The following is a 72,089-nucleotide window of genomic DNA, read 5'->3' as shown; positions in this document are numbered from 1 at the left end:
TTGGACACTACTCGCCGCCGAGGACAACATACTGGGTTCTATTACTTAAGAAGTAATCGGAATGCGAATTGAGAAACAGCGGTAATCAGTTGCCTCACTACCCATTACATACTTGAGAAAACCACAAATAAGTGTAATGCACCCTCCGCCAGACGATATTCAGTGACCTGTGCAGTATTTATGATTATGTAGATTAGACGCACGTGCCAACAAATCTTACTCACTGATGCGTTCCTTTGTGGTTAGCTTTGAACAACAGAACACGGCCTTCGCCTATCTGCTGCAGGCTCCGACTCAAATCAGTCTGTCCCGAGCAGCCGACAAGGTCACTACGGCTGACTCCAAATCTCCGTGACGCACTTGGCATCGGAGAAGTGTGGCTGGTTGCATAGCAGCGTGGGGAATTTTGCTGGCGTCTTCCGCCTGTCCGGTCGTATTACAGAGGACGGTTCTGACAACTGTCCGCCGTCATTACCGTGTCTATCGCAAGTTTCGCTAAACTCTATACACATTGTTCATGATAAGAATAAGCCTGATGTAAACGAACATAAACAGGATGATTGGTCAGCAGCCGTAGTATGCATACACTGGTATTGTCCCAGTTATGTATTATATATCTCATTACGATGTCACTGTAAATGAAACTTCAAGGTTTTCCAGTGTATTAGTATCTATTACCATTCTTCTTTATCATACTTTGGCTAAGTAGTTTTTATTTCAAAACGCGTATACAGTCTCAGTCTCTGAACGCTAGTTGCACTCTGATTGTCGCGTTGTTAATACGTGCTGGGAAAATAGCTGACACTGCTTCGTGCTTCGTAGTGAAACGCGCGTGGAACATCGTTAAAACTGGCGAGAAACAAGTTGATCTTAATGGTTTTCACAAGATTACAGAGGTAATCGGCTTCAAAGTTTTTCGATAAACTATATTTACCAAATGGCTCTGAGCACCATGGGACTTAACATCGGAGGTCATCAGTCCCCTAGAACTTAGAACGACTTAAACCTAACTAACCTAAAGACATCACACACATCCATGCCCAAGGCAGGATTCGAACCTGCGACCGTAGAGGTCGCGCGGTTTCAAACTGAAGCGCCTAGAACCGCTCATCCACTGCGGCCGGCTATATTTACCAAATGTAAGGCATTCTTAGATATGAGACTCGTGACATACTCGCTAGCGTTGCAGACAGATAGTCGAGAAGTGAGTCTCTGGTTCGAATCTCGATGTAGCCTTTTTTGTTCAGTTCGAATACTTACATACAAGTAGGAAATTCACCATTTATACACTAATTAAGACATACGCAATCATCACTCCTTTATAATTACATATTGCACGCAAAGAGCCAGTTTTCATGGCAAATATGAAGTCTTCATTAATGAAATTTTAAGTAATATTGTTAGTAAAGATTCCTTAAGTTAAGAAAACATTACACAATTTTTTTGGAGCAAATGATAAATCAAATACAAATTACTTGGACAATGTCGTTTATTTTATACCACAAATGTGGAATCACACTAGAATTTTAGAAACACAAAAAACCAGAATTTTACACGACATCGAGCACACAGCAAAAATCCTGTATTTTTACATATGACACCGCACTATTGCAATCTGAACGCAATAGAATTGATCTGGAGACAAATTTAGGGATCTGTCGCGAGAAATAACACGATGTTTAAGCTGCCAGATGTAGTGGAACTCATGCACGAAGCTTCGTGGATTCTGTTGCTGGTTGCCTTCTTATAAACCTAACAGTCTGGCAGATGACTGTTCCAATATTTCTCACATTTGGTTACACAAGGAGTTCAGAGATTACTAGATGACTGACTGTAAGTAATACCTTCAGTGGTTTGAATATTTAACTATACGGTGAAATCCGTGCAAAATGCTTTTACGTCTCACATAGCTCACACAGAAAAATTTTCCTGTTTTTATGTTACGAATTTTCATCACTCTTGTTTTTAGTTCAGTTCTATGTTAGCTCGGAACGAGAGCATCCCACGTTTTCCGTCTGGTCACCTAAGAATGTTATTGCCGGACTTGTGTCATATATTATTTCGTTCTGTTTAAAAATTAAATGACTTTCGAACCAATATTGTTTCTCTTCTCGTCTCGTTTTGCGTCTTAACTGCGACTGCTCATATCACTACAGTTTACTTGGACCAGCTGGCTGGCCAGTACTGTCAAAGCTAAATGCGCCGGTAAAGTTGTTGTGCCGTATCATCGCTGAGTCGCTATGCGTGTAACGCACAGCATAAAGCGAATCATTGTTGCAGTTCACTGTACTCGAGACAACTCGGCTTCCATTCCACGTGACACTAAATCCAATGAGGTTCCAGCAAACACGGAAGAATACATGGTGCAATGTTTACTTCAGGTTTATTCTTACGATGGACGCAGTGTAGTGGAGGCGAACTTGGCAATGGCTCCCCACACACCGACGCTGCAGTGCGACACTGCCAGGGCACTCACTGTTAAAAAGAAGCAGCAGGGAAACCTCCCCGAGCCACCATACAGACGTCTGTTTTCCATGGCGTGCCTATATCATTTCAGGTAAATGCAGTGATGGTTCTCTCGATAATCGCAGATTATCCTTTCTTTCTCTTCTCCTATTGCTACGCTCGTCCCTTCCCACAAAACGTGATAGACCGATCCTGTCTCGACAGATGTATAGCAAATGCCACCGAGTTTAATATGCCTAAAATACATGTAACAGAAATAAAAGCGTTACCAGTCCAGATTGTCAGCATGACATCGTACGTACTTGCGACAGTACAGGACGGAGACCAGCCTTGCTTGAATGTCATATTGTAAGTAGGCTGTTTAGGTTTTTATGTTGGTAACGCCACGTAGCGCTCTGTATTAAAATCGCTGACAGCGCTGTATGCAGTCTGTGGCTGGTTGGACTCGTTATTGGAAATTTTTCGCCAGTGTAGTGCTGGGCAATTGGAGGTGAGCCGCCAGCACTGAAGGATGTGGGGAGAGAGATGCCAGAGTTCTGAGTTCTGAGATGTTAATATGAGCAGGTGATCTGGACGTGTGTCCGTCAGATAAAGAAATTTGTATATTTATATATTATATGGATATGTGGACGGAGAAAATATCGAAGTACCGGCCCATAAAAATATTGGCTTCACATTGTAAATATATTCCTACCTTTAGAGCTGCATATTTAAGTACTGGTTTATTATTTGATATTCTGCAGATCAACAAACTAGCAACATGCTGATCCCACTTAGAGCAAGAACTGGAAGGAGAACGATGCACGTTCACGCTTGGAGATAATCACTTTGCTAACAATGGTGACTGCATGTAAGCTGCTCAACAAAATATGTGCGCTGGGTCCGTCGTTCGGTTTCGTCACGTAACAGATTTGTCCGGAACGCTTCACGTCGAATTCCCTATTTTTTCATTTCTGCCGACGACAGCAACCTAGTAGTTAAAGTCAGGAGGGTTGAGGTCAGGAGAGCGTGGAGGCCATGGAATTGGTCCGCCTGTAACAATCCATCGGTCACCGAATCTGTTGTTGAGAAGCGTACGAACACTTCGACTGAAATGTGCAGGAGCTCCATCGTGCATGAACCACATGTTGTGTCGTACTTGTAAAGGCACATGTTCTAGCAGCACAGGTAGAGTATCCCGTATGAAATCATGGCGGTGAATCGAGGAAGTACAGTACATACTAACGAAACTAAAATGAGCTCTAACACGGAAATTAAGCGTTTCCGGACACATGTCCACATAACATCTTTTCTTTATTTGTGTGTGAGGAATGTTTCCTGAAAGTTTGGCCATACCTTTTTGTAACACCCTATATATATATATAAGTCACAATATATACAGGGTGGTCCATTGATCGTGACTGGGCCAAATATCTCACGAAATAGGCGTCAAACGAAAAAATTACGAAGAACGAAACTTGTCTAGCTTGAAGGGGGAAACCAGATGGCGCTATGGTTGGACCGCTAGATGGCGCTGCCATAGGTCAAACGGATATCAACTGCGTTTTCTTAAATAGGAAACCCCATTTTTATTACATATTCCTGTACTACGTAAAGAAATATGAATGTTTTAGTTGGACCACTTTTTTCGCTTTTTGATAGATGGCGCTGTAATAGTCACAAACATATGGCTCACAATTTTAGACGAACTGTTGGTAACAGGTAGGTTTTTTTTTAAATTAAAATACAGAACGTAGGTACGTTTGAACATTTTATTTCGGTTGTTCCAGTGTGATACATGTACCTTTGTGAACTTCAGAACGCATGCTGTTACAGCGTGATTACCTGTAAATACGACATTAATGCAATAAGTGCTCAAAATGATGTCTGTCAACCTCAATGCATTTGGCAATACGTGTAACGACATTCCTTTCAACAGCGAGTAGTTCGCCTTCCGTAATGTTCGCACATGCACTGACAATGCGCTGACGCATGTTGTAAGACGTTGTCGGTGGATCAAGATAGCAAATATCCTTCAACCTTCCCCACAGCAAGAAATCCGGGGACGTCAGATCCGGTGAACGTGTGGGCCATGGTATGGTGCTTCGACGACCAATCCACCTCTCATGAAATATGCTATTCAATACCGCTTCAGCCGCACGCGAGCTATGTGCCGATTATCCGCCATGTTGGAAGGACATCGCCATTCTGTCATGCAGTGAAACATCCTGTAGTAACATCGGTAGAACATTACGTAGGAAATCAGTATACAATGCACCATTTAGATTCCATCGATAAAATGGGGGCCAATTATCCTTCCTCCCGTAATGCCGCACCATACATTAACCCGCCAAGGTCGCTGATGTTCCACTTGTCGCAGCCATCGTGGATTTTCCGTTGCCCAATAGTGCATATTATGCCGGTTTACGTTACCGCTTTTGGTGAATGACGCTTCGTCGCTAAACAGAACGCGTGCAAAAAATCTGTCATCGTCCCGTAATTTCTCTTGTGCCCAGTGGCAGAACTGTACACGACGTTCCAAGTCGTCGTCATGCAATTCCTGGTGCATAGAAATACGGTACAGGTGCAATCGACGTTGATGTAGCATTCTCAAAACCGACGTTTTTGAGATTCCCGATCCTCGCGCAATTTGTCTGCTACTGATGTGCGGATTAGCTGCGACAGCAGCTAAAACACCTACTTGGGCATCATCATTTGTTGCAGGTCGTGGTTGACGTTTCACATGTGGCTGAACACTTCCTGTTTCCTTAAATAACGTAACTATCCGGCGAATGGTCCGGACACTTGGATGATGTCGTCCAGGATACCGAGTAGTATACATAGCACAAGCCCGTTGTGCATTTTGATCAGAATAGCCATACATCAACTCGATATCGACGTTTTCCGCGATTGGTAAACGGTCCATTTTAACACGGATAATGTATCACGAAGCAAATACCGTCCGCACTGGCGGAATGTTACGTGATACCACGTACTTATACGTTTGTGACTATTACAGCGCCATCTATCACAAAGCGAAAAAAGTGGTCCAACTGAAACATACATATTTCTTTACGTACTACACGAATATGTAATAAAAAGTGGGAGTTCCTATTTTTAAAAACGCAGTTGATATCCGTTTGACCTATGGCAGTGCCATCTAACGGGCCAACCATAGCGCCAACTGGTTTCCCCCTTCGAGCTAGACGAGTTTCGTTCTTTGTAGTTTTTCGTTCGATGCTTATTTCGTGAGATATTTGGCCCGGTCACTATCAGTGGACCACCATGTATATAATGACTTTTGAACACTATTAAGGGAAATACATTGTTTGTTCGCTATCAAAATCTCTCATTTGCTAACTATGCCTATCAGTAGTTAGTGCCTTCAGTAGTTAGAATTTTTCCTGTAGCTGGCGGTACTGGCGCTCGCTGTATTGCAGTAGTTCGAGTAACGAAGATTTTTGTGAGGTAAGTGATGCATGATGGGTATAGGTTATTGTTAGTCAGGGCTATTCTTTTGTAGGGATTATTAAAAGTCAGTTTGAGTTGCGCTAAAATATTGTGTGTCAGTTTAGAAATGATGAGAATAAGTAAAGAGAAAACTGTCTGAGTACGTTCAGTTTCACTCTGGAGTTTGAAAATCAAGTAACGTAGAAGTTTTACCAGGACAGTCATTCTCTACTTTCAAAGGGTAAGTTTCAATATCTTTCATTCCCATATTTTCAGGAAGTCTTGTTTCCCGTTTTCTTCTATCTTCCACCATGTACTTCGAGTTATAGGACGTTTGCGACCAGGTTTGACTTACAGGCTTGCTAGTCATCTGAAAACGTACTGGATGAACCAAAATATGCAGTCTGAAGCGTCACGGCATGATTCCTCAAATGTTAACTGTACGAAAAACGTCTATCGCAAAATTTCGTCCCTTGCAGAGGTCCGGTAGAAAATGGAAGTCAACGCAAGGTAATCTGGCAACACTGTGATCTCGCGTACGACAAGTATATTCATTCAATACTCTGTAGCTGTGCTGTCCAGATGTCGTAGTGGGTGGAACATTTGAGTTTGCGAGTTCAGTAGCGGGTCTAGTGAAACGTCCCCTTTGAACAATTTATACACGACTGTCCTTAAACTGACACACAATATTTTGTTAGCGCAACGCAATCTGACTTTCAAAATTCCCTACAAAAGAATGGCCCTGACTAACATTAAACTATACCTTTCACAAATCACTTACCTCACAAAAATCTTCGCTGCTCAAGCTACTGCAATACAGCGAGCGCCACTACTGCCAGCTAAATAAAAGATTCAAACTATGGAAGGCACTAACTACTGATAGGGATAGTTAGCAAATGAAAGATATTAATAGAGAACAAACAATGTAATTACCTTGATATCATCATATACAAATATAGCAGTTCATGACAAATTACAAATCTCCGCCATCTCTCTCCCCACATCCACCACTGCTGGCGGCTCACCTCCAACTGCACAACGCTACGCGCTGTTCACATCCAGCTGCCGCTGCCCAACACTACAATGGCAGACAACAATGCAAACTAGCCACAGACTGCACACAGCACAGCCAGTGATTTTCATATTGAGCCCTACGTAACGTTGCCAACAAGAAAACATAAACAGCCTACTTACATAGAGAAAACATAAACAGCCTACTTACATAGCCCCCATGCTCCCCACAAAAAATTTTACAAATTTTTTTGGGCACTGGCCAATACATATTTGTTAAAATTTTTTTCACAATTACAATAACAAAGAAATCATAGGCACACACTTATTGATACAATGTTGGTCAAAAGCTAAAATTTTCTCACAGTCCATAAAGACAGTCCTGATCATTAATCATAATAGTAATTACAGTTTTTTTTCGCAAAGTCTCATTAGTAAAAGAAATTGCACACAGTGGATTTCCATGCAGTCTTGAAGAAGTAGTGTTGTCCTTCCAACGGAAAGACAGTGCTGACTCTTGACATGCTGACAGGTAATGGGCCACAATGGAGCAAACCCACAGCAGAGTCATTCGAAGTTTTGAAGAATATTGGTAGGTAGGTCATCACAGAGCAGACCCACTGGAGTCCTGGTAGAGATTGTGGTATTGGTGGGCCACCAGAGGTGCAGACCCACTGTAGTCCTTGTAGAGATAATGGTATTGGTGGGTCATCAAAGATGCAGACCCACTGTAGTCCTTGTAGAGATAGCCAGCAGCCATCTGTTGTGACTGTGCAGGTGCACAATCACCATTGAAGAGTCTTGCGGATAATATAGCAAGTCCATAAACCACCACTTGTGCACTCACAAAGTTTTTGAAATTGTCCTTAGAACCAGCAATGCTGTTATCCAGTCCCTTGCTGAATTATTAACACATGTGCAAACACTAACAGTCCCTACTTCTCACATATTGTCCATATACTATGACCAACAGAAACGTGTGCAGTGTAATGTAACTAACAAGTTAATAATATCATGAACTGGTGACAATTACAATTTTATAACATAAGAATACAATTACAAAGGTACAAAATACATCATTAAAAACATAACAATACAGATAACATTTGTAGTACAGGCTTTACAAAAGAATCGAACTAACATATACATCAGTGGAATTATGACATGAGTACATACATAAAAGATCACAATAACTTTTGAAACATCAACTTCACACATGAGCATTAGACAGAACAGAATTAATAATGTCTAACATCTTTACAAAGTAAATAACATATTATTAATGCCAATTATATTCGAGGATAACAGTATTCCTCATCATAGTGAATGTAGCTTAGTATTAGAAGAGAAAAAAGTTCTATGAAACAGTACACAGACAGGAAGAAAACAAATACACAAGGATACACAAACATATAGTGGGATAACACCAATAGGAAAGGACAGGGTTCGTTTTCAGTGTAACATTTGGTACTGCAGTCCAACCCAAAACTTCATATATCTTTCCTCTTATTTCATCCTTTGTTTCCACCAAAAAAATTCTATCTAAGCATGCTTTCTGTATTTATATGTTCACACATTTCTTACCTCAACATTTATTTCCAAGAAAATCCTACCTAAACCTGTTTTCTGTACTTTTTTTCGTATAACTTCTCAATGCATTTCTTCCAATTCATCGCAACTCATTCTCTTATATAGTCTACCCCTCTTAAGCTAACTTAAATCTACTGAGCTCAGATGCTAAACTAAGGGACGAGGCAATGCAGCAGCACAAAATAAGTAACACAAACAGCAATGACCAAAAAAATGGAAAATTGCAAAGCACGCTACAGTAAATATAAATTACCAAGCAATGCAACATTACAACTAATATGAGCCAATGTGCAGCAACAAAAAAATAAATCTGGCTTAGCAGAGTAACACAAATTAAAGTTCAGTAGCACTATGCCTGGCAAACAGCAGCAGAAAATTAAATAACTTCTACCTAAACATGACATAGCTAAAGCAGAAAAAATATTACAGTAAAAACAACAATGCAGATTTCCTCAGTGCTTTTCGGCAGTGAAGTTGCACCGGCAACATTCACATTTTGACAAGCGGAAAATGTGTCTTGACTCATTTGAGAAAACGGTGAGAACCCAAAACCTGAGTCTGCAGTATTTGCAATATTGTGTTCTGTCATTCCCGATTCCTGAGGCGAGCTGTTGCCGACCAATCGATCGATAACGCTTCCCTGTTCACTACCTGTTTCACTGTCTACACCATTGTTTGCCGCCCGCTCCATTTCCCTATGCGCAATTACCAAATTACTACTTTGAACATTAGTTAATTCATTACTCTGCGGCGCTAACACACTGCCTTCGTCTTCACTGTCATTTCTCAGTTTACTTTGTAGCCTAGTATTACGTTTTTCACACGCCATAATTGTCACAATATTTCACACGATAACACAGAAAAGCACAAATTGAAGAGCAAAATAAAATAACATAGCAATGGAAATAATGTCTACTTAATTGCCAGCGCAGCTGCGAAATACTTGGTGCAAATCTACATGCATGCCACAACTGTTTTACTGTACAACAATGAAAAACTACAACTACAAAGGAAATTCTCTCTATAATTACGCGCTAGCAATAAACAATAGCTACACTAATTACACAAACTACAAGAAAAAAATCAGAAGATTCCAGTGAGGTATCCTCGGCTAAGGGTCGACATATGAAACGTCCCCTTTGAACAATTTATACACGACTGTCCTTAAACTGACACACAATATTTTGTTAGCGCAACGCAATCTGACTTTCAAAATTCCCTACAAAAGAATGGCCCTGACTAACATTAAACTATACCTTTCACAAATCACTTACCTCACAAAAATCTTCGCTGCTCAAGCTACTGCAATACAGCGAGCGCCACTACTGCCAGCTAAATAAAAGATTCAAACTATGGAAGGCACTAACTACTGATAGGGATAGTTAGCAAATGAAAGATATTAATAGAGAACAAACAATGTAATTACCTTGATATCATCATATACAAATATAGAAGTTCATGACAAATTACGAATATGGACGACACACCGGACGTCACCAAAGCAACAAATCCGTCAGGGGCATTCCAGCTATTCTAACGATGTTTAAGGCGACTGCTGTCGAGGTGATTTTGAAGTGGAAACGTGAAGGAACAATCACAGCTAAAGCGAATCGAAGCAGACCTGATTTACTAATGAACAGAGACCAACGAACACTAAGGAAAGTTGTAAAAACGGCATGAAATCAGCGGAAGGACTCACTCGTGAGTTCCAAAAGTGATACCAGCAGCTCAGTTAGCACAACGCCTTTACGTAGGGAGTTCAAAAGAATGCGGCACAGTGGTCGAGCAACTCCTCGTAAGCCACACATTTCTGTGGCTAAGCGATGCTTGAAGTGGCGTGAAGAGCGACGCCAGTGGTCAGTGGATGAGTGGAAACGAGTGATTTCGAGGGGTGAATCACGCTGTACCCTGAAGCTATCCGAGGGACGGTTTGAGTTTGGTGGATACCTGAAGAACGTTACGTGCCATCACGTGCAGCACTACTGTGCAGGCCGGCTGCTGTCCCCGAGCGGTTCTAGGCGCTTCAGTCTGGAACCGTGCTGCGGCTACGGTCGCAGGTTCCAATCCTGCCTCGGGCATGGATGTGTGTGGTGTCCTTACGTTTAAATAGGTCTAAGTCTGGGTGACTGATGACGTCAGATGTTGATACGCCCGCTAAATCGGCTGGGCAGAACAGGTAATTAGGATTGTGGAAAGGACCAAAAAAGGTCAGAGTCAGTTTCACCTTCTAGTTGTAATTTATTGTAATTTAATAACACTTTTACAACCAAAGCGGTACATAGTAGTTCCTTCACCGAATTCAATTCTTTCACGGCTGAAGGCCTCCAAACAATAAATCTTAACAAATCAACAAGATAAAAATCCAATTAAGATAGCGACAAAATAATTAAGAAAAATCGCAGCAAAGCAGATAGAACAAACATATGCAAGGTGCAATACCAAAGGCTGAAGGCCACAATTAAGTTTCAAAATTTTAGAATATATTACCATAGACTTTTAAAGGCAGAAGACCGCAATGTTCAAGCTTGAAAGATAAATTTAAGAATTAATTTTGCAAAATTATTAAGAAAAAAGAAAATAACCATAAGCCTTAAGTTTTATGTAGCTGAAAACAGATAATTAAACACCGGTGGCACCCAGAAGCCTCCAGGGAGGTCGGTCTGCCTTCGTTCACTTAGACGAGACAGGTGGTGAGCCCAACTACACTTCATCCGTCGGAACCCAACCAGGGGACAGCCACTGAACGACCGACACAACGATTTGCTTCCCATCAATCAGCACATGAGAACTCAAACAGAAAAGGTTACAAACGTGATAATCCACAATGGAGTATGTATTAGCTGTCAAAATTACACACCATGTTGGACAGCGACAACGGGTGAGGAAAGGACGCCATCTGAAATTATGTTAGTGGCCAAGGCAGGTAACCGGAAAACTAACACCACAAGGCTGAAAATTCCACTGGTGCACTCGAATTGTAGTCAACTAAAATAGTTAATTGCACCGCATGGCGGCTAAATTTCAGCAGTAGAAACACTCAGTGTTGCTCACAGAAAAGTCTCCCCAACAGCAAACCACCGAACATGAATGAACACAACAAGAATGGACGTGGCTTGGGTAGTCGAAACCACTACTCAACCTTGACGTCCTGGGTCGGTGAACCACGAAGCTCGTAGCGATGAGACAGCTCCACACACGCTCCGACACTGCGCAGGGGCTGCCAGCGGCCCCAGCCGACTGCACCGCGCGGAGATAACTTCCCTGGTCTGCAGCAACCGACCGACTGACTGCTCATCCTTCAGCGACTGCTGCTCCGTTGCGACTGCACTGCTGGTGCTTCTGCCCCTCACTTCCAGACACACGACGGCGGAAATACTGGCTCGGACCCAACTTTGCAGAGGAAACTTGCCCACTGGCTAACCGATATCCCTCCACCAGGAAAGGACCGACCCAAATTCCACAAGATGGTAATTGAAGGGGTCCAGAAGCGCTCAAAGAACCAGTTACACGTCGCCCGATGAGACGACCGACTTCTCAGATCCAGTACGCCGACTACATTTAAAATAACTTGCCAATCAAAATCACACAAACTACACACACAACCTGACAAACACTTACACGAAGACCTGAACGATACCCAACAGTTACTAAGCATACACGAAGACAAATTCAGAGTCGATGCACACACATACACACAGCCGACTCATGAACGATCGGCTAGCCAAAACTCGTCGTCCAGTAGGACGACCGACCGACGATCCACCTAGACCGTGGCCCGGCTCAAGTGATGCGTGGCGGCAATGGTCGGGCGAGCCATGTCGACGCAGACCTCACTGCAGCTCCACCCGACTGCACTGGTGCCGCATTGCAACTCCTCGACTGAGAGGTCCGGACTGCACTCCAGACAACTTCCAACTGACTGGCAGACCCGAACTCACGACCCGTACTCGCCACCGGACCTCGTCTATGACAGACAACGACTGGGAATTAATAGCAATCAAGCAAACATACTACTAGAGGGGACATATCGATACGCGCTGCTAACGCCGCTCACGGTCAGGCAAAGCAGCAACTCAGTGACAGTAGCTATTTTATTTAGCGTAGTGAATGGTTCAAATGGCTCTGAGCAGTATGGGACTTAACTTCTGAGGTCATCAGTCCCCTAGAACTTAGAACTACTTAAACCTAACTAACCTAAGGACATCACACACATCCATGCCCGAGGCAGGATTCGAACCTGCGACCGTAGCGGTCGCGCGGTTCCAGACTGTAGCGCCTAGAACCGCTCGGCCACACCGGCCGGCTTTAACGTAGTGAGGTTGAAGTACTTTAAAAATAGGGTGTGAAATACATGATGGCAGGAACATGAGTCACGCACGGCTCAGATGTTAAGTCCCAGTTCTTGAAGCCATTTGAACCATTTGAACTACTGTGAAAGGGGAGGTGGCGTTACGGTACTGGGATGTTTTTCGTAGTTAGGATGTGGTCCCCTTATTAAGCGTAAGAAAATGCTAAATGGGGAACCATATGAACACATTTCACGCCACTGTGTTCCGCATACTGTAGAGGTACAGCTCGGAGATGACGATTGTTTGTATCACTATGATAATGCATCCTTCATAAAGTAGTATCTGCGAAACAATGTTTTGTGGACAGTAATAGTTCTGAAACAGACTAGCCTGCCCAGAGTCCAGGTATGAAAGCGGTGGAAGACCTGTGGTATGAATTAGAACGCCGAGGCACTCAGATGTATCACTGAAAGCACGTCCAGGAGTGTTCAAGCCGTCATAATGGCGAAGAGTGGATAAACTGCACATTAATGCCCAGACATAGGGGTGCGGATATTTTTGATGAATGTGAAGGACAGTGCTCCTGTCGCACAGCTGTGTGAAAACGGGTCGCTAAGTTCGCTTTAGGCGACGTCTGGCCACTAAGAGCGGCGTACTAAGTTTGCTGCGAGTCCTTTAACCAAATCTCGTATCTTCCCCGGACATTTCGGATCCGCGTGTTTTATTAGGCGACGGAGGAACACTGTATCAAGGGCCTAGGAGCACGTTGCTGTATCGAGGGCATTCTGAATGTCGAGCGGCGCCACACTAACCTGACCTGCACTGTTATTTAACGCTATGTTGATCTTACGAATGAACAGAGCAAGTAGTGTTGCATACGATCAGTATTCGCGGCATCAGCGTCGATTCCCGAAGAGTGTTAAGAAAACTCTTCATAAGCGAAAAAATGTATAAGTAGGAACTAGTCGGTCAGTTACACGTCCAGCCACATTCATCTGAACACCTACCAACACCTACCAAAAGCCTCTTGCAGTGGGGACGTGCAGGAAGAGAGTCAGTGAGGTTCTGGAAGGTACTGGAGGCATGGCGACTCCAGTGCTGTGACCTGCTGCTTTAGGTTTCATGTCTGAGAATCCATGGAGCGAACAGCGCGATCTAGGTGGTCCCACATATTCTTGATTCGTTTTAAATCCGGGGGTTTGGCGGCCAGGGGTGCATCCGACCCAGCCGAGAATCGAACCCGGGCCCTTAGGATTGACATTCTGTCGCGCTGACCAGTCAGCTATCTGGGGGGGGGGGGGACAGTTTTGCCATGTAGAGTCTACTTTAACCATAGTGCCATGCGAACAGTTTACAGATTTAGCCTTTCGGAAATGCTTCCATCGTTGGAAACCAATGATAATACCCTTTTGGAATCCAGATAAATCGCTCTGTTTCCGCATTACGACAATAAATGCACTGATTTCCGCATTTCCCCTCCGCTGCTAGTGCTGCCGCTCGTCGTCTGTGAGTGGTTATCGCACAGTGACATCGAACACAGGCCGTGGTCACATTAATGAGACTGGATCGCGTAGAATTTGTCAGACCAGCTGGTTTCATATTATGCCTCTTAGACTACTTCTGTTAGAGAAAGGATAAGGAAATCCATCATAAATGACATAAGCAACTGCACGAGCTCGATGAATAATGCTTACAACGTCCGGTCTTCTGTGTAGTTTAGATAAATCCATGAGAAGCAATGGTTGAGCAATTGTAGCAGTTCGTAAAGGAAATAGTTTTTCGTCCTCTTTTCAGATTTTCGTATGAGAGCACGCCAGGGTCGACCCTTTAGAAATACAGCGACTTTCGCGGCTTGTGCGGCGAGTCCATGCCACGACAGCGCGATATACTAGAGCGACACAAGTGTCCTCGCCTGGGATCAAGTCCATTCCAAACCGAGGAAGTGTTTTCATAATACAGCCTGCGCGACGTGCTTGCTTGGCCACGTGCTAATCGAAAGAGTAGGAAACGAGACTCTTGTTCTCTGTCCGAAGCTATCCTTCGCAAGCTATTCCTCAGAATGCCACCCCAACATCGACCAGACACCAGCCATTCTCCGGCACAACGGCTGCGCGGTGAGGCATCACTGGTGATCGCATTCGTCTGAAAAAAAAAAAAAATTAGTCACTATCGCCACAGACTGCCCCCACATAGTTTGGTAAACAACAAACTTTTCCACTCACGGATGGTAAAAGGTTAGGTTTCGCTATGTTAGGGTTAGCTGATTGGCACTTACTGAACTTCATTTGGAAGTACAGAGCAACTTCTCGTTTCTCTCGCCTGACTAGCCGACCAGTGGTTGATCGTACAGAGCAAGATATGCTTTTTTTCTGAGATGGGAAACACGAAAATCAATACTGTGCGAAACTTCGAGCGGAGCACAAGAGGCGCTGGCGCTGAGTCTTCAGTCTTGACAGCCCATCCTGAGTGACGAGAACCTCGAGTCTCTTTTGCAGCGACGTCCGTCGTCTGTGAAGCTCCATCTACTCTACGATCGCGGGTGTTAAATTTGATAAGCGCTAAATACACTCTAAGAGAAAAAAAAAGATGCACCACGAAGGAATTATGAGGATGGGACGGAAATCGGTAGATATTATGTACATATACAGACAAAGATTACATTTTCAGAAAAATTGGATGATTTATTCGATAGACAGAGGTTCACAAATTGGGTGATTCAGTAACGCGTTCTGAGGTGTGGGGTTGATCTGTTATTATGTTATTCTGCGCAACGGATTAATGTGAGATGTACCCTTTACCCTGTGGCTCCTGCAAGATGCAATTTCCACCACTACATTACTACAGAAGTCAGACAGACGCTCCTAACGTTCTAAAGAGAAATGCCAGAAAAACTTTCAGCAATAAATATCTTATGGAGTCGTCCGCTGTAAGGACATGACACAAAAATTCACAAAATTTCTTACGTAACTAGTGGGATACTTGGGTACTGGAGTAGTGCTAGTTAGTGTAAGAAAAACGTGAAACTAACAAAAGTTACTATTTATTTTGCAGAAATTCTGAGAAATCACAATGGCACTTTTAGTTATGAATTGAACAAGTTGTATCCTGGTTCTTTTCGGAACGTGAAGTTACCTCTCAAGGATGGGATTCACTAATGAAATTTCTATACAAAGTTTAAGATGGTTGTTGACTTGGCAGAATGGCTGAGAGGCACGCCCACTCAACTTGAATAATTATCCTTTAGAATGTTGCTAGGCATGGTCGAGGCTGTCGCGTGTGAAATGGAGTGAAGTGTACTGTTGTGGAGGAAATATGGGGCTCGCAGTAGCTGTAGCGCTCTATACTGTAAGCTGCGATGACTGCTGTCTGTGTCGCTCGCTGCTGACAAATAAGATAACTCTCGTTCTATCTGCATTGACCTTCGCCAATCAAACTCTCCCTATGCCTTGATGAAGTCAAGGATTCCTATTCGCCCCTAGCCTAACTATTGGCGTGGTACACCGGTCAGATAACCAGTCCACCGTGATGCCACTCAAAATTTGCTCGCAGGCATTTAACTATAACTCTGTCCATTCACACAGCACAATAAGTGTGTCAGCCAACACAATGAACAATGCTTAATCGCAAGGACTCAATATAGAGTAGCACTTCGATTCGCTCTTGACAGAGGTGAGCTCCCAGTGAAGTACTGAGGAGAGACTTGTTCCTCGCTCCAAGAGCGACAAAGGAACGGCGCCTCTCCACACCAGACGTGAAGGGGTATATCTTTCAGTCTCTTCCATTATTCCTTCAGCTCAAGGCGTCAGAAATATCGTCTGCCAATAAGCATTGCTCTTCTAAAACGGGAGAATGAAGTTTCGTTTAAGGTGACCAATCCAGAAACCTGTAGCATTGGCATTTGGCATTTGCTGTCTCCCTGTGAAAATCTCTGAAACTGCGTGCTATGTATAAAGAATGCGTAGGCTGGCCGCTCCCACACAATGTAGCGGAATTTGCTTTTAAGCCAAACACAGGGTTGTTCCCCCTTTTCACTCAGGCGCACACTGCCCGCTACACGGGCGGTCACTGGCCAACATAGGATGGGTTGTCCTCTGAAGGGACCGGCGTCCCATTGTGCAGTTTCTCTCCCAAACTAAAAGCTTCTGTGACCATCGTGTCTGGAATGTATGTGTGTACGCCAGCCTCGAGTATTTCAACCACGGTGTGCTTACTTGTTAATTGCATATCGTTTACATGAATTCATACAACACTGACTTTATCTTATCGAGTTTAGGTTCGATTGAAGCGTCTTGATGTGTGGAATATGATTGTGAGGGCGGAATATGTAAGCAATGAAGGTCAGGGGACCACGACGTCTTACAGTGTTGACCCATCTCTGGCCCTTATGCAAGCACTTATTTGGCTTGGTATTTATTGATAAAGTCGTTGAATTCCTTCTTGAGAAATATCGTAGCAAATCCTGTCCAATTGCAGTGTTAGACAGTCAAAACACCGAGCTAGTTGCTGTACCAAATGTTCTCTATTAGGGAGAGTTCCACCCACCTTTTTGGCTAGGGAAAAGCTTGTCAGGCACGAAGACAAGCAGTAGAAACTCTTGTCATGTGCGGGTGGGCATTATCTTGATAAAATGTAAAGTCCAGGATGAAACTTCCAGGCAGATTAAAACTGTGTGCTGGACCGAGACTCGAACTCGGGACCTTTGCCTTTCGCGAGCAAGTGCTCTACCTCTCGGTCTCGGTTCGGCACACAATTTTAATCTGCCAGGAAGTTTCATATCAGCGCACACTCCGCTGCAGAGTGAAAATCTCATCCTGCAAAGTCCAGAATGGCTTGCCATGAAGGGCAACAAAACGGGGCGTAGAACATCGTCAAAGTACCGCTGTGCTGTGAGGATGCCGTGGCCGACAACCAAAGGGATCTGCTATGAAATGAAAGGACACCCCAGATTATGACTCCTGGTTCTCGGGGCGTATGGCGGGTATCCCACAACCATCCGGGGCGTCGCCATACACGTCTTCGCTGGTCACTGGGGCTCAATTCGAAGCGGGACTCATCACTGAAGACAATTCTACTCCAGTCAATGAGATTCCATGCCGAATGTGGCCGACACCACCGCAAACGAGCTTGGTGCACAGAGGTCGATGGCAGTCTGTGCAAGGGACGCCGTGAGCTCGGCCCCCTTTCTGTGAGCCGCCTTGTGATGACTGAAGCAACAACTGCACGTCGGATCGATGATAATGATGAATCCGCGGCTCTCTGTGCGTCTGTGACGACTGCTGAGTTCTCGCGTTCTTTCGTCTCCCTAGGTCGACCGCTTCCTTCTTTACACCGTGTTCGGACATGGTTCACCCATTCCTACCAACATCGTCACGTTATGGCATTGCTCCTATTCAAATACCGAGTGATTCGCCGATTACTCCAACCAGCTTCTTGAGCACAATTACAGTTCTCTCTCAAATACTGACATATGTGTATATCGCTCACAAGCCTGCCTGCGAGGCATACTGTCCAATGGACTACACGGAGTTTAATTCGCAAAGACTTTATGCCTGAAACCGTGATTTATTTTCAAAGAATATTCTTAAGAATTTATTTTATTTACTAGCAATTCATCAAGAACATTAACGCATTTAATCACACTATGTAAGCATGGAAGTAGTTGCCAGGGAGTAACTGATGAAATCATAACCAAATTACTTTTAACAAATGGGAATTTTATTCACTTTAATAGTGCCTAAAAGCATTTTTTAAAAGAATCAGATTAAAAAATTATAATCAGAAAGCACCCTCTAAATATCAAAGTTACAATTTATTCAGAGGCAGAAAGAAACAAGTTTTGACTGTATGAGCATTCGGGCAGAGAACCTTGCCGCTCCCTTTTTACACGGCCATAGTTACGACCACTCACAACAGCCTCTGAAAGACTACACTGGTGCAAATCCGCAACACACCAGATAACTTGAAACTAAGAGTTTTAACAATTTACACAAGCACACAAACTATGCACCCCCCATAGGAGGGATGGAAATGGTACAAAACACTAACAATTAAAATACAAACCTTGCCACCGAAGGTGCAACTTGATTTTAACTTCTAAGAAAAGCTTTACGTTGAAAGAGTGGCAACTTTATATACTAAAATGATCATTTAAACAAAAGGCTTTGAAATGCAATCTTATATAAAATTCTACAACGTTGGACAAACAATAGTTAAGATGCTCTACAGTACACAGATACCGCCTCTCTAGATCATAGGCAATAATATCAAAGTTTCCAAAGATCAAAACATATTTCAGGTATTAGGCCGTTACTCTCCAAGCAATAAATTCGTTAACGCACCAGATCCGACAAAAATGACAGAGGCAGCTACTAACGTACGGTAGATTGACATGGAGATTACCGAACAACACGAACCGCAGGTTGCTCTAAGCTGCCCCTACTCCACAAGGGAAAAACGGACCACCCAATTTATAAAGAACCACCTTCCCACGGGTGGGCAAACGGAGAAGAATGGTGGGACGACCCCGAAGCAAAGCGGCTGGTGACCTCACCAAGAAAACAAGTAGAATTTAACAAGAGTAAATCAAACAACATATCACCAGTCACTTAACTTCTAATAAGCTGCGATTTCTCGAAAAGACCTGGCGCGGCACCCCCAAAACGCTCTCCCGAACCGTCCGCTGCCAGTCGCTTCAACGGACGCAGAAAGGCGCGCCGATCTCCCGTCTCACGGCGTCGCAGCTCGCACCGGCCAGACTGATGTCGTGGGTCGACTCCTATTGCTCTCGTGTCGACCGCGAAGTCACCACCCCTCGCTGTACGCCGCGGCCCACTGGACTCACGTGGCGACCTCACATACGCCGACGCTCAAGACGGACAAGTCATCTTGTGTCTCAGTGCGCGACGGACCAACCGATCGATCCAACCGCCAATGACCGTTGCCTGAGCAAACTCGAGCAGACTGGAGGACCAACGCGCAGACTCAGATCCAGGAACTCAGCCCCGACCGGGCGACCACTCGCTGAGTTCTCTTACTGGCGGAGTGGAAAGACTCTCATTTTGCCAGCTTTAAAGGTTGATCCCAGTTCGCTTGCAGACGCGGAAGTGTTAAGACGTGCTACGCGGTCGCTCTTCCGTGTGCCGCTTGTGTTTACCTACTATTTAGTGCACGCGCGTAACAGCTTTCGTTTGGTACGGTTTTCTGTTAGGCACATTAACACCTGACATTACTATCGGTGACTGCAAGCCCCGCCATTCATGGTGGGGTGTATGGAGAAGGGGGTGGTGACTTCGACGCCCCTATGGGACAACATCAACAACAACCACCTGCCCAGCGGCTACATCCAGATGCAGCACCCTTACCAGCTCCTCCAGGAACTACATTGGACAACACGACGGCTGTGATCAGCCACTCGTTAGCAGTTGTTCGGGGAGAATCTGGAATACAGTCGGCAGAAGAGCATACGGATATATCGGAACAGGATTCCTCCAGCTTCTCCGCTACGAGAAACAAGCGACAAAGTGAAGTCAGTCTGGATTTAAGAAATTCCAAAACCTTCATAGCAGACGCTAATCAACTCTTACCTGTAACTGACGTTTACAATGTAGCTGACCCCCCTCTAGCAACTGCTTCTGGACTCACTCCTAACCAACATGCTGCAACTAACATCCCTCCTGTGAGACCTGCACCTACTCCGAAGCCTCTCAACTTTTACAAACGTACAGATAGGGGACCATTCGTAGTTTACATGGAATGTTTGGACAAAAACTTAGGCCGCTTGCACCCGATGGCACTAGGGAAATTATTGCATATTTCCTTGCCAGAAATGAAGAATTCTATCCTTAACATCTCTTCAGCAGGAAAAACAAAAGTTAAGGTGGAACTGAAAACCCCAGACAAGGCTAATTTCCAAGTTACCAGTGAGGTATTAAAGTCAAAAAATATAGAAGTTTACATTCCTTCCTTTGTTGTCCATAAGTTGGGAGTAATCAGGAAAGTAGACACCAACCTTGAAGAAGCGGAGATTTTGGAAGTCGTACAATCTCCCTTTCCTGTTGTAGGCGTTCGGAGGTTTACGAAGAGATATGGTAAAGACCAAATTGTTAAATTGCAGACCTGTTTGTTAACCTTCGACTCTCAAACCTTACCGGAAGCCGTGTCTATTCACGGAACAAGATGTCCCGTAGACCTTTATGTACCAACTGTCAGGCAGTGCTTTACTTGTCTTCGTTACGGGCACATCAGCAAACAATGTCGATCTCAGATGAGATGCATTAAATGTAGTGGTCCACATAATGTTGAATCCTGTGTCTCACCTATCACTATTTGCGCTCATTGCGGGGGAAAACACGCATCCACGGACCGTTCCTGCCCGGAATACCACATACGGCGACGAGCTCAAGAATTAGCTACGTTCAACAACATTGACTTCAGGGATGCGCTGTTTATTGCTCGTATGCCAACCTATGCATCCGTCACCGGGGTTCAACAACATCACTTGCCGGCTCCGATCATTCCTGCTCCAACAAATTTGAGCCCTCCGGACTTTCAAAACCCACAACTCTTCCCGCCGCTGCCCGTCGCAAGCTTGCAGAGTCAACAACCCGGAAGTGGGGACGCAACTCAGTGTGCAACTGTGCCCCAGCAGACACACGTCGCTTACCGGCCTCCCCGGCGGCAGGCGCAAGTAAACAACCAAAGTAACGTTCGTGATTGATCTCAGTACCGCAGCCTGTTATATCCCATGCAACATTCATTCACTCCTATCAGCCAAAATCCGTACCAGCCTGCTGCTCACAGATTAGCAACCCCACAAGCGCCGAATCAACGACAGCCTCAAGGTCATCTGCACTTATAGATAAGATAATAAATGTGATTGATATTGTCATGCAAAACATGGGACAAAATAGTGCTATGAACAATTCCGATATCCGGCACCTCGTTACTGGCATATTTCAATCTCTCTCTCCCTAAATTATGGCGGCTTTAAAAGTATTGCAGTGGAATGCGAGATCGGCTAATTCTAATAAAGAAAGCTTGCAACGAGAACTGTTCGTCAGTCAGCCTGATATCGTTCTGTTATGTGAAACTTGGTTCAAATTCGAACTGTTCGCTTTCAAAATTATTCTATAGTAAGGGAAGACCGTCTCGATGGGTGGGGCGGCGTAGCTATACTGGTAAAAACTTCGCTGCCGCATCGACCACACCCGTTACACGTACCTGTCACCAACCTTGAATTAGTTGCTGTTGAGATACGAACTGCCCACAAAACCTTTACAGTTGTCTCGTTGTATAACGCTCCCCACCACAGTATCGTGGAAGATGACTGGAGACAATTAATAAGTCAGCTTCGTCCTCCCTTTATCGTAGCTGGAGACGTGAATGCCCACCATGTAGCGTGGGGAGGAGACGTGACAGACGGGAACGGCAGGATCTTGATAAGCGTGATCGAAGATAATAACCGAGTGATACTCAACGATGGCTCTCCTACCATGATAACTTCACCTCTCCGTAGACCCTCCGCAGTTAATGTAACTCTTTGCACCCCCTGCTTTACTGAAATATCTAATTGGTGCGTTAAAAAGGATTCAATGGGATCCGATCATCTCCCAATAGAGTTTCACATTAACATCAACGTCGATACTACGCACATCTGTTACTCTAATAGTACGTGGAAAATCAAGGAAGCCAATTGGGCCTCTTATAAGGAAACGGTTCGCCGGGCACTCGCAAATACGAGACGTGACTTACGGGACGAAGATGCATATCCAGTTTTACTCAATGCTGTGAACGTCGCAGCTGGCATCAGCATCCCTAAGAAAAAAGAGTTTACAGTAATGAAGCACCGTTCTCCTCGTTGGTGGAATTCTGAATGCTCTCGGGAAGTTGCGAAGCGACGACTCGCCTTGAAAACCTATCGTCAGAATCCTTCATTGGACAACTTCTTGGCTGTACAAAAAGTGAATGCGCGAGTTACCAAATTCGTGAAGAAAACCAAGAAGGACAGTTGGAAACAATTTTGCCTGTCCCTAAATAATGAAACCAATATGGCAAGCATCTGGCATAAAATAAAAGCTTTTAGAACAAGAAGACTGTCTTCCTCCCCTCCTGCTACCACGGCCTGGTTAGAAGAATTCATAGATACAATCGCTCCTCCCACGGTGCCATTTTTAAACCATTGGTTCCCTGCTGAAGAAGACCGCTATCATGTTCTCCTTCGTCCTTTCTCTATAGAAGAACTCAACGAAGCTATTAAAGTATCGAGCGACAGTTGCCCTGGCATTGACCATATACATTACTCTATGCTTGCACACCTGCCTATAGAAGCGAAAGACTTTCTCTTGAACATTTTTAATCAGTACTGGATGAAGAAAGACCTCATATCAACATGGATGACGCAAGTAATAATTCCAATTCTCAAACGTGGTAAAGATCCAAATGTCGGCACTAATTATAGACCTATTGCCTTGTCGTCGTGTGTTGCAAAAACACTGGAACGAATGGTAAAAAGGAGACTAGAATGGTGACTTGAAAAAAGTAATTTGTTGCCTCAGAGTCAATATGGCTTCAGAAAAGGCAAAGGGACCTTGGATAACCTGTTTTTGCTTAATATGGATATCACGTCAGCCTTTCAAACGAAAGAGACAGTAGTGGCAGCTTTTCTTGACGTTAAGGGTGCATATGATCACGTACAAATACCGATACTCTTGGACAAGCTAGCAGGATTCGGAATTCCTTCACGGACGATCTACGGTATCAGTACCCTGATTACTCAAAGAACGATCTACGTCCGTTTCAAAGGTACCATGGTCGGACCTTTTTACGTCTCCCAGGGCTTGCCGCAAGGTGCAATTTTAAGTCCTCTCCTGTATACTCTATATACGCACGACCTAGAACGCATACTTACTCCCCCCACAAAAATCCTACAGTATGCTGATGATATATGTGTTTATTCTACTGCTGCTTCATATCTTCAGGCCACAACGGCATTAACCACAACCATCGCACACATCGATGAGTGGCTCTCTATCAATGGGCTGGAGATCTCGGCTGAGAAATCAGCAGTCGTTCCCTTCTCCAAGTCGACGACAGCTCGCACTGAAGATCACATTACCTGTGGCAAGTACACCTTCCAAATAAAATCTCACGTTCGATTTCTGGGGATGATTTTTGACTCTCGGTTAAGCTGGGCGTCCCACATCCGATGCACCGTTACCAAGTGTGAAGAAGGTTTAAATGTACTCAGATCACTCACTCGTGTCTGGTGGGGAGCGCACCAGAGTGTATTTACTCACCATGTACCGAGGGATAATTCGATCTCGATTAGACTATGCCTGTCATTTCTACCACACTGCGTCAAAGATTCATCTCTCCAAATTAGATACTCTTCAATATAGAGCCATTCGTACCTGTCTTGGAGCCATGCGATCGACGCCCACCAACGCCCTTTTAATAGAAGCAGGGGAGATGCCCTTGAGCATTAGGCGCCAAATGTTATCGGACAAGTTCTACATTCAAGGCATGGCCATTATGGACAGTTCCGTCTATCAAAGTAGAGACTGCATTTATCGACTGTGGATTGCATCCCACAGAAGGAATGAAGTGCCAGCCGTTTGTGCCAGCTTTGACACTTGGTCACCTGTCATACATTGTATACGGCGTTCAGCGCATCTACCTGTTTTTGAATATGATCTTCAAACGCTCTGCTCCCAGATCCCAGTCCATTATTTAAGTACGACCTGGCTGGACAGTACTAATGTCAACGTTGGCTTCAATCGTCTCGTTCAAGCACAATGGCCGGGTTTTCTCTGTGTATATACCGATGGCTCCAAAATTCCGCAAGAAGAGTGTACAGGATGCGCAAAACCTTCAAACTGCCTACGAGCACTTCTATTTTTACGGCGGAGACAGTGGCAGTTTTGGAAGCACTTAAGTTTGTCTCTAGCACTTCCTTCCCCAAGATATTGATAGTATCTGACTCGGAAAGCGTTCTTAAAAACATTCAGTACAGTCGATGGAAGAAAACGACCAACAGTTATATCTTGGATGTGATATCTGAATATATTCGCAGCACACGCAAGGGCCGGACGATCCATTTGTTGTGGGTACCTTCCCACTCTGGTATCCTCTATAATGATGAAGTCGATGCATTAGCCAAACAAGCGGCAACGTCAGGCACCGTCCTGGATCTTCAGCTTCCTTATACAGACTACTTACGTGCAGTCAAGGATCACGCAAGACAACAATGGCAGGAAATGTGGAACGTTTCTCAACAGACAAAAGGCAGTTATTACGCAGTGCTACAACCTCGGATTCCTTCACAGCCGTGGTTCATGAGGACACATCTGGACCGATCCACGATTTCTACCATCATAAGACTCCGCTTCAATCATGCCTCTTTCCCACAACATCTACATCGGATCAACGTTTACAGTTCACCAGCATGTGAGTGTCATCCTGAGTCGGAAGCTGATGTCAACCACATCTTATTTATGTGCCCCAAATATGACCGTAAACGGTTGGTCTTTTTGAAGACATTGCTGAGTTTGGGCTACCATCTTCCTCAATCAGCTTCTTCTCTTTTGTGTACTAAAGACGTTCGTCTATATAAAGTGATAGTTAACTTCATCAAGAGTACTGGTCACAATCTGTAGGTTTCAATGGTGTACGTCAATTATAAATATGTCTTGCTGATGAAGATATTTCAGAATTGGTGTGAATTGTAAGCCAAGACACTTTTAATTATTTTCCAATTCAATTCAATTCAATTTTTAAAACAGTATGTACAAAACTGTAACAGTTAAGCTTTTTATTCTTGTAAATATGCATTTCTGTATTTGTTTATTCAATTATGTGTTCATTGTCACTATGTGTTGCCGATGGCTAAATTGAGTACACACTCAAAGGCCAAATAAAATATAAAAAAAAGGGTTGATCCGAACGACAGACATACTAGCACTCCGAACGACAGACAGACAGTAACTGGCGCACAAATGCGAACGAGAGACAGACTAGCAACTGGTGACGAGTGACTGCCCCAGACTCACTCCAACTGACAAACTACCCACAGCGAGCTTATAGCGCCCCTTAAATGCACGTGAACAGGCTACCTTTCCCCTTTCCCACCAGAGGGGGACACCAAAGCTGCGATTGCCACAGCGGCGCCACCGCCAGAAACGGAGGGCGACTGCATCACGCTACGCGCTGCGGCGCGCTCTTCAAATCAGCAATTTTTACCACGGCTCAGTACCCTCGTATCGACACATCCCATATTTACTATCCTTGCCAGCTGCGGCGTGAAATTTGCGCTGCAGCGTCACACATTGATCCATCGGCCGCCAAAGTTTAGAACTTCCTATTTTCCGTCGATACATGTATTTATGAATTTGCGTCATCTTGTTTCACGTCTCTCTCTTTTTTTTCCTAAATGTAGAACGCTGGGCCTAAGCTCAGTTTTTCAGGCTACACGGAAATTGCAGAAGTGCGCGTTTCACTTAGTTTCATTTCGTTAATTCGACTAGCCGCTTCTCTTTAACACAGTGTTGATCACAATTTGTGACAGCTTATCCACTTCCGAGCAGGTGCAATTTCACCTCATGCATAGTGAACTACAATTTCTGCAGACCAGTATAATAAAAGTAATTGCTTTTTTCCAGGCAGGTCACCCAGTTTTTGGCCGCACACATTCTAAGTGATATCTACAGGGTTGCCCAAAAAGTAATGCAGTGCATTTTTTTTCTTTTACAGTTCTTTATTGAATATAATGAGAATTACACGAAAGAGTAGTGTTTTATCTACACATCCCGTTCTACGGCCTTCCTCCAGCGCGAAACAAGGGCGTATATGCCCTGTCGGTACCAATCCTTGTCCTGGTGGCAGAGCCAGTGCTTCGTCCTCAAAGTGTCTTCCACGAATGACATCATTTAATGAATGACAAGATCAGCTCGCTGCGACATGTCTGGTGTGACAGCCGTGGATGGTCTCTGCTGCAGATCGTGGAGCCCGCCGAACCTCCTTTTGATGACATTACCCTCCGTGCCCAGGGACTAACTGAACTTCTGTCGACAGCAGATGCTCCACAGACTTTGCACAAGCGTTTGTGAATATTCCCGACAGTTTCTTTCTCTGCAGTGAGAAATTCGATGACGGAACGTTGCTTGTAACGTACATCATCTACAGATGCCATTTTGAAACTGTCCTGCAGCTGCACTATCTGTCGGAAGTGACAGAAAGCTGGCGCGCTCATTCAGGAGACTTCAAATAGTACACACGTAGCATTTCGCATTCGTAGCATTGATTCCGCCTGAGGAAAAAAGGCGGTGCATTACTTTCTGGGCAACCCTCGTATTGTTCTATGTTGCAAGTTTTCTTTGCGGCCCAGCCACCAGTGTTGCTTGTCCATTTCTTAATTTGAGGATGTTAATTCGTATTCAGATGTCTCTTTGTGACACTGTGACGTTTGTAAGAAATATTAAATAATCTAATGTGTCCTGCACTTTTAGTTTCCTTTAAATAATTACAAACAGTAAGCAGACGTCATTCGAACTCTAGAATGTACTGACTTGTGGCTGACTAGCTCCACTGTTAATACGCTACCCAATGCTATAGTGCACTGCAGACCTGCAACACGAGGAAGCATAACAAATAACGAAATTTTCCTTATTTCTCCCATCCAGTGTAGTAGGGAGAATATATGAATAAATTTGTAGATGATTTGAGGGCTACTTTTTTTTCGGAACAGCGCGAAAACAATCCCGATTACCGAATATTATGCGCCCAAGTTACAGGCATTTTTTTGCATTTATTTATGAACATAACATTATTACAACAATATATGTACAGAAAAATGTAATTGTGAATAGCTGGTCAATATTTCACATAGTCGAAATCCTTTAAGAACAGAAATAAATACAACTGACATGTGTGACAAGTTAGGTACAGAAAGCTTTTAGTAACAATACCAAAAAAAGCAGTATGTGTTGTGAAATGTAAACAAAATGTAAATAAGTTGATGAGGTAAGAAACTAATAGAAAATGGAAAACACAAATGAGGAAAGAGAAACAAATGGGATACTTCTAACGAAAGTATTCACTGTAAGTGAAGCGTCCTCTGATATCCGTACAATAACGAAACTGATAAAGTGTTGACAAAATGCTCGCGTTACTGCGGTGAACGGCGCAATTGTTGATGACATTCCCACAGGTAGGCCGTGTACTGCACGGCGTCACTGAGTTGTAACTCAAAAATGGCGTAGGCAGTGTGACCCAGTAGCCAGGCCACGGCGTTGCACTTTGTTTTTGGGTGCAGTTTAAAGCCAGGAAAGAGAATCCACATTGGTGCCACACTGGAAGGAGTACTCTAGAGGTTGATAAGCCCCACCATCAATCGGCACTATTCCCACACTCCCCACACGTAGCGGCACGCTATACGGCGGTCTCTGGTGTCAGCAGCTCCACACTGGTTGCACTCGTTCGTCTGGCTGAGGTGAATGTCTGCTAGACGCTGCTTAGTTGGAAAGGTGTCACTGACGACTCGGTACCACAACGAACTGATGTCCGACGGCAGGAATGGCTTGTTAATATTAGCCCATACCTGCTTCCAGACGACCCTTGGCATCCGTATTTCCAGTTTGTGCGGTGATGGATAGCCTAGGAGTGCTTCATAGATCTGTCGAGCCGACGTACATCGTCGCCAGCCACGATGCGCCAGACTTTACCCGTGCCGGATGCGCGGGTCACGTGAGGGACTAGGTTCGGCTTCTCTCGGCTATGCTCATTGCTTCCCGATAGTATCGGGTACAGCGCGACCTTTCATTGGAGGGTTGCGGTGTGGCATTTTTCGGCCGGCACAACTCTCTTCAGTTCGGTAGAATCGTAGTGCCAGCGCAGTTTGCTCTTCGCTGTTTGTTCGTGGTATGAAACATGTCCACACGTCCAGTGGCTGTTTACTCCAAAAGAGGCAGTCTAGTGACCTATCGTCACAAGCCTTTAAAATGAATGGGAATAACAGGAAAGAGGGAGGAGAAATCTCAATACATACGTTATGCGGTCACATAAGCGACAGGAACAGCAAATTTGCTATCAAACCATATTACTGTACCATGCAGAAAGAATTTAAAGATTTAGTTAACAAGGAAAGAGCAAAAAATTACAACGATTGACTGACGAGACTCATTGCTCTGTACATCAAAAAGCACTTTCTGCTAAAGGTTCAGCCATGCAGCACATGGAGAAATTGGTGGTACGAATAGTAAAATTTCTGAAATCGAACGCATTATTCCGCTGTCAGTTGCTAGAGTTCTCGAAGGAATTGAGCGATAAGTATGGAGACTTAAAACATTACTACAAATTACGTCGGTTAAGTCAAGGGGCATCCGTGGAACGATTTTTCCGATTTAAAACGCGCTGTTGTTGAATTCATGAAGAAAAAAGGAGTGCAGGAACGAAAATTAGAACACCCTGATTGGACTGCAGACCTCGTACTTTAAGTGAACCTGAAAGCACACTGCACACACTGAGATACAGCAAGTTTTGAAACAACTTCTTTCTGATTTGATGGGGATGCATTTAAAAAGAAAGCCGCGTTATAGAAGGTACATATTCGTACAAACACAGTCCACTTCCCTAACCTCACTGTTGTTAAAGAAAACGAGAGGTCTGAATAATTCATTGTTTCCTTGAAAGAATTACAAGGATAGTCTCCTAAACACTTAAAGGACACTGCCAATATCACATCTGTTTTAGAGACCGTTTTCAGTTTCAACTAAAAGCGCCACTATGCATGTGCAGATGTAGGCTGCAAGGTAATTCCCGTTTTAATAATAAATCCTTTTACGTAGAAGCTGTCCAGGACGTCTTCGTTGCTTTCCTCAGGCACAGTCTCCACGTCTTCGTAATGAGGTTGCAAAAGTGCTACAGTAATGTCAACAACTCTTTGTGAAAGACCTTTTTTTGATTATCAAACTAAATAAGTAACGATTATGTGATACACTTAGTGCGAAAATCAATGAAATTGTCTGCGTCTGTCCGTATGCCAATAGTCTGTACCGGATTAAAATTATATTATGTCTTCGTACGCCAAATTAATTATGTAATACTGAAAATTTGTTTTGTTTGTGATATACAAAGGGCGCTCAAAAAGTTTTGCACAGCCGTCTTTAATTTTTTTTATTTTTTGCAAGAGGAGAATGAAAATTTTTGTGGCATACTTGGAACATTTAGCTAATAGTTTGCATATAAAAGTATTTTCTTTTACTTACAGGTGAGCCATAATGGACTGTGAAGTAGATGTGAGGTTGCGACGACGGTCGGTGTTCCAGTTCCTTTTCGAGACCGGCGATGACTCTGCCACATCGATTCACAGGAAGTTGCTTCCTGTTTATGCGGAGGACACAGTGGATCGCAGCAGTTTTAAAGAAGGTGATTTCTGTCTACTGTACAATCCACGATGCGGTAGACCATCGACGGCAGTGAGTGAAGTGAACTGAAAGCGCCACTATGCATGTGCAGATGTAGGCTGCAAGGTAATTCCCCTTTTAATAATAAACCCTTATGACGCAGGAGAAAACCAGGAAAATGGCTTGGAAAATTGTTCCTCACCCTCCCTACAGTCCGGACTTGTCTTCGTCTGATTTTTACCTCTTTGGTCGTCTGAAGGCCCACCTGCGTGATAAAACATTTGATAGTGAGCAATACCTTATTTCGTGTGTCAATCATCCAAAACAGATGTGTGACAACACGACAGCTTGTCGAAATGACTCGTTTGTCAATGGGTAGTGTGGTATCACTGGTACAGTCACTATGGTACAGAAAAATCTGTGCACGTTGGGTGCCTAGATTGTTGACAAGAGAAATGAAAACGATGTGGAAGAATGTGTGCGAGGGTCTCATGAAACCCTTTACTGAAGAGTGGATACAGTGTTTTGACGGCGTCATTACCCAGGATGAAACATGGTTGTTTTTGTCCGAACCTGAGAGCAAAATCCAATCCATGGAGTGACGTCATGCGGGTTCCCCTAGGAAGCAGAAACTAAGACTTTCACGAACAGCAGGCTGAAAGGTGTTGGCCTGCTTCTGGGATGAGTGTGGTGCCATTTTCATTGATTTTTTGGAACCTGGCTCCACAAGTAACCGAGACCATTACTATTTGTCACTGGACAAGCTGCGACGTACCATCAAGACCCACACACCACAGCTTCAGGGTCAGGTCATCAGACTACACCATGACAATGCCAAACCCCATACAGCCCTTATGACACAGGAGAAAATCAGGAAAATGGCTTGGAAAATTGTTCCTCACCCTCCCTACAGTCCGGACTTGTCTCCGTCTGATTTTTACCTCTTTGGTCGTCTGAAGGCCCACCTGCGCGATAAAACATTTGATAGTGAGAAAGACCTTATTTCGTGTGTCAAGCGATGGTGTGAAAGTCACACCCCGGAATTTTACCAAAGTGCATTTACATCATGGAGAGAACGTTGGGCCAGACACGTCAAAGGTGATGGAGGCTACATTGAGTAGGCTCAATGTATAGCTAAATGTTCCAAGTATGTCCACAGAAAAATTTCGTTCTCCTCCTGCAAAAAATTAAACAAAAATAGAGACGACTGTGCAAAACTTTTTGAATGTCCTTTGTATGTTGTTGCGAAATGGGTTCAAATGGCTCTGAGCACTATGCGACTTAACTTCGGAGGTCATCAGTCGCCTAGAACTTAGAACTAATTAAACCTAACTAACCTAAGGACATCACACACATCCATGCCCGAGGCAGGATTCGAACCTGCGGCCGTAGCGGTCGCTCGGGCCCAGACTGTAGCGCCTAGAACCGCACGGCCACCCTGGCCGGCTGCGAAATGTAAAATATAAAACCATGTCGTATGCAGTGCGACTGCGCAGCAGTTTAAATGCAGTGCGTTCACAATCTCCCCCTCGCGCTCAGGCAGCGTGCCGTGGCGTTGGGGGAGAGGTGCAGTGAGACCCAGCACTATGGCACTCTTGTTGGACACGGATCGCAAGGCGATTTCTTGTCAGTCGCTGTCAAACAGCGTGAGAAATTCACTACGGTTGGCAGCAACAGTAGTTCTTACTCAGCTGGGAACTGAGTTGAAATGCAGTTGCAAGATCGATTTGGATACGTCGTTCCACGATGGCCGGGGCCCATGACAAACGCTGTGGCGTGTACGTCACACCACTTGACACTGCAGATCTCACAAATGCCAGCAGCCGTCTGCTGCATGGAGCAAGTAACCATTTCAGATGAGTGTAATAATTCTTCACTGCGTGTTTAAATGCATACGTGCTCTCAATACCACACGACAAAGTTAAAACCTTTAGTGGGTACCTTTTCAATTACATATTGATTACCTGCGGTCCTGGAGCTGAGTGTTCGCGAAGTGTGTCGGACAAGCCATCTAGTATCATGTCACAAGTTCACTGTGGGGCCCATATTTCTCGTGGCCTCCGATGGTGCCTCAACACTATGGTATAGCTCAGCAGTTATAATGGTTGGCGAGCGGTAACATGCCAGTGTCTCGACAGCCTATAATCTCATGTAGGACAGGACAGCAGAGGCAGTCATGCGTTATCTAGCTGAAAGAGGTCCATGAGACCTCAAAGACAGGACACAGTCACTGACCTCAACAACTTCATTCTGCGCAGATGCATCCTTTTTGCTGCAGTATGGAAAACTGGCTGATACGTCGCACGGCTGGCGCCAGTACCCCTTTCTTGTAGTGTCATCTTTGCCATCGATTTCGCTTTGACCGGCCGCGAGTCAGTTGTTCATCGCAGGTTCGGCTATTTAAGTCGGCACCGTCGAGGCAGCACGTTCCACTGTGTGGTCTGTAGGTTGCGGTTACAACGGGGTCGGGAGGCTGGCCCTTACTTGGTGCGCATGCTCAATGCGCGTGGTATTACTGGAGAGCTGCGGCCGGAGATGGCGGTAAGGTTATGGCTTCCGGCACGAGGCGTGGTGTCTGGCTATTCTCGCCATACAGTGCAAGATGACAAGAAGAGCTTGCTGGAGCGTCGCCTGGCATTAACTGTTCTCCTGGGCATATGGTATGTGTTTGATTTAGACAGGTGCAACTGTGTGCTTATATATATTTGTTACTGGTTAACTAATGTCTTCAGCGACGAGTCTGATATGTCAGAGATACGTCACACGTGGCATAATAACGGGGCTGGGGATTTTCCATCTTAGTTTCCTACCACTTGTTGGAGGATTTACAGCTATGCATAAGGAAACCTGGTGAGCTGCTCGTTATTGAGTGATGATATATTTAAAATTCCACCTTAATTAACGAGTAAATAATTACTATTTTGTCTTGTAAAATTACATCAGATTCCATGAAAGTGTAGTTTGGTGGGCTCTTGCCCGTTGAAATTAATACTCACCTGTTGATGTTACGTTTCAGGGAAAAATCATATTTACGAGTGTATTGCAATATTTAAATGAATTCTTAAGTGTTGACTTAAAAAAAAAATTTAAAAATTGGGCGAACCTTCCTGTTTTAATGTTATGTTTTATACTGTTATGTAATATGAATGCGCAATTGCAACTGTGCTGTTGTAGTTTATTTATGTTTCAGTCCGGAACCACACGGCTGCTACGGTCGCAGGTTCGAATCCTGCCTCGGGCATGGGTGTGTGTGATGTCCTTAGGTTAGTAGGTTTAAGTAGTTCTAAGCTCTAGGAGACTGATGACCTGAGATGTTATGTCCCATAGTGCTCAGAGCCATTTGAACCAACTGTACGGAGAGCAGCGTATTTCGTCCGTTACTATAGGACCTGGCGCCGGGGCGTGACGACTTGGCCGTTGCCAGTGGAACTGAGTTTCGTTAGACCGCGCTCCATATTCCTGGCCTTCTGTCTCGATCTCGTCCTCAAGTTGAGTATTGCTCTCGTCTTTGTTCCCGGCTCTCTCAGGTCGTTAAGCTTTATAGCTCGTTACTCCACCGCTTTGGCGGATTCACCTTTCGCTCTAAATATGAGTTTAAACCTGTAAAACTGGGTTCGAATGGCTCTGAGCACTACGGGACTTAACATCGGAGGTCATCAGTCCCCTAAAACTTAGAACTACTTAAACTTAATCAACCTAAGGACATCACACACATCCATGACCGAGGCACGATTCGAACCTGCAACCGTAGCGGTCGCGCGGTTCCAGACTGAAGCGCCTAGAACGGCTCGGTCACAACGGCCGGCGTAAAATTGGATCACTCTGCAGTTAGTGCCCGACAGATTGCTGGAGGCTCCGCCTTATTAATTCTGTATTCCCTTATCAGCCATTCGTATCATATTTGTACCTTGTATGCTGATTGTGAAGTTCAATTTTTATAAACGAAGGTTTTATGTGTGTATGTTCTCAGGGAATGTTTAGACGCAGAGGTGCTGTTTTTTTTTTTTTTTTAATCGTTTGTTATTTAATTAGTGTCTACTGATACTGGCATGAACTGGATTATTCCTTGATCAGAAGTTCGTACGCCCGGTGTCTTCATTGCCGAGCGTTGAATTTTTAAAAATTGCCTTTTTGTTACTGGTTTGCCTTGTGTTATACCTTAATGTTTTACCTTGGTATGAACTTACACTGCAAAAGAGATGTCATCGTACAGGATAATCTTGCGGGTTCAGAGTTTGGCAAGTTTTGATTGTATTAAATAATTACATCAACAGAAATTTTCTTAATGTTTTATGCATTTGTTACGCAGATTTCGACAGCGTCTTAAGAAAAAAATTTATTGTGCTCCTGTGAGGTTGTTAAATTTATTGCTTTTATTGTATTTCAACTGTGCAAGCTAATAAACATGGTTTAACACAAGCTGTGTATGTTTCGTAATTATGGCGTTGCTGCTTCCTGTCGTATTATTGGACGCAAATACCACGTTCCATGGATCGTCTGAAAAGATGAAGTGGTGCCGCTCTTGTGTCCAGTTTGCTATTGGGCATATGCTACACTCTGCTGTCATATGAAGGAAAAACAACGGTCAGCATGCTGACAGTCTGGAGCACCAGGCAACATCGCACTGCCTTTTGGACTCTCCATTTGGACTTGCTTCAAATGAGACAATTTCCTGGCTCGAAGTTTGTGGCGTGGTTGTAAGATGCTGCACGGCTGAGCGAACAATGTCTTTTCTGTCGGGCGCTAGTCGCATGGGTCTGTGATATCCTGTATGGCATTGAGTATGACCCTGAACGAATAGATCTAACATCTCAATGGCAGTCGTTGGCTTTCTAGCAACTCGAGCAGAAAATCTGTGGAATGATGAACCGCAGTGTTGACGGGCCATGGTGCTGTTGCTGAGTAATTCTCACACGTGCCGGTGGGCGCTTCTCCTTCTTTCACATGGCTGAACCCAGTCTCCAAACAAGCTATATTCGAATGCGGTTTCTGAATATAGATAGCGCTACTTCCATCTACTCTTCGCGGATGCACTCTACTCTTCCAAATACAAGGCCACTCTGTTCAAAACAGCGCTACCTCGTTCGGTTTATTCATAGTGTACAGTAATTTTGCAAAGAAATTACTTCATAATGTAAAAGGCTAGTGCTACACCGTTAATTTATTTCTTACTCCCAGTCACTGCACACACTCCATATACACATTATCCCATGGTGTAGCCCTACACACACTATCAGATGGCGAAGGGCCATAGTGACGATGATTGGTTTCCATTTTGTGTACCGCAGCTTTCTATTTGCTAGCCTGAAAGACAAAGCCAACATCCCTCTACAACGAGTGGGATGTTGAGCCCAGAAAGAGGACAAGGTGCTACTACTACACATATCACAGCTCTGGGAGTAAGCTTTCCCAGAAAAAGAAAAGAAAAGAAGAAATGAAAAGAAAGCGATAAAACACAGAGTGAAAGTTTTACATGTACTAATAGATCTTTTATTACCGTTATTTTTATTTACTTGTGGCCGGCCGGTGTGGCCGTGCGGTTAAAGGCGCTTCAGTCTGGAAACGCGTGACCGCTACGGTCGCAGGTTCGAATCCTGCCTCGGGCATGGATGTGTGTGATGTCCTTAGGTTAGTTAGGTTTAATTAGTTCTAAGTTCTAGGCGACTGATGACCTCAGAAGTTAAGTCGCATAGTGCTCAGAGCCATTTATTTACTTGTGTTGCATTTTTAGAAAATTCCTACTCTCTGTTATTAAAGTAATCCTTCAGTGCGAAGAATATACCTCTTAACAGATACTTTTTAACTGTCTTCATGAGTCGTTTTAATCTCTTTAACCTCCTTGGGCAATTTATTGCACAGTTTTATCCGTTGGCATAAAAGGTTGTTTTGAATTTCATGTTTATTCTTCCTTGCTGGGTGTGAGTTCAGTCTAGATCTCGTTCCATGCTCATGGGCAGAGTCGCCTGTGTAGTAATTATCAAACTTACTTTCGACGTGCACAACTGACTGGTGAATGTACACACATGGTGCAGTTAAAATCCTCAGTGTTTTGAACAGATCTCTACAATGAGCTTGACTACTATCCTAGTTATTATTCTTATGGCCTTTTTCTGTAATTTGAAAACTGTGTTCCTATTTTGTATATTTATTCCCCAGAATATGAACAGTATGTAACTAAGAGACACTGGCTGTTACACACCGATGACAGGCGTCCAAGGCACAGCGAGCTGGTGGCTTTATGTTTCCAAATATGTTTGTGTGTTCACACCGCTTAAACTGAGAATCAGTATTCATTCCTAGAAATTTTGTTTGTTACGGTCTATTACGGAGCAATCTACATTTAGTTTAATAGTATCATTTGCCAACTTCAACCTGAAATTCTTCGCATTTGTTATCTTTATGTTGAGTGTTACTTTTTTTGCATATTGACCAGTTGCAAAGTTCCTTGAGGCTTTAATTTGTTTTCTCTGCAAGATGTTCTCTTGTTTTCTCAGTGACTATAATACTAGGTTATCAGCAAAGCGAATTTTTTGCCATGACTTGCAGAACTGGGAAAGTCATTGATGTACTGTACACGAGGAACGGTATTAGTCCTAGTATGCTACCCTGAGGAACCCAAGTATTAATGTATTTTGGTTCTGGTAAGTGTGTCACTAAGAGTTTACCGTTATTTAAGGTGTGTGTAATCTCCACTCTTTGTAACCTGTCTGCTAGGTGTGGTTGCAACCAGTCATTAGCTACGTGTTTATTCTTAATGATAACCCATCCTTTTTGTTTCTTGGCAGTTATGAAGAATGTTGAACAATAATTCAATAGTATTTTTCTTAAGGCAGGTAGGTTTTCTTGAAGCTTCCAATATAGTATATTATTCTCCACTGTTTTGGCTACAAAACCCTATTTTTTCTACATAATTTCTGTTCAGTCAAGACCTTACACCAACTTACTGGGTGGTCCCATCTGCCGACTCCACGTTTTGCTGCGTCGGTATCCTCCCCATCACGCACGTACTGCTTCCCATGGAGTGCATCCTTCACTGAGCCAAGTAGATGGAAGTCGGAAGATGCGAGATGCAGGCTGTAGGGTGGACGAGGAACAACAGTCAAATGAAGTTTTGTGAGCAGACACCTTTTAGTTACCAAACTGGTGGATGAGTGTGCCAGCACTACCAACAGAGACATCCAGTTGGACGGCGAGGCGTTTGAGTGCGATCCATCCATCACCTCCAATGAGAGTGTCTGCACGTTCCAACACTGCAGCAGTCACGACCTTGTGATGATGACAGACACCTCGCCCAACGACTCACTGTGCTTTTGTTCACTACCAGATCCAGAAACAAATTCTACAAGCGCCTATGAATATCTGCAGTGTTCTGGTTTTCGGCCAAAATAAACTCAATGACGGCCCTCTGTTTGGAACAAACCTCACTTGAAAACATCATTTTGAAGTATACGTATAGTGTCGCTACCTATCGGAACTTCTTGAAACTAAAGTGGCTGAAACGGGAATATTCCACAATTTCCGGCAACCAATTCCGAATTTTTTTAACCGAAGTTGCTGTGAAAAAAAAGTGATGCATTACTTATTGACGCCCCTCATAATACTGCGTCCTACACAGTTTTGCTACTGACTGCAGATCCAGAAGAGTATTTTATTAATTACGTCACTTCTACTGTACCTGTGATTATCGTTTACTGTCCATAGAATAGGACATTTCTGTAATGTGCGACTGTAATGCTTTACCTGTTGAAAAATATACACTCCTGGAAATTGAAATAAGAACACCGTGAATTCATTGTCCCAGGAAGGGGAAACTTTATTGACACATTCCTGGGGTCAGATACATCACATGATCACACTGACAGAACCACAGGCACATAGACACAGGCAACAGAGCATGCACAATGTCGGCACTAGTACAGTGTATATCCACCTTTCGCAGCAATGCAGGCTGCTATTCTCCCATGGAGACGATCGTAGAGATGCTGGATGTAGTCCTGTGGAACGGCTTGCCATGCCATTTCCACCTGGCGCCTCAGTTGGACCAGCGTTCGTGCTGGACGTGCAGACCGCGTGAGACGACGCTTCATCCAGTCCCAAACATGCTCAATGGGGGACAGATCCGGAGATCTTGCTGGCCAGGGTAGTTGACTTACACCTTCTAGAGCACGTTGGGTGGCACGGGATACATGCGGACTTGCATTGTCCTGTTGGAACAGCAAGTTCCCTTGCCGGTCTAGGAATGGTAGAACGATGGGTTCGATGACGGTTTGGATGTACCGTGCACTATTCAGTGTCCCCTCGACGATCACCAGTGGTGTACGGCCAGTGTAGGAGATCGCTCCCCACACCATGATGCCGGGTGTTGGCCCTGTGTGCCTCGGTCGTATGCAGTCCTGATTGTGGCGCTCACGTGCACGGCGCCAAACACGCATACGACCATCATTGGCATCAAGGCAGAAGCGACTCTCATCGCTGAAGACGACACGTCTCCAATCGTCCCTCCATTCACGCCTGTCGCGACACCACTGGAGGCGGACTGCACGATGTTGGGGCGTGAGCGGAAGACGGCCTAACGGTGTGCGGGACCGTAGCCCAGCTTCATGGAGACGGTTGCGAATGGTCCTCGCCGATACCCCAGGAGCAACAGTCTCCCTAATTTGCTGGGAAGTGGCGGTGCGGTCCCCTACGGCACTGCGTAGGATCCTACGGTCTTGGCGTGCATCCGTGCGTCGCTGCGGTCCGGTCCCAGGTCGACGGGCACGTGCACCTTCCGCCGACCACTGGCGACAACATCGATGTACTGTGGAGACCTCACGACCCACGTGTTGAGCAATTCGGCGGTACGTCCACCCGGCCTCCCGCATGCCCACTATACGCCCTCACTCAAAGTCCGTCAACTGCACATACGGTTCACGTCCACGCTGTCGCGGCATGCTACCAGTGTTAAAGACTGCGATGGAGCTCCGTATGCCACGGCAAACTGGCTGACACTGACGGCGGCGGTGCACAAATGCTGCGCAGCTAGCGCCATTCGACGGCCAACACCGCGGTTCCTGGTGTGTCCGCTGTGCCGTGCGTGTGATCATTGCTTGTACAGCCCTCTCGCAGTGTTCGGAGCAAGTATGGTGGGTCTGACACACCGGTGTCAATGTGTTCTTTTTTCCATTTCCAGGAGTGTATGTCATAGGGTAGCGCATCAATGTCCCAGTTTTTTCGGCACACAGGCTATTGTATAAGTAGGGATGACTTTGCTCATGCAGTGAGTCAATAATGTACAGAAATGGCTCCATTTTTACATAAAATCACAGAACTTTATCCAAAAACTGATGATAGATTTCTTCGTTTCATTTGGCTGACGGCTATTCCTGTAACTTTGCCACCTCAGAATGATAATGTTCTCTAACTAGAGCAGTGATGCGTTCTGTTTGATACATACTAATAAAAGAAAGCAGGGCTGAATTTAGGAACTGTAGTGGATGTTTGAAGTACGAGGGTTGGAACTTTAATAGTGGCAACTACTTATTTACAGCTCGTACAAAATATATACGTGTTTCAAAGTTTTACTGACCATCAAAGTAATCACCAGCATGGTGTGTAACCCGTTGCCAGCGATGTGTAAGTCGTAGGATACGCTTAGCAGTGCCAGTTGTGTTGACAGTTAGAGCGGCGCGGTCTATTGCCCGACGAATTTGTAGCAGTTCTGAAGCGAATGCCGTGAAGTGTTTTCTTCAGTTTAGAAATCGAGTTGAACTCACGAGGGCTTACGTCAGGGGAGTGCAGTAGGTGGTATAGCACTTAGCAGCTCCATCAGCCAAACAAATCAGTAACAGCTTGCCCTGTACGTGCTTGAGCATTGTCCTGTAAAATGATGGTCATGTCCTGCAGAAAGTGTCATCACTTGTGTCTCTAAGCCGGTCGTAGTTTGTGTTCCAAAAATGAACAGCATTTTACCTACAAATTCGTCGGGCAGTAGACCGCCCCGCTCGAACTGTCAACACAACTGGCACTGCTTATCCTACGACTTACAAATCGCTGACAACGGGTTATACACAATACTGGTTACTACTTTGAAGGTCAGTAAACTTTGAAACACGTATCTATTTTGTAAGAGCTGTAAATAATTAGTAGTCACTATTAAAGTTCCAACCCTCGTAGAAACAACCTAGCTGTTCCCAGCAGTTCATCAAACGAACACTTTTATTTGGTGCTGATGTATTTGGTGAGATGATGCCCCCTTAACTCTGTGTTTCACCTCGAAAGAATAGGATGAGGTGTTTGAGGCTTTGTATTCACAACTTTGCAAAAGCAGAAAGGCCGGTGCGCCTAACTGCCCACTGTCGCAGTGCTTGTGTAGTAATCACATGTCCATTGTTCCTAGCCTCTGTGAAACGAACACTTCTTCAAAACTGGCCCTGAGCACTATGGGACGTAACATCTGAGGTCATCAATCCTCTAGACCAGGGCTTCACAACATACGTGCTCGCGGAGCAAGCTGTGAGCAGCAAGGCGCGAGCACGGAGCAGCGCGAGCACGCTACCCCCACTACCGGACCAGAGCGGAGAGTGGGGAGAGTCACGTGGGGCACACAACAGCTGCCGCCAGTCAATGTAAATCCGCGGCCACCTGCAGGGATATCACTCACGAATTATTACTGCGACATATGAAACAAATAATGGAGAATGTACACGTGCCACATAATTTTATTAGCTTAGTGTATGCCTCTACATTCGTATTAATTTGTGAACAGTTACACAATAAAAGGTGTCACTGAAGTGTGGGATTCTCTGTTATCTTGTACTTTTTGCGCTTTACAATTGCGTCTATGTTCGGAGTAATTGTTCTTGTGCATCGTAGGCGCAGCGTGCAGTTTAAATTTCGATCAGACAATTCGTTTCTCAGGTGCGTCTTGTTACATTTCATTGCAGATAACAGTTATTCACAAACATACATGGAACCGAACATTGATATTATTGTAGCCGCCAGTTTGTGCAAATGAGGAAATCTATCCTGAGGGAAGTGTCTGTAAAATTCCAAAATGTTTTTCTTGTTCTGAAATTTGTCTCTGTATTCTCTGTCACACTGCAGGTCAAAAATGGTTCAAATGGCTCAGAGCACTGTGGCACTCAACTGCTGAGGTCATTAGTCCCCTAGAACTTAGAATTAGTTAAACCTAACTAACCTAAGGACATCACAAACATCCATGCCCGAGGCAGGATTCGAACCTGCGACCGCAGCGGTCTTGCGGTTCCAGACTGCAGCGCCTTTAACCGCACGGCCACTTCGGCCGGCTGCAGGTCAATAATTTCTAGTTGCAACTCAGGACGAATCTCTTCAATATTCGCTGAATATGGAGAGGAGAACAGATCAGAATCACTGTCTAGTGCTGTCAGATCTTGAAAGCGTTGATCAAATTCTTCCTTAAGGGCAACTAAACTAAGTGAACAACGTTCACAGTCTTTGTGAACATCTTGCATGAATGATTTAGGAAAATGAGCTAGATTTCCTGTTTCCAGCTGACTCACCCAAAGTGTCAATTTCATTTTAAAAGCTCGTATTCGATCTATGAAATGAGTAATTAGCAGATCTTTACCTTGTAGTGAAATGTTCAAAGCATTCAGATGGCTAGTTAAATCTGCTAAGAACGCGAGATCACATTTCCATGAAGGCTCTTTCAATTCAGGAACAAATGTTATTTATTTCCATGAACATATTTATCTCATCTAATAGGCAAAAATTCGATTTAACAATTCGCCACGACTAAGCCAGCGGACCTCGCTGTAATAAGGCAGACTACCATACTGGCTTTCTACATCCTCAAGAAAGCTTTTAAATTGTCTGTGTTGTAGCGCATGCTTCCTTATATAATTGGTTGTACGAACAACACTCATCTCATTTTTTAGAGTGATACTGTTTGCACATCAGTTTTCCTGGTGGATCACACAGTGAACGCCCCTTATTTCATTCGGCACGGTCAGTTTTTGCATTTTCTCCTTCAACAGCGCAACGAAACCTAATTTTTTCCCTGTCATCGCTGGTGCACCGTCTGTAGACACTGAAACTAAAGAATTCCACAAAAATCCTATATTTTCAACACTTTCTTCAACATTACTTAAAATATCACCTCCGGTTGTAGTGTTCTTCATGGCTACTACATCGAGGAGCTCCTTCCTCACCTGAAGATCTCTATTAACACCTCTAATAAATATGGAAAGCTGCGCTGTTCCAGTGATATCAACACTTTCGTCCAGAGCTAGACAATACGCCATAAAATATTTACAGATGATTGCAAGCTGGCTCTGGACGTCGTCTGCCATGTCCTGTATGCGACGCATAATGGTCATGTTAGATAATGGCACAAGCCGAAGCTGTTCAACTTGAGATGGACTCAAATGTTCCGCTTCAACTACCAAACATACTTTTATTAAATCGCCTTCAGTGAAGGGGCGCAGGGATTTTGCTAAAAACAAAGCAATTTTGTAGCTGAGAGCTGCCTCAGTTGATTTTTCTTCGTCATCCAGATCTTCTTCGGACAGCTTCCTTTTAAGTTTAATAACTTCCTGTGCACGATCTGGTCCATCACATTTTCCACTTCCGTAGTCTTTCGCGTGGTACGACATATAATGTCGCTGCAAATTACATTTCCTAAAAGAATTCAGCGTTTTGTGACATACTAAACATTTTGCAACACCATCTTTTTCTGGAAACAGATACAATTCCTCCCAATGGGGGTTGAACTGCGAAGGCATGGTTGGGGTTACACAACGGCGACTTGACATGATTCTTAACCAGCGAAGTGACTGTTAGAGCTGATCGTAGTACTTTTAACGTTACACAGTCGGCGCGAATTCAATAGGCACGCTGCGGTCCTATTCATACGTGCGCGCGCATTTCCCCTCCCTCTCCTCCCTCCCTACTCCGCGACCTTGCACCTGCTCGCGAGCACGTGCCTGAGCAGACGCGAGTACTCGCGGTCAAAACCGGCCAGTTGTTAAGCCCTGCCCTAGACTTACAACTACTTAAACCTAACTAACCTAAGGACAGCACACACATCCATGCCCGAGGCAGGATTGGAACCTGCAACCGCAGCGGTCCTGCGGTTGCAGACTGAAGCGCCTAGAACCGCTCGGCCACACCGGCCGGCCTCCTCTTGTCACTTGGGTCCTCCCTCAAGATAGCTGTTTTGTACTTCTGAGCTTGTGCACTTGTACACTGCTCAGTATGGATTAACGCTTTTTAAAAAACTGTTACTAACGGTTTATGTTTGTCTTCAGAAACAAGGCACACAAAATTAATGAAATACCATCGTAATACATATGAAATATCCACAAAATCTGGAAAGCTCTCAAAAGATAACTATCTACAAAGTTTTGTGGTCTTACATACACTGGTGAGCCAAAACATTATGACCACCTCCTTAATAGCTTGTCTGTCTGTCTTTGGAACAAAAAACATCACTGATCCTGCATACCACGGATCTGACAGGTTGCTGGTAGGTTTGTGGAGGTGTGTGGCATTACATGTCTACACACAGGTCATGTAATCTGCGTAAATATCAAACTGCCGATTTGTATGCGCAGTGATGAACCCTTCCTTCAGTGTGGATGCATACATGCCCAATTTCTTAAAAAAAAATCGAGAACATTGAGTAGGGGGCTCATGGGTAGGCGGCGCTGCATCAGCCGTGTGCAACAGCAGTTTAGGTCAGATGGGAAGATTGGTTCAAATGGCTCTGAGCACTATGCGACTTAACTTCTGAGGTCATCATTCGCCTAGAACTTAGAACTAATTAAACCTAACTAACCTGAGGACATCACACATCCATGCCCGAGGCAGGATTCGAACCTGCGACCGTAGCGGTCGCTCGGCTCCAGACTGTAGCGCCTAGAACCGCACGGCCACTCCGGCCGGCCAGATGGGAAGAGTGCACAGATGGCCGAGGCGGTTAATGCAACTGCTCGCGTAAAGCCAGGGGGCGGGCAAACGTTGCACGCGGCTCATGAGCACACAGCGTCGCACGTGTGCTGCTCGCGTGCAATCGTCGAACGGGACAGTGCCGACAGCCTGCAGGTTGCGGCAGTGTAGTATCAGGCTAAGCTGCGGACGTTGAAGCGAAGCGACCACTACGTAGTGAACGTTGTATTTCAATAACCGGAAAAGGCAGAGTGAATCAAGGAAACGGAGAATTGGGAGAATCATTTGTTCTCTGTGGAAAAACGTGAAAATTGGAAATGTATAATACGTGACAGTATTCTCGCTGGTGAGCGGAAGTTTAATATTGAACGTCATTATAATAAATTTCAGTATGTTGCCGTTCTTAGTGCAATAAAAGAGGAATTTCTCAAGCGATTTGGGGAAATATCTTACTTATCCCAAGGTTTTGAATAGTTCTCGAGAGAATCTGGTTTCTGTAGAAGATATTCATCTCAGTAAGCAAATGGAATTAATAGATCTACAGTGTAATCCTCGTCTGAGAGACAAGTTCCTTTTGGCAAGACGTGTAATAGATTTTTATCACGACTTTCCACAGCAAGAGTTTCCTCGTCTCCATCGTGAAGCCATGAAGATAGTCAATGTTGGGCTCGACATACTTTTGTGAGAGATTTTTTTCTGTTATGAAAATTAATAAGTCTCGGTTAAGAGCAAACATCAGTAATGAAAATTTACGTAACTGTTTGCGTTTGTCTGTATGTAGAAATTTTGTTGCAGACATTAAACGTATTGTAAACTCCACCTGTGATAATTAAATAAAACGTATCGTAGGTAATAGGTACTCTTTCAAACCATGATTACTTTCAAGCACTCCTACTAACCTTATTCCTTCATTTAATAAAGCAGGCCAGGAAACAAAACGCATTACAGGGGAAGAAGCGGTGAGACGGTATGGTGGGGAGGGGTGAGAAGCGGGTGGCCAGCTTGCCCCTGTGTGCAGTTCAAACAGAGGACTGTGTAGGGTGTGCGTGGCAGCGGTTGCTGGGCGGCAGGTGGCAACCGACTCGCCGCGTGGTCGGTTTCCCCGGCAACGCCACGGTACGCTGCCGCTTGCGTAAAAAGAGCGCTGCGCAGGCAGGCGGGCTGCTTGCGTCACACGGCGGCGCTAATCTGCAGCCGCTGGCGTCACGGGCGGACTCGCCAAGTTGCTGCGCAGCAGCTGAAGCCCCGACTAGCGCCGAGTAACCGGCCGCTGCTTACAACGCGCAAGAAACAACGCTGCACATGCCTGCCGTAGGGGAGGCGACCAGGCTGCTGGTGGGGGCTCTGTTGTGGACTACCGCCGCAGCGGTAGGGGGGGGGGGGAGGTAACCCGACAGCTGAAGCCTTCACACCAACCCATCACTTGTAAACTATAGTCAGCCCCGTATCTACGATATTTCCGATCCGGGTACTAAAGCTTGATAGTGGCGCCCCCCCCCCCCCCCCCCCCTCCCCTCGAGCTTTTGAGTTACAACGTCAAAAATTTTTTAAAAATCTATTTTTCAAAAATCAGTTCATTTAGTATTGCACATCTTTCTGAAGAGCTTGATAAATAAAACATATTTGTTCGAGGAAATGTAATACACGTTATTTGATCTTAACTGTGCCAGATCACACTGCCACGCCTCTTGACACAGCATTCCTCTATCGCAAGTCACTGTATTTCGCCCTGTAGAATCCCAACGTGTCTACTTTGTAATAAAAGCCATCAAGAGTATATTCAGTGTTGTGTAGGCAGAAGAGCCAACACCGTGTTACGAATGGAGGCCGAAATGCACGCGTTTTAGCTCACGCAGGCTGGCGTGAGAAGGGATGAACTATACTGACGTGAGGTCTGGAACATGACAAGGAATTAGAGTTCAGAAAGCGGACGTAATTAGTTTGATACTTAACTTTAATCCATTAATGATGAACATCGCTCTTGATGGTACATGATTCACAATATTATATGTTCAGAATACATTCTTGAGGAATATGGCGCCTTGCTAGGTCCTAGCAAATGACGTAGCTGAAGGCTATGCTAAACTGTCGACTCTGCAAATGAGAGCGTATGTAGACAGTGAACCACCGCTAGCAATTCGGCTGTACAACTGGGGACGAGTGCTAGGGAGTCTCTCTAGACTAGGCCAGCCATGTGGTGGCGCTCGGTCTGCAATCACTGATAGTGGCGACACGCGGGTCCGACGTATACTAACGGACCGCGGCCGATTTGAAGGCTACCACCTAGCAAGTGTGGTGTTTGGCGGTGACACCACATTCAGGACAGTGAAATTTAAAATGTCATGTGGTGCCTCTCCTGCTCCCTGTTAGCCGGATTGACATCAGACCCACCTTAAAAAAAGCTCACAATTAATATACTGGGTGGGATTATTGGTGGCCGGGAGAATAGGAACTCCTCATTGCTTTCTCTTTTGTGTGACGTAAAATTAAGTATAGGAAACGTAAAACAAGTAAAGACAAGAGACAAGCAAGACCAACTTTCTCTTTTGTATGAAATAAAATTAAGTACGTTGTTTTTATTGTGGTCTTCACTCCAGAGACTGGTTTGATCCAGCTCTCCATCCTACTCTATCCCGTGCAAGCCTCTTCATCTCCCAATTACAACTTACATCCTTCTGAATCTTCTTAGTGTACTCATCTCGTGGTCTCCCTCTACGATTTTTACCCTCCACGCTGCCCTCCAATGCTAAATTTGTGATCCCTTGGTGCCTCAGAACGTGTCCTACCAATCGATCCCTTCTTCCCGTCCAGCTGTGTCACAAATTCCTCTTCTCCCCAATTCTTTTCAGTATGTCTTCATTAGTTACATGATCTATAGTCTACATCTAATATTCAGCATTCTTCTGTAGCACCACAGTTCGAAAGCCTCTACTCTCTTCTTGTCTAAACTATTTATCGTCCACGTTTCACTTCCATACATGGCTACACTCCATACAAATACTTTGAGAGAAGACTTCCTGACACATCTATACTCGATGTTAACAAATTTCTCTTCTTCAGAAACGCTTGCCTTGCCATTGCCAGTCTACATTTTATATCCTCTCTAATTCGACCATCACAGTTATTTTGCTCCCCAAATAGCAAAACTAATTTTCTATTTTAAGTGTCTCATTTCCTAATCTAATTCCCTGAGCTTCACCTGATTTAGCAAGACTACATTCCATTATCCTCGTTTTGCTTTAGTTGATGTTCATCTTATATCCTCCTTTCAAGATATTGTCCATTCTGTTCTATTGCTCTTCCAGGTCCTTTCCTGTCTCTGACAGAATTACAATGTCATTGGCAAATCTCAAAGTTTTTATTTCTTCTCCCTGAATTTTAATTCCTACTCCAAACTTTTCTTTTGTCCCTTCTCAACCACTGCTTCCCTTTCATGCCTCTCGACTCTTATGATTGTCATCTGGTTTCTGTGTAAGTTGTAAATAGCCTTTCGCTCCCTGTATTTCACCTCTTCCACCTTCAGAATCTGAACGAGAGTATTCCAGTCAACATTGTCAAAATCTTTCTCTACATCTACAAAAGCTAGAAATGTAGATTGCATTTCCTTAACGTATCTTCTAAGATAAGTCGTACGGTCAGTATTGCCTCGCATGTTCCAACATTTCTACGAAATCCAAACCGATCTTCCCCGAGATCAACTTCTACCAGTTTTCCATTCTTCTGTAAAGGTTTCATGTTAGTCTTTTGCAACCGTGACTTATTAAACTGATAGTTCGGTAATTTTCACACCTGTCAACACCTGCTTTCTTTGGGATTAGAATTATTCTATTCTTCTTGAAGTCTGAGGGTATTTCGCCAGTCTCATACACCTTGCTCATCAGATGGAAGAGTTTTGTCATGACTGGCTGTCCCAAGTCTATCAGTAGGTCCAATGGAATGTTGTCTACTCCCGGGGCCTTGTTTCGACTTAGGTCTTTCAGTGCTCTGTGAAATTATTCATGCAGTATCATATCTTCTATTTCATCTTCATATACGTCCTCTTCCATTTCCACAATATTGCTCTCAAGTGCATCACCCTTGACCGAGCGAGGTGGCGCAGTCGTTAGCACACAGGACTCGCATTCGGGATGACGACGGTTCATCCCCGCGTCCGACCATCTTGATTTGGGTTTTCCATGATCTTCCTGAATCGCTCCAGGCAAATGCCAGGACTGTTCCTTTGAAAGGGCACGGCCGACTTCCCTCTCCGTCCTTCCCTAACGCGATGAGACCGATCACCTCGCTGTCTGGTATCCTCCCCTACAACAACCCAACCCATCGCCCCTGTATAGACCCTCTATATACTCCTTCCACCTTTCTGCTTTCCCCTCTTTGCTTAGGACGGGATTTCTGTCTGAGCTCATGATATTCATGCAGGCGGATCTCTTCAATTTTTCTGTAGGCAGCATCTATCTTACTCCTAGTGAGATAAGCCTCTACATCCTTGCATTTGTCCTCTAGCCATCCCTGCTTAGCCATTTTACACTTCCTGTCGATCTCATTTTGGAGACGTTTGTATTCCTTTTCGCCAGCTTCATTCACTGCATTTTTACATTTTCTCCTTTCATCAATTAAATTCAATATCTCTTCTGTTACCCTCGTCTTTTTACCTACTCCATCCTCTGGTGCCTTCACTATTTCATCTCTCAAAGCCACCCATTCTTCTTCTACTGTATTTCTTTCCCGTGTTCTTGTCAGTCGTTCCCAAATACTCTCTCTGAAACTCTCTATAACCTCTGATTCTTTCAGTTTGTCCAGGTCCCATCTCCTTAAATTCCTACCTTTTTGCGGTTTCTTCAGTTTCAATTTACGGTTCATAGCCAATAAATTGTGGTCAGAGTCGACATCTACCCCTGGAAATGTCTTACAATTTAAAACCTGGTTCCTAAATCTCTGTCTTACCATTATATACTCTATCTGAAACCTGTCAGTATCTTCAGGCCTCTTCTATGTATACAACCTTCTTTCATGATTCTTAAACCAAGTGTTAGCTATGATTAAGTTATACTCTGTGAAAATTTCTACCAGGCGGCTTCCCCTTTCATTCCTTACCCCCAGTCGATATTCGCCTACTACTTTTCCCTCTCTTCCTTTTCCTACAATCGCATTCCAGCCCCCCCCCCCCCCCCCATGACTACCAAATTTCCGTCCCCCTTAAGTATTTGAATAATTTATTTTATCACATCATACATTTCTTAAATCTCTTCATTATCATCAGTGCTAGTTGACATATAAATCTGTGATGCTGTAGTAGGCGTGGGCTTCGTGTCTATCTTGGCTACAATAATGCGTTCACTACGCTGTTCGTAGTAGCTTATCCGCATTACCGTTATTTGATTTTGTATTTGTTATTAAATTTTGTATTTATTATTAAATTTAGGAAACATAAAACCAGTAAAGGCAAGAGACAAGCAAGACAGTATACATTTCTTCAATCATTAGGTTCCAGCATTTTTTTCTATAATCCTGCTACAATTTTCCACGGCGTGCTTTCGTTTCTGCGAAGTTTTGTCAAACATTTTGCTGCTATGTGGAGACTGTGCAACTGGCCATTAGTAGTGTAGGGTTCTGGCAAAAATTTTGTGTCAGAATTTCATTTTCTTGGATAGACCGCGACGATAAAAAAATTCAAATGAGCATATGGCATTGTTGGCCTGGAGGCTCCATCCGGGGAAGTTCGGCCGTCAAGTGCGAGTCTTATTTCAGTCGACGTCACGTTGGACGACTCGCATGCCGGTGATGATGAGGACAACACAACACCCAATCCACGAGCGGAGAAAATCGACAACCCAGCCGGGAATCGAACCCGTGCCCGCTTGCATAGAAGGCGAGCATGTTACCACCCAGCTAAGCAGACGGATCCCGAGGCGGTAGTATGTAATCTTTCTTACCTGTTATTCATATTAGTCATTTGTCTCGATCCTGGTAGTCTGAATCTATGGATCTTGCTAGTAATTATAACGAAGCTGATCATTCGCACACTCAGTCAACCACATAAACAAACAGCGATTGGCATTCACGCATTCGGCTTTATTCGCCTCAGCTCATACAGCCCCGTTCCCTTTTGTCTGTGGGAAAGTATTTTATTTCTAGATGCGACGGGGATTCCCCTGGCAGAGACATCACGTACACTACGCACGCATTCAAAAATCAACTTAGGGTTCGTTCAGAAATCAGGATGTGTTCAAAAATGTTCAAAAACCAAGTGACATGCGTTTCACAATCATGTGAATAATCGATAGACCAACGTACATTGGGTGCTAGGCGTTTTCTGAAACAAGCGTTTTTTTTTTTTTTTTCTTCTAGAATATGAATTTGGGGCCACTGAAATTGGCGCCCAGGGCACATACCCCGGCTTGTGTAACCACAACAGTGTCGACTGCAAGCATGTAAAAGGGCATGCATAGTGGAGCGCAGGTGCCAAATGTCTGTTTGTGGGATACTATTCCGTGACTGTTGCACTTGGTCGGTCAGTAAAGGGATGTATAATGCTGCTTATGGATGACGCTGCAGTTGTCGTCCGATAATGTACCAAATGGGACCTATTGGAGATAGATCTGGTGATCGAGTACGCCAAGCGAACAAATTGACACTCTGTAGAGCATGTAAGATCACAGCAGCGGATTGTGGGCGAGCGTTATCCTGTTGAAATCCACTCCCTGCTATGCTATTCATGAACGACAGCAGAACAAGTCGAATCACCAGATTGCCATATAAATCTGTAGTCAGGGCGCATGGGATAATCACGAGAGTGATCCTGCTGTCATACGAAATCACACCCCAGACTAGGTGTAGGTCCAGTGTGTCTAGCACGCAGACAGGTTGGTTGCAGGCCCTCAACTGGCCACCTTCTAACCAACATAGGCCCCTCATTTCCACAGACGCAGAACTAGCTTTCATCAGAAAACATAACTGACCTCCATGGTACCTTCCAACAAGCTACAGGTCTACAGGGCGTCTGGCTCGGAGCTGTCCTTAAATAACCGATTAGTGACAGTTTGTTGCGTCACTGTGGTGCCAAATGCTACTCAGATTGGTGCTGCAGATGCAGAACCATAAGACGTACATGATGGCCTTCTCTCTATGTAATGCCATGTGCCCTTCTGGAGCTTAGTCTTCTCGCGACCGTGCATTCTTGTGCTCACCGTTGCCAGCAACATATCTACCAAATTTTGTTTATGTCACACAGCTCTTCCTTGCATTTTTTCCCATCATTATATAAATATTTAGATTCTTGTAAAAACTCAGGTATGGTGTGAACCTGCATTGAATCAAAGGATAGTTGGCGATCGTCACCTTATATACTGAAGCACCAAAGAAACTAGTATAGGCATGCGTATTCAAAGAAAGAGATATGTAAACAGGCAGAACACGGCGCTGCGGTCGGCAACGCCCATATAAGTGTCTGGCACAGTTCTTAGACCGGCTACTGCTGCTACAATGGCAGGATATCAAGATTTAACTGTTGTGGGTGGCGCCCAATGGTATGTTCAGTATTGCAGAAAGTGATATTTAGATAATTCGTCGATCCTCTCCCACAGTGACAGCAGCAGTGTTGATGTTTTCTTCCGTAAGAGCAGTAACTGGAGCACCGGGTCCGACTTCCTTTGAAATTGACTGTCTCCCCTCTGTAAATATCTTAAACCACCTTCGAGCTGTGCTGTGAGGAAGTTCAAAAATGGTTCAAATGGTTGCTGTTTTGCGGAAGGAGACCAGACAGCGAGGTCATCGGTCTCATCGGATTAGGGAAGGACGGGGAAGGAAGTCTGCCGTGCCCTTTGAAAGGAACCATCCCGGCATTTGCCTGGGGCGATTTAGGGAAATCACGGAAAACCTAAATCAGGATGGCCGGACGCGGGATTGAACCGTCGTTCTCCCGAATGCGAGTCCGGTGTCTAACCACTGCGCCACCTCGCTCGGTCGGTTCAAATGGCTCCGAGCACTATGGGACTCAACATCTGAGGTCATAAGTCCCCTAGAACTTAGAACTACTTAAACCTAACTAACCTAAGTACATCACACACATCCATGCCCGAGGAAGGATTCGAACCTGCGACCGTAGCGGTCGCGTGGTTCCAGACTGAAGCGCCTAGAGCCGCTCAGCCACAACGGCCGGCCTGTGGGGAAGAACAGACTCTCCGTAGGCCTCCTATAACATTGCATAGGCCTCAGCTGACGATCTGTTGAGTCGAAAACAGAATTTGAAAGACGCATATTGTTGCTCGCTTGTTACCTCCATTGCAGCGGTAGGCGATACTGAACCCTGAACCTTGTCTGCCTCTCACAGGCGGGAACCAGGAGTCCCAACAATGAAACTACTACGGTGTGTTTGTTGCACATTAAGCTAACAGAATATCATAGGATTAAATTTGAGCGTGAGAAATTATGAGTGTTAAAAAAATTATGATCATTATTTATTTAACAGCCCTCGTATCTAGGGAAATGATCATGAAAGTAAAATTAGAGAGACTCCAGCTCACACAGTGGTTTACCATCATCCGCTCTCGTTGTTTTCTTGTAGGGCGCAGGAACAACTAAGATCATACGCGCCCTTGTCAAAACAGTAGAACACGAAGACAAAGTGGGGAGTTAAAAACGGCTACACCAATGAACATAAAATAAGGGCTACACGTCAATCCCAACTGACGGGAGAGAAGACAGCTAAAAACAGGGACGTGGAAAAAGATCTATATTTTACGCCATAGAGAAACGGAGGTCTAGAACTAGAGATTAAATGTCCTTCGCCATTTTCCTACGACGGATAAAAAGTAAAGCACGGCCGACAGCCCGCGCGTCGTTTGCTAAAACGGCCGATAACTCAGACAGGAAACACGAACGAGAACGTAAGCGGTTAAAAAAAGGGCATTCCGTCAGAAAAATGGCGGACTGTCAAAAGTTGAGCGCAATATGCACAAAGTGCTTTTTCCCGTGAACCATCCGCGAGTGGAAGATGAAAGGAAGGAAGTGATAGTAAGACAAAGCACCCTCCGTCACAGACCGTAAGGTGGCTTGCGGAATGGAGCTGAAGATGTACGTGGTATTTTCGCATTCGGAGGAGAAAGTTGGTTATTGAATTTTTGTTCTACGAAAAAGTCGTCGTTTTAATGATTGCCACACCAACTGGCGAACCACATCCGTGACACACACTGCACAATTTCAGAATAGTACGAAACGAGCTGCCGTTCTTCTTAGACGTCCTCCGTTACTCCTATCTGGTAAGGATGCCATAACGCGCAGCAGCACACCAGCAGAGGACGGAAAGCATTCGGGACAGACTGCCGCCGGCCGATGTGACCGAGCGGTTCTAGGAGCTTCAGTCTGGAACCGCGCGACCGCTACGGTAGCAGGTTCGAATCCTGCCTCGGGCATGGATGTGTGTGATGTCCTTAGGTTGGTTAGGTTTAAGTAGTTCTAAGTTCTAGAGGGACTGATGACGTCAGATGTTAAGTCCCATAGTGCTCAGAGCCAACTCGCTTCATTTGTTCATGAGACCCAGAAAATATTAGATACAGGCTCCCAGGTACATGCATTTTTCCTTGACTTCCGGAAGGCGTTCGATACAGTTCCGCACTGTCGCCTGATAAACAAAGTAAGAGCCTACGGAATATCAGGTCAGCTGTGTGGCTGGATTGAAGAGTTTTTAGCAAACAGAACACAGCATGTTGTTCTCAATGGAGAGACGTCTACAGACGTTAAAGTAACCTCTGGCGTACCACATGGGAGTGTTATGGGACCATTGCTTTTCAAAATATATATAAATGACCTGGCGGATAGTGTCGGAAGTTCCATGCGACTTTTTGCGGATGATGCTGTAGTGTACAGAGAAGTTGCAGCATTAGAAAATTGCAGCGAAATGCAGGAAGATCTGCAGCGGATAGGCACTTGGTGCAGGGAGTGGCAACTGACCCTTAACATAGACAAATGTAACGTATTGCGAATACATAGAAAGAAGGATCCTTTATTGTATGATTATATGATAACGGAACAAACACTGGTAGCAGTTACTTCTGTAAAATATCTGGGAGTATGCGTTCGGAACGATTTGAAGTGGAATGATCATATAAAATTAATTGTTGGTAAGGCGGGTGCCAGGTTGAGATTCGTTGGGAGAGTCCTTAGAAAATGTAGTCGACCAACAAAGGAGGTGGCTTAGAAAACACTCGTTCGACCTATACGTGAGTATTGCTCATCAGTGTGGGATCCGTACCAGCCCGGGTTGGTTGACATATGAGACAGAGAAGATCCAAAGAAGAGCGGCTCGTTTCGCCACAGGGTTATTTGGTAAGCGTGATAACGTTACGGAAATGTTTGGCAAACTCAAGTGGCAGACTCTGCAAGAGAGGCGCTCTTCAGCGCGGTGTAGCTTGCTGTCCAGGTTTCGAGAGGGTGCGTTTCTGGATGAGGTATCGAATATATTGCTTCCCCCTACTTATACCTCCCGAGGAGATCACGAATGTAAAATTAGAGAGATTCGAGCGCGCACGGAGGCTTTCCGGCAGTCGTTCTCCCCGCGAACCATACGCGACTGGAACAGGAAAGGGAGGTAATGACAGTGGCACGTAAAGTGCCCTCCGCCACACACCGTTGGGTGGCTTGCGGAGTATAAATGTAGATGTAGATGTAGATTTGACACAGTGCCCAATATGTCACTCGTCGCGTTTTCTTTCCACGCATCTAGTTCCTGTCGGACTCTGGGCAGTCGGCAGTGTTCATCCATTTCGGACCCTAGGACTTCCGCCGTATAACAGGTCGCCGGCTTTTGCGGAGCCCAAAGCGTGAAATAGATTTATAGCAAGTTGCCGGAACACCTTAAGCATGCCGCCGTGGCTTGCCGCTGTAGACAGCAGAAGCGCCGAATGTGCCTGTAGTGAGGCCTACGTAGTCTTGAGGGTCGTTAACGCTGCAGGCCTGCAGCCTAGCTGCTCGCCGGGAGTAATTACTCTGCAGCTGTTCACACATCTAGCAGCCAAACACGGCACTGGCGGAGTGACCTTGAAGCAGCCAATAATGTCTCAAGTTTCAGGACACGGGGCGATGGTCGCGGCACGAAACCCAAATCAACTTCATATCATCGCCGGACCAAGATCTTATAGCGATCAGCGTCGTGCAGGTTAAGGGGACCAGTAAAACTCAGTGATGCTGCGTCGTAAAGACACCCTTAAGTTTGGATTTATTCTGATCTAGCCAGTCTTGCAACTTCAGCAGTTGCCGTTAACGCTAGTACAATCATGGTGACTTCTGTAGTGTGTAAAAGAGAAAACCCTTTTTAGGGAAGAGATCCTATTCTCGAGCGCGGATATAGCCTCAACCTGCGCCGTTCGCAGAATAGCACTCACATACACTGGATACGCCAGGAACAGCGTTCAGTAACGGAAGTAACGAATAACGATTATTTTGTAAGTGGATAGATGTATCGACGGTACCGAATACGTACGGTACGAACTTAGGCTTCACTTTAACAGCACTTGATAGGCAGTCTCATACTCAGGGAATAACCGTGGCGGGAGCAGATGCAGGAACCCTGCACTGCCGCACAAAGGGACTTCATAGTAGAGCTGGTTTGCCATTGCTTATATATATATATATATATATATATATATATATATATATATATATATATATATATAACGCTCACCGGCCATTTGACCATCTTCTTCTGTGCAGATGATGCACGAACAGTGCCCGAACTCTTACGGGAATCGGCAGTAAAGCCGCGAGTAATGAGTATAATGGACAGGGACACTATGAATATAGTGTGGGACAATACGTTGCGAACGTGGGTCTCACGGGAGGCGTGCCAGAGATAAGTCCCTGCAGTCGCACTATCCTCTGTGTCCTCGGTGGCTCAGATGGACTGCCGGCCCGGTAACTCAGAGTGTTCGGTGAGAGGGCTGTGTGCTCTCTGTAATAAAAGAATCAACGATCAACTTGAACGGATGTCTTGTGACGTCCGCCCAGACCAAACGCAACGAACTATATCGAATAAAATGAAAGAAAACAAAAAAATGTGGATAGAGCGTCTGCCATGTAAGCAGGAGATCCCGGGTTCGAGTCCCGGTCGGGGTACACATTTTCAACTGTCCCAATTGACTTATATCAAAGCCTGTACGCAGCTAGGGGTACTCATTTCATTGTAATTTCATTGCCATTGCCTTCCCCCCACCTGCTGTGAAGTGTCAAGTATGTGTGTGTGTCGTCTGGAGGACTGAGCTAAGTGCTTGTGCAGTGTGCAAAACGCCCTGCGCCCTGCGTGCGAAAAACTGTCCGGTCCCAGAAAACTAAAATCTGAGTTAACAATTTTTAATTTGAGCAGTTGTAATGAATAACGTGTTTTATATGGCCCTGAATATAGATTCAAATTTGGAGATTTACACAAAATTTGTTTAATGCGAATGGAGGGTGTCTAACAGAAACAATCTTCCAATAAATTTTGTGACGGCTCCCAAACCCAAGGTCCTCGGCGGTACTTTTGGGGAAGCCACCACAAATTGTATAAGGCGTGGGTAGTGACCAGGATGTAGCTATGTCTGTTGGCCGAAAAATAATTAATGATACGAACTGCACCAGCTAGAATGAAGAGATAACTTATCTTTATTTCTGACCAAACGTGCACCAGCAATACAAGTCCAAGTAATATCCGAGAGTAATCCTTGTACTGAGCCTAGTCGAATGCAATAGAAAATATCACACTGCAATGGCTCCGCTATAAACTCCACGAAAGGCTAGCAATAGACAATCGACAACAGACTGTCCGTCTCGGGGTTTTTTTTTCTTTATTATGATTTTAAACACCTTATACAAAGGCGGGCTGTCAGCAGCACAATACGCCGCTCTTCAGCCTTGAGTTTGACAACAAGTAGTACATAAAGGTGGCACAGAGTAGACACTAAAAACGGTGGGCAAAAAATGTAGACACTAAAAATCGAAAAAACATGGAGCCGTTCACGCTGGACGAGAAATATCACTAACACAAGGCGACACGGTGCACATAACATGGATGATGGCGACGGCACGTGAACGGTGGTGGCGTGACGGCGAACAACACTACACACAAACGAAGGCACACACACGAAACACTGACGGCGATGATCTCCGGCGCTCGAATGTTCACTGAGCGTGTACGAGTCCGGGGACCTGCCAAGAGAGGAGGTGGAGGAGGAGAAAGGGGAAGGAGAATGGGAGAGGGGAGAGCAGAGATGCCATGGGCAAAGGAGAGAGGGGGAAGGAGGAAGGGGGAGGGGAAGCCCGGGGGAGAGGGGAGGAGGGAGGGGGGAAAGGAAAGAGAAGGGAAGGGAAGGGAGGGAGGGTGCCTAAAGGAAAGGACACAGGAGGTGGGGGGGGGAGGATCAAAGTTGATAGGAGGGGTAGATGCAGGGGAGGAGGACATCATCAGGAAGGGGGAGCTGGCGGAAGCCACCTTGGGAGAGGGTAAGGAGGGTGGAGAGGTGGAGACCGGGTGCGACGTGCGAATACAGGGGCGGCAGCGGGCGGGGGTGGGAGAGGATCGGGGAGACGAGCGGGTGAGGAGGATCGAGTTTGCGGGAGGTGTACAGGATCCGTATCCTTTCAAGGAAAAGGAGGAAGTGGGGGAAGGGGATGAGATTGTACAGGATCCGCGTGGGGGAGGGGAGACGGATGCGATAGGCGAGGCGGAGAGCATAACGTTCAAGGATTTGGAGGGATTTATAAAAGGTAGGGGGGGGCGGAGATCCAAGCCGGATGGGCATATCAAAGGATAGTGCGGATGAGGGACTTATAGGTGTGGAGGATGGTGGAGGGGTCCAGACCCCACGTACTGCCAGAGAGGAGCTTGAGGAGACTGAGTCGGGAGCGTGCCTTGGCTTGGATTGTCCGGAGGTGGGGAGTCCAGGAGAGGCGACGGTCGAGGGTGACGCTGTCTCGGGGCCAGCGCTCCTCCTTATATGCAAAAGGCAGAGGGCGCTGCGGACCCGAGCTCAGCCGTAGCGCGACCTCTTCCGTCGGCGGTAACGCCCTGAGACGCCGTCGGCCGCGACAGGAACTGTGGCCAGCGATGTCACGGTCAGGGCGCGCGTGCACGAGTTGGTTGGTTGGTTGGGTCCGTGGATACAACAATAAACACAATAATTTATTCGTTAAAACTCTGTAAAAAAATGAACACATTATTCAAGATTGCTGAATGATTTATGAACTCAGTGCATATACAGGATATTATTGAACTATATGAAATAAAATCGTCACAACTTCTGAAAGGCTTGTGTTAGGTCGTCCAGACTTCACGGTCGGCCGCGGGGAATGATGGAATTAGAATGTTGGTTTAGCGATTAAACCCACTTTCATTTGGATGGGTTCGTCAATAAGCAAAATTGGTGCACTTGGGGGACTGAGATCCGCATTTTGCTATCGAAAAGTCTCTTCGCCCTCAGCTAGTGACAATGTAGTATGCAATGTCCAGCCACGGAATAATCGGTGCGATATTCCTTGATGGCACGGTGACCGAACATTATCCAAAGTGATCCTGATTTCGACAGGATGTGGTTCATGCAAGACGGAGCTCGATCCCATCTAAGCAGGAGAGTGTTTGATGCCTTGGAGGAGCACGCTGGGGAGGGCATTCTGGCTCTGGAGTACCCAGAAGCCACTGGCATGGGCCTCGATTGGGCGCCATGTTATCCGAATCTGAACACATGTCGGAATTGTGATGGTACGCATTTCTCCTCCTTACACGAGACATCACAACAACGTTTAACTAGGCAACGCCGGTCAACTGCTGTTTGTGTATGAGAAATCGGTTGTGGGGCTATATTAAAGACAAAGTGTACAGCAATTACCCCGAAACCACTGCTGAGCTGAAAATAGCCATTTGGGAGATCATCTACAGCATCGATGTTCCGACACTTCAGCGGGTCATGCAGAACTTCGCTATTCGTCTGCGCCACATCATCGCCAAGGATGGCAGGCATATCGAGCATGTCATAATCTAAATTCGAATATCTGTAGTGCCGATCACATCTCGAATAACGTGTGTGCACGCTATAGTTTTCAAGTAATTTACGTCTTTGTCATATAGTACAATAATTGTATCCCTGCAAGTTTAACTACTAGATTTTGATTGGTATGCAGTGTTATTTTCCCCAACAATGTAACTAAGCCCTTCTAACGCAAAATATCTAACAGTAACTTCGTCTGAAAATTCCTTAATCTCAAGCGACCACAATGGCTGGAAACCGGGTAGTTAATCTACACCACTGGCCATTAAAATTGCTACACCACGAAGATGACGTGCTACAGACGCGAAATTTAATCAACAGGAAGAAGATGCTGTACAAGGTTGGCGCCGGTGGCGACACCTACAACGTACTGACATGAGGAAAGTTTCCAACCGATTTCTCATACACAAACAGCAGTTGACCGGCGTTGCCTAGTAAAACGTTGTTGTGATGTCTCGTGTAAGGAGGAGAAATGCGTACCATCACATTTCCGACATTGATAAAGATCTGATTGTAGCGTATCGCGATTGCAGTTTATCGTATCGTGACATTGCTGCTCGCGTTGGTCGAGATCCAATGACTGTTAGCAGAATATGGAATCGGTGGGTTCAGGAGGGAAATACGGAACGCCGTGCTGGATCCCAACGGCCCCGTATCACTAGCAGTTGAGATAACAGGCTTCTTTCCGACATGGCTGTAACGGATCGTGCAGCCACGTCTCGATCCCTGAGTCAACAGATGGGGACGTTTGCAAGACAACAACCATCTGCACGAACAGTTCGACGACGTTTGCAGCAGCATGGACTATCAGCTTGGAGATCATGCTGCGGTTACCCTTGACACTGCATCACAGACAGGAGCGTCTGCGATGGTGTACTCAACGACGAACCTGGGTGCACGAATGGCAAAACGTCATTTTTTCGGATGAATCCAAGTTCTGTTTACAGCATCATGATGGTCGCATCCGTGTTTGGCGACATCACGGTGAACGCACATTGGAAGCGTGTATTTATCATCGCCATACTGGCGTTATCACCCGGCGTGATGGTATGGGGTGCCATCGGTTACACGTCTCGGTCACCTCTTGTTCGCAATGTCGGCACTTTGAACAGTGGACGTTACATTTCAGATGTGTTACGACCCGTGGCTCTGCCCTTCATTCGATCCCTGCGAAACCCTACATTTCAGCAGGATAATGCACGACCGCACGTTACAGGTCCTGTACGGGCCTTTCTGGATCCAGAAAATGTTCGACTGCTGCCCTTCTGGTTTCTGGGATTCGATGTACTTCAGTAAACATTGTCCATGTAATCCGCACCGTTGTCTTCCTCTCCTTCCTTAATCGATTTCATACGGAATGAAAAAGGCATCGAAATAGCCTGCCGCGTTTCAAGCGTAGTCTTGCGTGAGTGAAACCCGGTGCCGACACTTGCCCGACTGCTCTCGAAAAGCACCAAGTTGGCCTGCGTGCCTAACATCACTCGACAGGCAGATCACCACTATCAGTGTCGTGAAGCACTACGGAGTAGTTTTGAATTTAATCCAGGACTACTGACCTTCTGGATCTGCAGTTCTTGTTTTACTTTCCGTGCTTGCAGTTAAATTACAGGATGCGGGTTTCGTCTTTTATGCAAAAAGACTGCTTTTTCGTTTTACCCAACATGTTTCGGCACCTTTGTGCCATCATCAGTGCAATAGCAGAAGGCAAAAAAGTTTTAAATTAAAACACTACACTCTTTAAAGGAACATTATTTAACACATTAACGGAATTTTACATAAAAAACAACACAAACAGCTACAGGAGCTTACACACAGACACACACACACACACACACACACACACACACACACACACAGACAGACAGAGAGAGAGAGAGAGAGAGAGAGTAAACAAAATTTAAATTCCGCGCCAAACTCTCTCGAGAACAAATGAACGCTAACGGGATTAGGAAACACAACAACATAGTTCTCAGCGCGTTTTAATTACACAAAGTGATCTAAGATGTGTGTGCAGTGCCCTCCGAAGGCAAAAGAAGAAGGATCAGTCACAACAAAACGTGAGTAATAACGAGTATGTACGCAAAACATTTTGCAAAGCCTATTCACATTTACATCGATTGGTTAGAAATGACGAACTATCAGTGCTGGACACCATGCAAATGGCCATGCGAAACCATACATTGTAAAATCACGGTTAGAAGAAAAACGACCAGAAAGTTTCTTTATGCCTCACTTTGTTAGCTCAGCAACCTAAAATATGTTCACTTTTTATAGCTTTCAATAAACAAAACACTCTGATGGTGGCACAGAGGTGCCGAAACGTGTTTGGTTAAAAGAAAAAAAAAAGTTTTTTTACACCGAAGGCGGAACCTAAACCCTATAAATTAATCCAGGACATTGGCGCAAAGAGATTTGTGATCAGTGACCTTAAACCACTTGCTAGCCAAGTACGGGCAATGAAAATTCCCTGCACCACCAGGATTCGAACCCGCTTACCTCCCATTCGATCACCTCTGCACAGGCGACCTCGGCTATGGACGCGGGTTTCACGGCAACAGAATGAACTAAATACACTGGCGCAAGTGGAAAGTGTTATACCGTTGACGCCTTGACTCACGTCAATGCTCCAGTACTCCTACCGTCCTGTGGGATGTGTCGACTAAAATTTCTAGATCTACATCTACACACATACTCTGCAAGCCAAAGTAGACTGCGTGGCGGAGGGTACCCTGTACCATTACCAGCCATTTCCTTTCCGGGTGCACTTGAAAACAGAGCTACGGAAAAACGACTATCTGTCACGTAACATACTACTAATGCTGTATTCGAGCGTAACGGGTTTGTTTTTCCTACTCATCTGCAATAACTTTCACTTTTTACATTTAGAGCTAGCTGCGATTCATCATAAGAACTATAAATTTTGTCTAAATCATCTTGTACCCTTCTACAGCCACTCAGCTTCGACACCTTAACATACACTACAGCATCATTAGCAAACAAGCGCAGATTACTGCCCATCTGTCCATCGGATCATTTATGTATATAGAAAGTAACAGCGGTGCTATCGCACTTCCCTGGGGTATTACTGCCGATACCCTTGTCTCCGATGAATACTCGCCGTCGAGGACAGCGTACTGGATTCCATTACTTAAGTGGTCTTCGAACCTTTCATATATCTGGGAACCTACTCCATATGCTCGTACTTTCGTTAACAGCTGTAATGGGGCTCCGTGTCAAATGCTTTTGGGAAAAATCCTTATGTAATTTATTTTTAGTGTGTTCTTTACAAAAAAATGACATTCCTCCAGGTGAAGAAACGTCTATGACGGCTGTTGGGTATGTCTGATGGTACTGGAACTTCTCTGGTGGAAATGGCAAAACGGAATGCCCAGGGGATATGCACATGCTGCTTATCGCCATCTTTCGAGCTTTGTGGAAGGTAGAGTCATTGGTGTGTTGGGAACAAGTCACTGGATGTTGGACTGACGACGTGAGCTGTCATCAGTTCTTGACCGCTGGAACACACCAGAGACGATAGACTCGCATGGTGTGGAGCCAGGAATAATTCGGTCATTGAATGGCTCTGTGAGGTTTCCGCCAATGAGTCTCGCTTCTGCTTGTGGTCGTCGTGTATCGTGTCCGTAGACGACATAGCTGAATGTCACAGGAAGCAGCAGTTCTCGAGAACCATGCCTCTGCATCTCGTGGGACCATGGCGTGGGGAGCTACTGGATTGCAACATGGCTGATTTCATAATTATTAAAAGGAGACCAAATGCTCGTCAGCGTATGGCAGTAATTGTAACTCCTGTTGTCGTACCTTGATGAGCAACGTGTCAAATGGTATATTGCACCAGCACAACCCACGACCACAGACCGCACTTCACACCATTCACACCACAATCGCTTTGAGGAATGTACAGCTCCTTGATTGGCCTTCCCAGTCCCCTGATTTTTCACCCATAGATAATTCTGGGGTTGATGGGAAGACATATAAATTCATAGCAACCTCTACCCAGCAATCTCTATCAGCTGACAGCAGTAGTTTCAGGCACGGTAATAAATTTCTCGAGATGACATTCGGAGACATTTTGCCTCCATTCCATAGCGAAAACAAGAATGTGTTCACAGCCATGGAGTCACACCTCTTATTGAAGTTAATGCTGGACATTACCTCCGAATGAAATGAAAGCTTAATCATTTCACCCTCATTACCTCATTAAGTGATAGTTATCGCCACTAAATTTGATAAATATCGGACTGGTGCTGCATGGGCGACACTTACCGTTTAGGCCAGTGTTATATTAACATAGCCTGTATATCCAAGTTTGTTATCATGGCTGATTTCATTGTCTGCAGCATCTGCAGAATTCTGCGCAAGTCCAAACTAACTTTCTTTGTGATTATAATGCCGACTCGCCTTCACGGTCCCATTTCTTCTCCATCTTTATCCCCAGCTTTAATATTTCACGCACGTCCCCTTCCCATACTCAGCTCGCCGCCTAATTTCTTCTCGCAATTCTACTATCATAAGATCTTCCTCTTCTTCTGACTGCTGTAATTGCCAGTCGCTGTGGCCAAGCGGTTCTAGGCCCTACAGTCCGGAACCGCGCTGCTGCTACGGTCGCAGGTTCGAATCCTGCCTCGGGTACGGATGTGTGTGATGTCCTTAGGTTAGTTAGGTTTAAGTAGTTCTAAGTCTAGGGGTCTGTTGACCTCAGATGTTAAGTCCCATAGTGCTTACAGCCATTTTGACTGCTCTAATTCCTCTGGATGTTTTTCTTTTGCCATTATTGCTGCTTCATGTTTCATTAATTCCATATCAGATGATTCAGTTTGTAAATCCCCTTCGTCACCATTGATTTGCTTTCCTAGAAGCAGTAACTCACTATATTTTTGTTCATTAGTTTTAGGTATTTTTCTCCATCTTGAACCCAAAATTCACTTCTATGTATTCAAATAAAAACATTACAATTGATTAATTTCGCCCCTTCAGATTCACATTTCAAGTTCAGGTGATAGACTGTTCAGTAATTATTCATACAGGCTTGTAACTGACAACTGGAGCACCGTGCAACTAAACTTTCCGATACGACCCATTTCAATCTCCTTTGACAACATCTGGCTGTCAGCAATAGACGAAATGTTATGCTCCTTGATATACTGTCACCATATAATTGCTCTGATTACATTACAGAGAAATGGATAACCAATGCAGACAATAGCAAGCAACAATTAACAAACGAGTTCGTGGGAATAAAAACAATCATTTGTGTAGCACATTTTTTGAAACAATAACAGTTTCAGTGAAACAAAATCATAATTTTTTGAATAGGCCCAAACGATTATCAAAAATCACTAGTTGAGTTCGTAAGATAATTTAAAACTGGGCAGATGGAACTTTCTATCAGTGGATGTCATCAGCAAGCACTCTTGAAATGTTATTTGTTTGATTTGACCCGGTCCCGTAGAACGCAGATAATTATGATTTGGGATTTGGTATTCACCTCAGTGTGGAGATAATATGGGACTTAATGAGCTGGACTGTAATCATTAAACGGAAATCCTCAGCACGTCAGCAAACTTTAACTGTAGGAAAATTATATGATCACCTGCTGAAATTATTATTGTAAATACGATCACGAAAAAATATCCCAACACGAAGAAATAATTGACATAGAGTAATGAAATTTCAGGAATACATTTGTCTAGGCTACATATTGAGGTGACCAACATAGCAAGTTCACAGGTCAATGTACGCGTGAGAAAAGCCTTTGCAAATGTGAAATGTTGGTACATTAATAACCTATGTAACCGCCAGAATGGGAAATGGAGGCGGTGTATTTCTCACGTAGATAAGAAACTCAAATCCACTGAGAAATTGAAGTTGTATGTTAAATTGTTTAGGCAAGACTCTGTATCATGGGTTCGCATAAAATGGTAACTACATCCTTCTATCACCCACACTCATCTCCTGGTATAACCGAAAACTTTGGAGAGAGCCTCAGTTCACTTGTACGTAAGTTCCCCAATAATACTGTAATCATCGGCAGACACTTTAATCATCCGATAGTCAATTTGGAAAATTACAGTTTTGTTAGTGTTGGGCGTGATAAGATATCCTGTGTAATATTACTAAATGTCGTCTGTGGAAGCTATCCTTACCAGATTGTTCGGAATCCCGCTCATGATAGAAATATATTGCATCTAGTGGCAGCAAATAGATCTGACCTCTTTGACGACGTCCATAACGAAACTGGTATCAGTAATCATGACGTGGTTGTGGTAACAATGATTACCAAAGTACAAAGGGCAACTAAAACAAGCAGAAAGGCATATACGTTCAGGAAACTAGATAACAAAATCAGTTGTGTCATATCTCAATGAGTAACTTGAAACTCTCAGCACAGGGCAGGAGCATGGAGAAGGAACTAAGAATAGTTGACCGTGCACTGGATAGATGTGTACCCAGTAGATCAGTTCATAATGGGAGGGACCCTCCATGGAACAGAGTCACTGCAAAGAAACTTCTGAAGAAACAGAGACTACCGCATAATAGATGTATAAAAAAGCATACGTCTATAGATAGAGAGATGCTGAATGAAACGTGCTTGGATGTCACAAGGGCAATACGTAAAGCCTCCAGTGACAACCGCAGCACAATACTGTCAAACGATCTTTCACAAAACCCAAATAAATTCTGTCGTATGTAAAGACTGTTAGTGGCACCAAAGTTAGGGTGTGATGAGACAAGAACTGAAAATCACGGTAGCAAAGCAAAATCTGAAATGTTTAACTCCGTTTTCAAATGTTTCTTTACAAAGGAAAACCCAGGAGAACTGCCTCAGTTTAATCCTCGTACCACTGAGAACATGAGGGAAATCAGCATTAGTGTCAGTGGTGTTGAGAAACTGCTGAAATCGTTAAAACAGAATAAAGCTCCAGGGCCTGATGGAATCCCTGTCAGATTCTGTACTGAATTTTCAGCTGAGTTAGTCCCTTGTCTATCTACAAACTATCGCGGATTCTTGAAACAAAACATCATGCCCAGTAATTGGAAGAAAGCACAGGTAACACCCATCTACAACAAAGACAATAAAAGTGATCCACAAAACTACCATCCAATATCTTTGACATGGATTTGCTGTAGAATCTCACAACATATTCTGAGTTCAAATATAATGAGGTTGATGCAATTTCGTCATATGATGACATGATGGAGACAGTGGCTCTTGTTTGAAGACAAATGTTGATGGTGTTAGGACAGCAACCAGCCACAAATTTACTTTCAGTTCCTTTATTCAAAGGGCACCGTTACCGGTTTCGAATCGTTGTGATTCATCTTCAGACGGTTTACACGCTTCCTTGATGACATGTTGTGTTTTTTTTTACGGATTAATTTTCCTAAAATATAAGTAATACACACTTATAAACACGCCACACACAGATGGTTGCGTTACAGACTTTCGTTGCATGTGACTTACGTGAAACGTCGGTTTGGTGTGTTTGTTTCCATAACATTCGTCCAACAGATGTAAATGCATTCCCACTGCATTCTTATTGTTGCACACGTAAATTGTTCTCACTAACCACTTTAGATTTGTCACTGAGAAGATTTCTACCACGCACCACATGTTTTGATACACACAAAGAGCTTACAAACATATGAGTATCACAGATGCTATGATATATCGTAACATTTGACGATGATATCCTATGTTTGGAAAGGATCATATATTCATTTACGCAACTGTAATACCTTTTACACTAGTACAGAGACATTGAATTTTTGAGCTGATATTTTTAAATTAATTATAAAGTTTTTTTATAGAACTGTATAGGTAAAATAGTATAGTTTTAATTATATAATTATATAATAATGAAATAGATACATTAGCAGCAGATCTAAGCAAAATGCACAAAAATATTAAATTCACCGTTGAACATGGAACTAATAAAAGCATTAACTTTCTTGACCTGAAAATTTGCAATAGTAACAATAAACATCAATGTAGTATTTACAAAAAACCTACCACTACAGATGTCAGTATTGGCAACTCATCTTGCCACCCCCGCCAACAAAAAAATGGCATATTTCAGAACGATGTATCACCGAATTAAAAAAAGTACCAATGAGTGACACAGACCAACAAAATGAAATCAATATAATTAAAACAGTTGCTCATAATAATGGATATAAACCCACAATAATAGAAAAACTCCACAGCAAAATGCAGACAAAAACCACAGATCCACTTCACAGCAGTCACTTCAAGCCAAATCAGTGTGCCACTGAAGCAAAGCCTAAATATGCTACTCTCTCATACATAGGCCCACTTTCATACCAAATAGCAAACTTATTTAAAAAGAAGAAAAATATCACAATCAGCTTTTCCACAAACAATAAATTACAACAAAAGGTAATCCATGATGTAAATACCTCCAAGAGTCCCTACTGTAAATCAAGAATATACAAACTCAAATGTGATACATGTCCAATATTCTACATCGGACAGACAGGCACAAGTTTTGAAATTAGATACAAAGAACATATTGATGCTTTAAGACTTGGTAACCTGAACAAATCAGCATTTGGAGCCCATATTGCTGAAGAAAACCATTGAGGACAACTTAAAAATTTTGCATCTAGCACTAAAAGGAGCCATTATGAATATATTAGAAGAATTAGAAATACACACACACACACACACACACACACACACACACACACACACACACACACACACACACAAACAGCACCTCAGACTATATCTTTAACGAACAAACAGTTAGCTAACACCCCTTTCCTAAAAAATATCCAAAAATTACTTTCCAGCCTCAAAAGCAAATAATATTAGTACACCTATCTGCAGATCAAGTAGCAAATTTATATGTTACTATAATTCTCATGATGCTAAATGTAATTAAATAATATACTATTTTACCTATACAGCTCTATAAAAACTTTATAATTAATTTAAAAACATCAACTCAAAAATTCAATGTCTCTGTACTAGTGTAAAAGGTATTACAGTTGCGTAAATGAATATATGATCCTTTCCAAACATAGGATATCATCGTCAAATGTTACGATATATCATAGCATCTGTGATACTCATGTGTTTGTAAGCTCTTTGTATGCATCAAAACATGTGGTGCGTGGTAAAAATCTTCTCAGTGACAAATCTAAAGTGTTTAGTGAGAACAATTTACGTGTGCAACAATAAGAATACAGTGGGAATGCATTTACATCTGTTGGACGAATGTTATGGAAACAAACACACCAAACCGACGTTTCACGTAAGTCACATGCAACGAAAATCTGTAACGCAACCATCTATGTGTGGCGTGTTTATAATTATGTATTATTTATATTTTAGGAATTTTAATCTGTAAAAAACACACAACATGTCATAAAGGAAGCGTGTAAACCGTCTGAAGATGAATCATAACGATTCGAAACCGGTAACGGTGCCCTTTGAATAAAGGAACTGAAAGTAAATTTGTGGCTGGTTGCTGTCCTAACACCATCAAAATATAATGAGGTATCTTCGACAGAATGATCTTCTCCAAGTCAATAAGTATGAGTTCCGAAAACATCGATCAGGTGAAACCCAACTCGCACTTTTCCCACATGATATGCTGAAAGCTTTGGATCAAGGCAGTCAGGTAGATGCAGTACATCTTGATTTCCGAAAATCATTTGAGTTAGTGCCGCACCTACGCTTATTGCAAAAGTTCGATCAGATGGGTTATCAAAGGAAATTTATGAATGGATTGAGGACTTTTTGGTAGGGAGGACACAGCATGTTGTGATGATAAAATGTCGTGTGACTAGGGCCTTCCGTCGGGTAGTCCGTTCGCCAGGTGCAAGTCCTTCGATTTGACGCCACTTCGGCGACTTTCGTGTCGATGGGGATGAAATGATAATTATTAGGAGAACACAACACCCAGTCCCTGAACGGAGAAAATCGCCCCAGTCGGGAATCGAACCCGGACACTTCGGATTGACATTCTGTCGTGCTCAGCTACCCGGGGCGGACACAGTGATGATGAATAAACTGAACTGGCAGACTCTTGAAGATAGACGTAAACTATCCCTACATAGTCTATTAACAGAGCTTCAAGAACTGGCTTTAATTGATGACTTTAAGAATATACTAAACCCCTCATGTATTACTGACATAGGGATCGTGAGGAAAAGATTAGAATAATTATAGCACGCACAGAGGTATTCAATCCTCTTCCCATGCTCCATACGTGAATGGAACGGGAAGAAACCCTAATAACTGGTACAATACAAGGTACTCTCTGCCATGCACTTTCCGGTGTTTTGCAGAGTATGGATGTAGATGCAGATGTAGACTGTTGAATGCAGGCTTGCAAACGTGCATCCATTGCGTCCTACAAGTGCCGGATGTAAATTTGTGGGATGGAGTTCCATGCTTCTTGCACTTGGCCGCTCAATACAGCGACGGATAATGTTGGTCATCCAATGATGTCCCATACGTGCTCGATTGGAAACAGATCTGGTGATCGAGCAGGCCAAAGCAATATGTCGGCACTATGTAGAGCACGTTGGGTTACCACAGTGGTATGCGGGTAAGCGTTATCCTGTTGAAAAACACCCCTGGAATGATGTTTATGAATTACAGCTCAGTAGGCCGAGTCAGTAGACTGACGTACAAGTACCTAGGATAACCACGAAAGTGCTCCTGCTGTCATATGAACCCACCGCCCCCCCCTTCCCCCCCTCTCCCGAGACCATAACTCCAAGTGTACAAAAAAACTGTATCTACGCGACAGACAGGTTGGTTGGAGGTGCTCACCTGACCTCCTAACTAACGCACGGGCGTCGCTGGCACCGAGGCAGAACCAGCTTTCATCAGAAAACTCAACAAACCTCCAGCCTGCCCTCCAACCAGATCTCACTTGACACCGTTGAAGCCGCAAATGGTGATGGTTTGGCGTCAGTGGAACATAACCGACAGGGCGTCTGGCTCGCAGTTGTCCTTGAAGTAACCGATTTGTAACAGTTCGCAGTGTCACCGTGGTGCCTGCTCCTGCTGCAATTGCTGCTGCAGACGCATTACGATGCGCCCGAGACTTACGCCGAAGAGGATGGTCTTCCCTATCGATAGTGCCACGTGGCCTTACGCAGACCGGTCTTGTTAGGACCAGTGACCACCGCTGTCAACCATCAATTACAGTGGCTATATTCCTACCAAGTCTTTGTGCAGTATCGTAGAAGAAACATCCAGCTTCTCGTAGCCTATCACGCAATCTCGCGTTGATAGCGGCTTCTTCGTAGTCTTAAAGCCATGTCCATTCTCAAAGGTAACTAACGCTCACAACCATTATAGAGCGTTTTCAGAGCGAAGCTGATGCGCGTACTCACAACGGCGCTATTAGCGCCACACATACGCGACTGGTGCGAAATTAGAATAGACATAATCTTTCAGGTGTAGAATCATCCTACCAACTTTCGTTTATGTCACGCAACTCCTTTTTGGTGTCGCGATTTCTTTCCGTCAGTGTATTACATTGAGAATGATAAACGTATTTCCTGGTCTACCCGCATAAATAAAAGTCTGACAACAACTGAGGGGAAAGCAGCAATTAGGAACTGTTCTTCAATCGCTTCTGTCGAATGTAGGATACTTAACGTGTCTCTCGTAAAAAATTAACTTTTAATTATCAGTTAGCATTCTTCTCAAAAGTAATTAAACAATATAAGTACTTAGCTTGATAGCTCTTTCCTACACTTGAGCCCAATCAGTAATTATTTTAATCGTCCACTCAATGTTAATACGTAATTTCGCAATTATTTCGCTTCAAACGCTTTATTCATCAACAATAAACCGCCACGAATGTGTCACTATAATTCCATCGCCAGATGTATTCATTTCCTTTAATAACTGTTTTTTAATTCAAACTAAATCAGCCGGCCGAAGTGGCTGCGCGGTTCTAGGCGCTGCAGTCTGGAACCGCGAGACCGCTACGGTCGCAGGTTCGAATCCTGCCTCGGGCATGGATATGTGTGATGTCCTTAGGTTAGTTAGGTTTAAGTAGTTCTAAGTTCTAGGGGACTGATGACCTTAGAAGTTAAGTCCCATAGTGCGCAGAGCCATTTGAACCATTTTACATGCCAATTACTGACTGGTGAACTTCTGACAGGGTCAGAATACCAAAGCAAAGGCAACTCGCTTCCAACAGTTGAATACGTAATGAAGCTATCTTGATCTTCTATTTCTTTTAGGAGAAGTGGAATTCAGAAACAAAATATCTTATATTAAAACATACTGCTCAACAAAAGCTTAGAATACTATCTTAAAATGTTGTCTACGATAGTAGAGGTCTCATTGATCTATGCGTTTCATACGCCCACATCCTGGACGATGTTTACTACTGGCATTCTTTGTTGCCCTTTTCTCAACAAAAGATTGGAATACTGTCGTAAAATGTTGTATACGATATTAGAGGTCTCATTGACCTACGTACTTCATAGGTTATCCAGTTGAAACCCATACGCTTGACGGTGTTTACTACTGGGATGCTTTTTGGCCGTTTCCCAGTAATGTAAACATACCGCTGCCGTAGCGGCACACCGCTAGTATCAACAACACCTTCATCCATACTGTGTTTAGCACTGCAGTAACATGCCACATAGAGGCATAGAACACTTTGATAGAGTTAGGATAGTGGCTTTACTTTCAGCAGGACATACACAGCAAGATGTTGCCGATCAGTTACATGTCACTCAAAATGGTATGTCTAAGGCGTGAAAAAAGTACAAAGAGGCGGGAAATGCAAACGACAGACCTCGCAGTGGTCATCCTCGTATGTCAACACCAATGCAGCATCGTTTCTCCCAACCGTCGGATAGCAGGGGCCCTGATGCCTCAAACCGCGCGGCCACTCCGCGCGGCTCAGTAATATTGGAAATGACTTCTCCCGGGCAACAGGGACTCGTATCTCGGACGAAACAGT

The sequence above is a fragment of the Schistocerca serialis genome, chromosome 7 (assembly GCF_023864345.2).
Source record: "Schistocerca serialis cubense isolate TAMUIC-IGC-003099 chromosome 7, iqSchSeri2.2, whole genome shotgun sequence".
Lineage (NCBI taxonomy): Eukaryota > Metazoa > Arthropoda > Insecta > Orthoptera > Acrididae > Schistocerca > Schistocerca serialis.
The sequence above is the reverse complement of the archived record's forward strand: the minus strand, read 5'-3'. Positions refer to the sequence as shown.